The following is a 72,089-nucleotide window of genomic DNA, read 5'->3' as shown; positions in this document are numbered from 1 at the left end:
CAGATTGAATCACACCACCACCGAGTGTCCATAGTTAAGATCAAGGCCATTACTCTATTGTGATCACTGTGTAAAATTAGAAAATCATGACACTTCAATGTGTAGATATCCAAGGTTTCAAAATGTTGCACAGCTACTAGTACTTAGAGCCCCATTGGCTTTACTGACGCAACCTGTACAGATCACCGCTACTATTGGACAACCCAACTCTTTCTATTTACCTAGGGGGATGTTCCGGGTACAAGACGCTTCACCTTTGCTGCCACACACCAATTCTACCACCACAACCACCACACACTAAGATCAATCCAGTATTGATCGAACAACCATCAAAAGATGTTGACATGGTGTGGGAAATAGAACTTAGCGGGGAGTACTACGAGGAAATGGCTGAGGTTACGCTGGAATACTATGTCCTACAGAATAACACACCAATACCTGTGTTTCAAACCATGGTACAATGAAAGGGCAAGGACATGAACGCGAATTTGAGAAGAGGATCACTACAATGCTTTGGCTGCGGAGGGCCGCATCAAGTCGCTGAGATGAGTGCCCAAACAAGAAGATGGGTCATACACATCAACCACAACAAGTGGCGGCTTCGCCCAATGACATGCCAGTGCTCACATGTACTAAATGTGGAATTGATCATTTGATCAAGGATTTTCCATACCAAGCAAGTGGCTCTACTTCTACTGCCAATCAGGCCACCATCCGGACCATTAGTGTACAATCTGGGAAGATCACACCGCTCAATGTCCTAACAAACGCTCAAGCTCAATTAGGATACAAGGGAAGAAATCGGGCGGATGCGACTATTTCCAGAACTGGCCACAGGAGAAGAGTGAAAAAAGTAGGTAAGGGTGACACAAGGGTCACAATCCAAGACATATCCAAAGAAGATACAATCGATATCGGATCCACCCAATCGAAGGAAGAGGGGTGTCAAGGTATCAATCATAGAGGATCAGACACCAGGAAAAGCAAAGAGAGCAATCAACAACTCCTAAGGGGCTGGTGAATATCCCAATGCCGACGAGAAAATAAGGAATCTCAAAGATGCCAAGGCCTTAGTCTCAAAGAGTACCAATGGCTTCATGAAACCAAGTTGAGGGCCAACCGGGTAAGGGATACAGTTTATCCACGAAATGAGCCAACCCGGGATAGGGAATTGGACGTGCCAACCCCAGTTCCGGAAGGAACAGAAGAGGAGTCCCAAGCAAACACACTGTCCAGAATGTTTGAGAAAAATGGGTTGGGGGAGTCCATCCATTCCTTCCCTATGGAAGAATATGAGACACCTACATGGGAAGAACCCTCTATCTCCAAAGAACCCAGACATAGGAAGTCTCACATGCTGTGCTATCCATGCCTGTCCAAATGCCATTAGGGCAACTGTTATGCAATTCACCAACCCTATGGATAGACATAAAAGAATGGGTAGAGGGAGGACTAAAGCCAGCCAATACTATAGATGAGACTCTACCACCTCTAGCAGAAAGAACCTTGAGGCATACAAGGAAAACCCGTCGTTAAGATACCAATTAACCAACTAGGACGCTACTACAAAAGTTACGACACAAATGCTATCATTCCAGTTCATCATAATGGGTACCAGGCATTGGCTATCTTGGATGGTGGGACGGGGGTTAGCATCATTACAAAACGTTGCTAGGAAAACTGGGGGAAACCCGATCTAAAAAAAACAGATCTGATTGTTAAAATGGACGAAACATCTTCGAGGCCCATTGGGCTTCTAGAGAATGTTAAATTAAAACTTTTTACATTTTGCTATCATCATACATTCGTGGTGGTCATGGACTTCCTAACCTGACAGATGGCATAATATTGGGGAGACCCTTCATGAGGGAATCCAAATTGGTGCATGATTGGGCCTTGGATCATGTGTATGTATGTAGGGATTTGCAAATCTTAAAGATTGATCTGAGAACATGGAAAGCACACCCCATGGAGGGGCAGTTGTTTGGTAACAATTTGGTCACAACGGAACGAACCACTTTTATACAAATATGCCAACCCTCGGAGGGAGATCCCAACAAGGATGAAGAGGAAATGAAAATGTATGCGTCACTTCCTCCTCCGAACTTCAGTGAAAACTGGATGCATGTGTTGGCCACCATTGATGTGATGTAGCCCAGAGGAACCCATTATTTGGGATCTGGAACTGTCCCCATGACCTCTATCTGCATGGTTAATTGGCAGATCATTAATGATTGAGGAATCAAGAGGGGAGACATCAAGTACAGAAGGTACTATAGCACAAAGCCGCACCAATGCTCAGGACCTCACGGTGGCAGAAACAAAAATGATATATAGCCCGACGAAATGCCCTATTACGAAGAAAACCCACGGATGCCCAGTGTGGTTGAGGTGCCTTGAGGCCACTAAGGTACACGATGAGTTCTCAAAGGATCGGGGAAGGGTGAGGAGTTGAGTAAGATATCGTTGGAGGGAAGGAACAAAGAGAAAATCGTCCTTCAAGAGCCAGAAACACCCAAGCTTACAAAAGCTGGGTGTCAAAAATGCAATAAAGCCCTAGCAGAGGCAGAACGTGAGGCTAAAAAGATCGTTTTGGCTAAAGCCAAAAGTGACAATGAGGATAAACCAGAATTGCTTTCAGTACCCAACCACTTCAAAACCTACACTGTTGATGAACGGAGGGTGACTACAAGGGTGAAACAGGATGTGCTGTCCACATCGTATACTATGGCCCGGCAGAAGTCAAGGAGGTGGATATTACGGGACCAGGGGGAAGAAGCTCGGCCCGTATACATTGTTAAAGATTTAACTTTGGTTGAAGAAGATGAGCTCATTGCTCTCCTCAAGGAATTTAAGGATTGTTTCACCTAGAATTACAAGGAGATGAAGGGGGTACCGCCTGAGGTGGTACATCATACGATTCCAATAATGGAAGGTTCAAGACCAACCAGGAAAAAACCATACCATATGAATCCTAAGTATGCAGCACTTGTAAAGGAGAAATTGACAAGCTCATTTTTGTGGATTTCATCTATGAAATCGAACATACAGATTGGTTGTCGCACCAATCTTAATAGTGCCAAAAAGAATGGAAAGCTTAGGGTAGTATGTGTTGATCTTAAAAAGATTAATGGAGTCACTAGGAAAGACCATTATACATTGCCTTATACAGAACATATTTTGGAAAGAGTGGCTGGGAGAGAAGCTTACAGCTTCTTAAATGGATTCTCCGGCTACAATCAGGTGTCCATAGCACCAGTGGACTAGCACAAGACAGCTTTCAACACAATGTGGGGGACATTTGCATACAAGGTTATGCCATTCGGCCTCACAAATGCCCCAACAACCTTTCAACGGTTGATGTGCATAGCCTTTAAGGACTACTTACAAAAGTGGTTAAAGGTATTCCATTGACGATCTATGTGCACACTCTCGATGGGTGGTCCATCTGGCTTACTTGAGGAAAGTGTTCGAGCAATGTCGATTATATCGTATATCACTGAACCCCTTGAAGTGTCAGTTTTGGATCAAGCATGGTGTGATATTGGGACACATTGTCTCAAAGAATGGTATATCCATGGATGATAGCAAGGTCAAGCTGATATTGGAGCTGCCACCACTGCCTACTAACTACAAGGGAGTGCAAAGGCTTATGGGTCATGTGGGGTAATATCGCCGCTTCATAATTTTTTATGCTGAAATAGCCAGACCCTTGTACAAGCTCCTCATTGTCTTTGAGTGGACAAGCATATGATCGTCTGAAGCAAGCATTGGCAAGCACACCAATTCTACGACCCCCCAATTGGGATCTCATATATTCACGTGCATATTGATGCATCAAATTTTGCTATTGGTTGCGTACTAGCCCAGCCTGGTGAGTTCAAATTGGACTATCCAGTTTGCTTTCGCTAGTCGTCAGCTGAATATCGTCAGCTGAATGATGCAGAGGTGAATTACACCACCACAGAGAGAGAAGGATTGGCCATGGTTTATGCCATCAAGAAATATCGACATTACCTCTTGGCCAACAAATTTGTATTTTCCGTGGACCATTAAGCCTTACTATACCTAGTAAATAAACCTTGCACCACGGGGAGAATCACATGATGGTTACTATTGTTATTGGAATTCGACTTTACAGTCACAGTAAGGAAGGGAATAGAGCATGTGTTGGCCGACCACATGTCAAGAATTCCAAATAGGGAACCAGCACCTAGTGTTGATGATGACCTTCCTGATGCTTGTTTATTTAAGTTGGACATGGTACCCGAATGGAGTGAAGAAATCTCAGAGTATCTAGCTTATGGTTTTTTGCAGGAAATACCTTTAAACAATGATAAAATGCAACGGCTTATCAAACTAGCTGCACCTTTTGTGGGAGAACTATATAAGCTAGGAAAAGATAATGTGCTCAAACAATGCGTTAGAGAGGATGAGTTTGTCACCATATTGGAAGAAGCTCATTCATGGATAGCAGGCAAGCATTTTGCTAGAGAAATCACAACTCGAAAAGTGCTTCAAGCAGGACTATGGTGGCCTACGTTATTCAGAGATGCCATAGAATTTATCAAAAGATGCAAAGAATGTCAACGTTTTGCTATTCCACAGCAAAAGGATAAGATGCTGCTCACCCTTATTATTGTAAGACAACCATTTGAGAAATGGGGGATAGATTTTGTGGGACCGATTAGTCCAGCGGCACATCCATCCTAAGCCTGGTACGTGATCATGGCCATGGACTATTTCACAAAATGGGCAAAAGCCAGAGCCTCAAAGAGAGCTGATGCACGATCAATTGCAAAATTTTTATATGAGCAAATCATCTCGAGGTTCGGCTGCCCATTAGAATTGGTGAGTGATCACGGCTCACATTTTATCAATGAGGTGATTGATCATTTACTTGCATGATTCTTAGTGATCCATCAAAAATCCTCACCTTATTATCCATAGACCAATTGTCAGCAGAGAGTACAAACAAGATTTTGAGTACTATCTTGACAAAAACCTTGGCAAGTCGAACAGACTGAGAACATAAGCTGACAGCAACCCTATGGGCCTATCGAACATCATATAATGTAGCGATGGGTTACACTCCTTTTCCTCTAACTTATGGTGTGGAAGCAATTATGCTTATGGAATACATAGTCCCAAGCTATAGGATTGCCGTACAAGAGCATCTAACAGAGAATGCATTAGCTGAAAGGCTAATTGACTTAGAGAAGCTTGATGAGACCAAACTGATAGCATCGCATGGACTCATGTTGAAAAATTACATTGGAAACGTTGGTTCGACAACACGCCATGAAAGAGTTCAAAATAGTTCATGCCGTGAAATGGTAGTTTTGCAACAGTGCCACATGGCATTCTTCATTAAGATAGTTGCCCTGTCCAACGGCTATGTTATAAAATTGATTTTCTTTTTTTTTGTCATTTCACATCGTGTGAGTGGAGTCGTTTGCATTCGCTTCCGTGTGCATCTTTCGAGCTCGCCAGCTCTCTTCAGTGATTCTCGACTATTCTTAGAGATGGGAGCTTGATCCTTGATTTTTCATTTCTTTTTTGTTTGTTTATTTTTGTTTTTGTTTTATGTTCTTCAAATCACAATACACATTAAGTGGTAACACAAATGATCTGGCCTTTCACAATTGATTCAATCAAAAAATTTTACAAAAGATTGGTGTCTCCTCATACACGAAACAAACGTAATTGAATGATTAAAAATATTGTCAGCACTTTCACGAACAATATGTCTGCACTTTCACGGCACACCACTTTCACGACCTGAGCCTTTCACGGAAACTGTGCCTGCACTTTCATGGCCAGAGCCTTTCCCGAAAATTGTTCTTGCACTTTCACACCTAAAGCCTTTCACGGCCAGAGCCTTTCTCACGGTCTGAGCCTTTCACGAAAATTGTGCCTGCACTTTCACGGCCAAAGCCTTTCACGGCCTAAGCCTTTCATGAACTAACACTTTCATGGCCAAAGCCTTTCACGGCCTGAGCCTTTCACTTACTGCACTTTCACGGCCTGAGCCTTTCATGAACTAACACTTTCACGGACAAAGCCTTTCACCCGGACAAAGCCTTTCACGGCCTGAGCCTTTCACGGACTAACACTTTCATGGCCAAAGCCTTTCACGTACTGCACTTTCACGACCTGAGCCTTTCACGGACTAACACCTTCACGGCCAAAGCCTTTCACGGACTAACACTTTCACGGCCAAAGCCTTTCACGGACTAACACTTTCACGGCCAAAGCCTTTCACGGCCTGAGCCTTTCACGTACTGCACTTTCACGGCCTAAGCCTTTCACGAACTAACACTTTCACAACCAAAGCCTTTCACGGCTTGAGCCTTTCACATACTGCACTTTCACAGCCTGAGCCTTTCACGAACTAACACTTTCACGACCAAAGCCTTTCATGGCCTGAGCCTTTCACGTACTTCACTTTCATGGCCAGAGCCTTTCACGAAAACTGTGTCTACACTTTCACGGCCTCACCTTTTCACGGCTTGCACATTCCAATTCACTCCTACTGTGCCATGAACTGGCTATAAACACACCAATGGATTGCTCATACACTAACTAACCATTTCCCAATAAATTATTTATTAAGCACACAAAAAAAGAGAGAAAGAACCCCACCAGTCATTCGACTAATCCTATGTGCCTTATACAGATGTTAGCCGGAGTCCAAATCCCATGAGAAGTAAGCACTGCCACCACTGGATCCCCAGCTAGCCAGAAAAGACAGGGAACACAGCGACCAAAGCTGAACTTCTTGGGCCCTTATGCCCAACCTTTCCATGGGACCATCATCCGGAAGGAAGCCCATATAGCCCATGGAAAGCCAGTACCATAGCTTGGAATGTCTATAGATACAAGAAGAGACTGAAGTTAAAGCAAAATTAGACAAAGTCGGTCTCGGAAGAATGGCATAGATACTCCCCCGGACTATCGACACAAAACTCTGCACGGAGTACCTGAAGACCTATGACAAGGGGACCAAAAGAGGGAGAATCACCAAGGCAGATGGCACTACAGAAGAACTCCTCATCACAGAGGACCTCATAAGAGAAGCTCTATAACTTCTAGCCGTAATCAGGGCCCACCAACACAACATTGACAAGATGCTTTTGAAGGACATGCTGAAGAAGGATTCCTATAATTCAAATGGTGTAGAGTATGAGAATATCCAAGATGAGGCTACAGAGAAGGCTTGCAAGGCCATGTCTTGAATGATGCAGATAAAGCTAATAGACAAATACAATAGAGTGGGTCTCAATAGAATAGCAAAAGTACATGAAGAGAAAGAAGAAGATTGGGCATTCTATCTACATAAGGAGATGGAGAACTATTTGAAGGCCCACAAATCTAAAATATCTAACCCATGCCTTCTCACAAAGTTCTCAATCATGTAGCCAAAAGACCTCTCAAGGAGCCTGAAAACGGAAAAACATATGTAGTTGGCACTGCTACCAGACTAGCCCATGTTAACTGCTAAAGATGTACACGAAGGGCAAGCCATCTTGATGGAGACCAAGGATATAATAAAGCAGATGAAGAACGATTGCAAGAAGAGAACAGATAGAAGGATAAGGGGGGTGCTCACCGATGTTGCTGCTGAGTCACAAAGACTAGTGGAAGAGGTGGCCACAAAAATCCGTACTTACCAAGAGGTACTAAAGGAAAATATTCTCAGCCAGACCACACAAGAATCCCAGCAAAAGATCACTCCTCCAACAAGCCCTGCCCAACTTATATTTACAGACTTATCTCCTCTCAAAGACTCAAGCCTAGCAGACACACCAATAGAGACAACTCTAAGCAATGCTCATACAAGCTAAGGAAAGACAATATGTAGAGGCAGCCACAACCCAGTACTAGAACCAAAGGTCCCCATGGAAGCAAATAAACGACAAAGAACTCCAGAGTCGTCAAATCCAAGAAAGAGGAGAAGATTGGAAGACGAAGAAAGACTACCACAGCTGGCCTCCCTGTAGAACATCAATTATCAACAATTCTTGCAGGAGACGTAGAAGGACTTGACGAGCTACTCAAACAACCACCGACTAGGTTGGAGATAGAATCAAGCACCAATGCAATGTGGGAGCAGGAACAAAACGTTAAGCGATGCCACCTCCTAACAACACACATGCTCCACGACCGTAACACTGCACTCTGGAAGCAAAGATACATCAGCACAAGTTCAAAAGTTAAAGGCAAACTTGGAAGCAACTGAGACAACCCACAAAGAGGTCATTGTTGTGAAGAGTTTGAAAGCTATTCTCTTTGATCTTTGGTACTATTGTTTGGCTTAATACAAGGTTATTAGTGCGTTGTACCTTTTCTCCTGCTCCCAAATTGGAACAAGCAAAAGAGCAACTCCAGAAAGAATTCAACTACACAAAGGAACTCATGACACTCCATGCACAACAAGTACAGGACTTCCAAGCCAATTCCAGGGCCAAGGAAGAAGCATTGCAACACCAAATCATGCAACTAACAGCATAGCTCAAAGCAAAGGAGGAGAGAACAAACCATTCACAAAACAGGAAAGGGAATAGACCAACAAGGCTCATGCAGAGAAGATCAGAGCTCTCAATGAAACAATAAGTGCAAGCCAGGCCGAAGCACACAAAAATGAGTTAGCACACAAGGAAACAGTAACACAGCTTACGAAATAACTTCAAGACACTGAGAGGTTGGCGGTCCAAAGACTACAACAGATTATCAATGCTCAGGCGGAAGCAACCGCTCGGTGAGCCCAAGATGCAACACAAAGATTTGAAGAACTCGATGCTACGAGGATGGTCAGAGAAACATCAATTTCAAACCTCATTAGCAACACAGACTCCCGCCTACAAGAATTGGAGCATCAGCTTGCAATCTAAGAAAGAAGTCAGCAGAACCCAATGATTATCTTTGTCTACTCCTTCAACGCACCTTCGAGTTGGGACAGTTGCAACGAGTAACTCCTCGGGCCCCTCCTCAAACTCTTTCTTTGTTTTTGTCTACACTAACCCTCTCTCTACTTCACTATGACATAAATCTGTCTGAAGATATAGGCCTAGGAGAACTAACATTAATCAAACAAAATACGAAAAGAGACGCTGATCCCACCATAATCATGGGAATTTTGTGGGGTGACTTAGTATTGACTAATCCCCATGACATCTTTTTCTATCCCCTACATCCTATCGTGCTGCTAAACCTTTGTAGTTGGTGTCGCATTCTCCAAAACTCAAAAATTCTGGACAACAGTGTCAAAAAATTAGACCTGTTTGTCCCAGATGACATTCCAGAGACGCCCGCCAACTAATGAAGTCATAACACTTAGTTACCCAACAGGTCATAAGTCACGGTTGGCTAGAGGTATATAACACTCACCAACATCTAAACCTCTGTGAGTCCACCCTCTATCATCCTTTTGGGATTCTAAAACTCTACACTAATATCTACAAACATTTAGAAGCCATGCTGACAACTGTACAATACAATTTTGATGCTACCCATATAGAGTATCCCACTATCAAACAACGAAGAAGAAATTCCAGACTTAGGGAATTTATTAAGTCTCATAAGCCTAGTCACCCACCCCCTAGCACAGGACAGGGTCAAGAAGAGTCTTCTTCTTCATTTTCGAAATCCACTTACCCTATCTACTCTAATGTCGCTATAGTAAGCTACTTAACCCATATCCTAACTCGCAACCTACTAACACATCTCAGGCTGAATGCATTTTCTCATCTTTTTATCCTCCCGAGATAGATTTTCCCACTAACACTCTCACCCCTGGAGGAGGTACTGGCACCTACCCCATCTCCAACAAGGCACTCTCAAGAGGTAAGACACACCATCCCGCAAGATAATCTTGAACCATTTACTGATGATACAATCTTGGATTCTTTGTCAGCAGAGCAGCTTTCTGCAGAGTACGAGCGGCTCATAAAAAGCAGGCAATCCTCTTTTGAAGCCCAAATCAATGTTCAAGGTACTCATGTAGATTATTCTCTTTGAGCCCACACGCCGGATCATGCCAAAAGCATATTCAGAAGTCACTCCAACAAAACAACATAATGTACCATACCCTCTCCGTGCCCCACGACCTGACTTAGAAAAACTTCTTCCATTGGCGAGAGAGGGCACCTTATGGGCAAATGTGGCCAAGCACACAAAGCTAACCAATCCTCAATTAGTTAATTTGCTGGAGATAAGGATAGTAACATTTATGATCAACTACTGTTTCCGCAGGTGGCGGAAAGCAAACCTCATGCACACAAGAGGTGGCTACGCCACAATAGTCACTACTGAAGAGCACCCTTGCCTGGAAGATTTTTGAATTCAACCCGACTGGAGAAAAGAGTACCTGGAAATTCCAAAATACAGCCAAGTGTACATGAGCGTTTTACCAACATTGCGGGTCAATCCATTATACATGCCAATTAAAAGAAGATGGACACCATTGGAGTTTCAAGAAGCCAAAAGACGTGACTCGCATGTGTGCTACAACTTCCCAATCTATATACCAGCAACATTTGCCCACATTCAGGAACAAAGATAGCAAATATTGACATGGATCAGGGCATGGCACAACATTCTTGACCCCGCTATTGTAGCCAGTGTCAGATTTTTGAAGGTAGTGGTGGTGCTCATAGACCAACCAAAGGAGCCTTATGATGGCTATGAGGCAGAACACCTGAGGTTCAACATGAACCAAGGGCCATCAGATAGGGGAATCATGCTTTATTACCACCGGCTTCAATGTCTTCCTCCAGGATACATGCACATCACTTTCGAAGACATGGTGGATACCGGATTCTAGAGATCACATTTGGCTTTCCGACGTACACTTAAGAGGCTCCAATCCAGGAGAAACTTCTACCGACATGAGTTCGGTGACCAGGTTTTCAGACCTCGGTAACAAGTTCTGTGGACAGAACCTACATCAGGAAGGGGAGATGTTAGTCCCATTTTGGATTGACAAACATGATCCTCAATTTAGGACATTAGTAAGTGTCATGAAATAGCACTATAAAAGTTGTATATTATGAGATATTGGCCACCCAAGGCCTAGTAAGTGAGTTTTGGGCGCCCAGTGTGAATAAGGGCCAAATGTATATAAAGCATTTTTTCTCATGATGAAAAGACACAATCACCTTTGTGTCTTAAGAGAGATTGAAGGAGTGAGAGCATTCTAGCATTGTGCCTCTTTCATGCTTGTGTCAATTATGCTTGTGTGAGAGAATGATTGCCTTATGTGACGGTGCAAGCAACTCTACGGTGACAGCGTGGAGGTGGAGCTTGGAGGTTGGATCTTAACAAGTGAGCTTGGAGGCCTCAAGGGACTCAAGTTCGAAGCATTAGTAAGTACCCTACGATAGTTATGATCTATTGCTCATCCTTAGGTGAATGTGTAGAGTTCCCTCTTGGAGGTGTGGTAGTCCATAACACCATTATGAGAGGAGAAGCCATTGGTGCACATATCTTTAGTGGGAACCCCGGCTTAAATGTTGGAAGGAGTCGTAGTTGTGACTGTTGATGTTTAGAAGATGATGAGGGATACAAGCGTTAGCTGGGGTCCGAAATGGTATAGAAAATATTCCCTGGAATATTCTCTCAAAAACTAAGTCCATCATTAGTGGGCAGTGGTTGGTGGGGACGCGTTATGAATACGCAGACGGTGAGCCGCGTCAATGCAGCATAGCCACCCACGTCTTGGACACGTCCACCGCACTACCTGTAGCACTATAAATGGACATAATTGGCTTAAGCAAAGGCATCCAATGCTTGTGAGCATATATTCCCTATACTCTCACTACGCCCTCCATACAAAGTCTATCTAGATTACCATCTAAGCTCTACACTAGAGCGCATGGGTGGAGAACACCATTATATTGTACCTATCTCTTGTTTGGTATAATCAGAATTTTAAAATTCTCTCCATTCTCTCTATTGCATCATCTAGTGTACTTTCTCGTGCTATATCTATTTTCACTGTGCCATATTCTTACAGAAGACCATGTAAGCTCATGTGTGTGCCATGTGTGGCAATGTAGGTTCACGGATGCCACATGTTAAAAAAAAAATTAATGCTTATGTGTGCCACGTGGTGACGTAGGCTCGTGTGTGCAATGTGGCAACATAAACTGACGTGTTCAAAAAAAAAATTACATTCACGTGTACCACTTGGTGACATAGGCTCACTTATAAATACGCTCGTGTGTTTGCACCATGTGGTAACATAGGCTCACGTGTTTCGTGTAAAAATGTAAGCTCACGAGTACCGTGTCCAAAAAAAAACTTATTTATTTATTTTATTAAAAAAACAGGAGAGAGAGAGAGAGAGAGAGAGAGAGAGAGAGAGAGAGAGAGAGAGAGAGAGAGAGAGAGAGAGAGAGAAGGAGAAGGAGAAGGAGAAGGAGAAGGAGAAGGAGAAGTGAGAAAGAGAGAAACAGAAAGAAAAAAGAAGAAAAGAAAAGAGAAAAGGAAAAAGCGAGAAAGAGTAAGAGAGAAAGAGAAAGAGGGAGAGAGAATGAGGGCGAGAGAGAACATATGAAAACCTCCCTTGAGAAGAGAATGGAAGATATGGCAGTGCAATTAAATCCGGAACAAGCTCAAGAATCAATCAGGCTTCGCATGTCCCTCTAAGGCACAAAACATTCCTACAACCATGCCAAAATCAAGCGAGGTAGAGATGCCTAGGAGGTCAATGAAAAGTTGCATTCCAAGGTTGGCATTGTCCAGTATTCCAAAATTTCACCTCAAAAGATGCAAACTCTATAATGCTTCACTTCTTTCTGTTGACATTGCCTTGGCCAAAGAGCCACCAACACTTCAAAAGAGACTCAAAAAATGCCTGGATCCATTTGACCATGTTTGATAAGCCACCCATAAACTCACAATTTACCAATGTACATGCCATACTAGGTGTCCTAAATTCTTCCTTTCTCATGGACAACCCAACATCATTCGCACAGGCCCTATCGGCCAGCCTCGCTACACATATCAACACTCAATTTCCTATCTCAAACCATGTGTAAGAGTTAAAGAAAGCTGACAAATAATTGGTGTCAAAGAAAGCACAGTGTGTTGGAGTTTTTATCAAAATGAGCTTCTACACAGGCCCACCTTTTACCCAATGCCCATGCATGGCACCTACAATCTGCATCTAGACACATCAATAGGCACCAATATCTTGAGCACCTTCATGAAACCTCATCGTCGATAGTAGCCATCAAAGTACATTTCTAGATGGGGTGACCATGGTGGGTACAAGACTCGCCCATGGTATGACCCATCACCTAGACCTTCTGCAAATCAGCCCAAGAACCTTATGTGGCCTTTTCTTCGGCCCATGGTTTAACCTGCCCAACCTTCCCTAAGGTGCTTTGCCATCTTACCCGCTTGAAGGGTACTTATCTTGTGCAGCCTTACCTTGTGTGCTTAATGTCAAATAGGGAAAGTCTAAGGACTTTGTGTACATACTTATTATTGAAGACTAGTAATAGAGGCCAGATCATTTTGAAGTTTGGCTAGCCTAGTCTCAAAACTAGTCACTTGTATATAAGTCATTTTTAACAATAAGAAATACACAATCATTTTCTTGCAAAATAAAGAGAATGTGGGGGCGGGGGAGAGCTTCAAACCCTAGCAAGCAAACACACACACACAAGAGAGAGAAAGACACAAGAGAGAGATGGATAGCTGAATTTTCTTCTATCTTCTTCTCTTCTCTACTCAACCAACATAACATAAAGATAAGAGCACACACTATATGGGTTGGTACTCAACTACTACAACATACAAGGATCGGTCCATAATGTGAACACAACTAAATGAGCTGGCGCTATAACTATGCTAGTCTCTTGTAATCCAAAATGGTTGTCACACAGCCTGTCATCCCACTGGATGCATATCACCCATAATCTCACCAACCATGCCAGTGGTGTAGATGCGGAAGCTGTCATCCAGGCGGGTTATCAATGTCCACTGTAGCACTAGTTGAGCTCGATATCTCAACACTCCCCCTTGAGCTCAACTCCACACACTGCACTCCAAGTAAGCTCCTAAACCTATGGAGCTTCTCTGTGCCCAATGCCTTCGTGAAGATGTCAGCCACCTGATCCTCTGTGTGCTGACATATACCAGATCTACATCTCCTACTAGAACCTTCTTCCTCACAAAGTGATAATGCACCTCAATGTGCTTCATTCTAGCATGATATACTGGGTTACTGGCCAACTGTATGCTGCTCATGTTGTCACAATATATGACAACTGCCCTATCCACGGGCTCTCCCATGTCACCAAGTAGCTTCTGAAACCAAGCTACCTCACAAGCTGCCATAGCAGCACCCCTGTACTCTGCACTTGTAGACCCTGCTCAACCATCTATCCAACAGAAACTAGGTTCTTTGTAATATTCGAAACATGAAGTACATTAGCCAAGTACTTCATTTTGCTATCATGCATAGACAATGGCACTTTATCAACATGCGCACTGGGATGCGCAATATCATCACCTGTTTCTATATAACCTAGTTTTTTCATTTTCTACATATCTCTAAACCACTCAGCATGACGACTGGTCATGTGGTTAAAGGCGCCAGAATCCACATACCATATATCTTGAGATCCTAACACATCCCTTGTTATGGAACTAATCATGTGCTGCATCACAAACAGCTGTTCACTTCTATCTCATCACCTCCATGTTTGCTAGATGATGCATAGTTGCCTTGCTGCAACTTCCCACTTTTAATGTCATTCTGCTTTTTGTAGCAGTCCTTTCCCATGTGTCTTGGTTTGCCACAGTAATAGCACTCTATGCTATTTGCATTTTGATTTATTTGCCAACCGCCTCGGCCTCTTCGGCTCCCCCTGCCTCTAGACTGGCCTCTTCCACCTGTCTTGTAGCTCTGCTCCCACGAAGACAGCTCCTCAATTGGAGATATGTAGCTCCCATAGCTACTGAGGGGGTGTTGTACCTAAACCAAGAAGGGGAAAGAGATGATGGTGCTCTTACCCGTGTAGTACCGCTTCCTTCCTTGCTTGTTCTTGTCTCTTGCTTAACTCCTTAGCTCTCACACAAACCAGGCTCTGATACCATAAAGAGAATGTGGGGGAGGGGGAGAGCTTCAAACCCTAGCAAGCAAACACACACACACACACACACAAGAGAGAGCAAGACACAAGAGAGAGATGGATAGTTGAATTTTCTTCTATCTGCTTCTTCTCTACTCAACGAGCATAACATAAAGATAAGAGTAAACACTATATGGGTTAGTACTCAACTACTACAACATACAAGGGTCAGTCCATAATGTGAACCCGACTAAATGAGCCAGGGCTATAACTATGCCAGTCTCTAGTAATCCAAAATGGCTATCACACAACCTATCATCCCACTGGCCGCATATCACCCATAATCTCACCAACCATGCCAATGGTGTAGATGCGGAACCTATCACACACCCAGGCGGGTCATCAATGTTCGCCATAGCACTAATTGAGCTCGATATCTCAACATAAAAGAATACTTGTGAGCTCCCCTTCTTCTCTATTCTTTCTTCCTTGTAATCTTGCTTTATTGACCGATGCATGCTAGATAGGTTTATTTGTAAGTTTCCCTCTAGCATTAGCTTCCTCTTCTTTCCTCACCTTTTGTGAGAGAACCATCGAAAAGGCTCTCTCTTTTTGCATCCATCTACATCGGCTCTAAGGTAAGAGCCGACAAATGCTTCGACAGTAAGGCTAAGATAAGCTCTTGACTTGACATATTTGGCACCATTGTTGGGGAATAGCCTAGGGCTACTCTAGTTCCTACTGTAGTCCTACCCAAGTCAATGTCTGACTATGGTAGACTATAATAGTATTCACATCCATGTGCTCAGTTCTGATTTCCTTCACTAATAAATAGTGTCCATGAGATGGCTAGTCCCATGACTCTTGTACAAAACATTTTGTGTTGTTCAATCTCAATCGGATACAACTTGGACAACCTCAAAATACTCAATTCCCTAGAGTGGAATATAAACCTTAAGCATTCTCCTTTGTTCTTGGTTCCTTGGATGTCAAAATACAAAGGCCATTGACTTTCCCTCACCTTCTAATCAGTCAACTCAGCCGAATAATTCTTGAACTTCACAAGGTACTTTCTAGTAACCTTGCCATGCCATCCCCTTCTTTCCTTATGAAAGACAATGTGCTTTGGTGAAGAACTTCCTCTAGCTCTTCAACTTCTGATAAATCCTCGTTCAAAAGGTTCGAGACCCTTATAATCTCTTAGGAGACTCACATGAAAAACATTGTGAATTCTCCAAGATCAAGCAATGCTAGTCTGAAAGCCACATCATTAATCTTTTCCAATATTTGAAAAGGTCCATAGTACCTGTTGGACAACTTAGGATAAACCTTCTCTTTACCCTTCTTCTAGTGAAGCCTTGCTTTCTCAAATACCCAATCACCTTCCTTGTACTCTACCACCCTTCTATGCTTATCAGGCAACCTTTTTCTACTTAGCCCTTGACCTTTCTATGGCTTTCCGCACATATGCAAAAGCCATATCCAAATCTCTGGCATACTCATCTGCTCTGCAAAGATCTCATCTTGAGTCCTTAGAAGTGGTGGTAGTACAACTTTACCATAAACAACCTCAAACGATGGCTTTTTAGAACTATGCACGGTATTGTTGTAGGCAAACTCTACTAGTGGAAGATACTTCTCACACTCCATTTTCTTTTTTGCCACATAGCACTTTAACAAATCCAATTGATATCTCACTCTAGCCATCTGTCTGTGGATGATACAAGGAAGAAAAATCCAATTTTGTCTCCATATTATCAAACAATGCCCTCCAAAACAAGTTAGTGGTCCAAGAATCTTGATCCATTCCATGATATTGAAACACCTATGCCAAAAACATCATTGCCATGCGGGCTGCCTTGATGGCCTTCCTTATTGGAATGAAATAAGCTTGCATACTGAACCTCCCACAATGGTCCAAATACCATTATTCCAAAACTTTGACTTCAGTAAGTCAAAAATGAAGTCCATCGCTATACTTTTCCATGGCCGCTCGAGCACGGGTAGAGGCATAAGAAGTCGGCCAATAGAAGTACCATTCCAATGCTTGCGTAGTAAAAGAAATACCTCTATGCCCTGCAATAGGTGTGGTGCATGTGACTCTTCAATCACTTTTTGCCTCAAATCCTTAGTTATCCATAACCATGTATCCATCATCAAATATCTCTCTTTCAAGGAATAGCGATTAAGTGTATGACTATCATCTAGCTTTCGCATAATCCCACCAAAGTTTTCATCATACACATAGTGATCTCTCATGGAATCCAACTCTCCATGATAGGCAATGGTCACTGAATGTACATATGGTATCCTAGATAAAGCATGTGCAACCACATTCTTTTTTCCAGGTGTATGGATAATTTCGAAATGAAACATAGAACAAAAAGTTTTTCCACCTCATATGCTTCTCAGAAAGCTTAGTTTTGGATCAGAAAATATCTCAAATTTTGATGATTCGTCTTTACCATGAAGTAAATAATGCTTCCATGAAGTAAGAGCATGAATCACGGCTAGAAGTTCTTTCTCATAAACCTGCAAGTGTTTCTCAGATCCCAAAATTTCTTGTTGTAATGATCAACTATTTCACTTGTTTCCATCTGTAATCTTTCCCATGCAAGGTGCACATCATCTTCAAACTTCTTAGGTAAAAACTGATCATAAAATTGCTTTTTGAAGTCTCCATTTCTTGGAAGATATTCCCTCAACCGTGAGTGCACCCTACCATGCATTGGTTGTCTCCGTAGGATGTAAACTAGCCACGCGAAGCTTGGATGACTTCGAAACCAAAAGCAATATCAAATTGGCAAACAAAAGTGAGGGCTCTGTTCGTGTAACCATAAGCTCCATCATATGGTGTAAACCGCACCGTCCTTCCTCTTCCTTTGAATTTCTTAGCTTTGCAATTACCTTTCTTTCCATGCCATGGAGAGGGTGACCTAGAAGAGAAGGAAGAAGAAAATGATCATGATGATGAGAAAGATGAAAGACTTGATGAAGAAGATAGGCTCTTGGACCTTTTCTAACCATGTCACCTTTTTCCAGGATGAGAGTGGGCTGATTGGGAATGGCTCCTCTTCCTTCCACAAGAAGGTGGAGGGCTGGGTTCCATTGCATGAAGAAAAAGCAAAAAGCACCGTGTGTAAAGATCGTTATCCCTCATAGGAGTGAGATATAACCTTCGCTTTGATACCACTGAAACAGGCCTTCGTAAGGGACGTGGCACGAGTACGTAGCTTATCTTCAAGAAAACAATAATTTCACGCGTAAAACCGTGACTTTTTGTGTGCACGCATTGCGTTTTTGCATATAAGTAACCTGTATTTGATGCTTCGGTGATAGTAAACTTCATGAAAAGAGTGTTCATGTGCCATGTCTTTACAAGGAGGTTTAGCATTGGAAGACTTTCCTTAACTCAGAGCAAACTGAGACAAAGTTTGAGCCAACCGTCTTCCAAAACCCCAACATGGCTCCATACAAAGCTCCCGAGTTGGCGGTGTTAGCCAACCATCTAGCGGCCAAGCAAAGGACTCAAATCTACGGATCCTAGAAACCCAACCACCACCCTAGGAGCAGGCAAATTGCCAAGGGGAAGACTCACATTTGCATCAACCACTATATAACCCCCGAGTGGACGAACCACCTCTCCAAGGTTCCAACTTCGAGCGTTTCTTCAGTTTCTTCATTGATTAGCCTTCGGAAATCTTGTTCAATACTTCGGAAAAATCAATCAAGTTCGAAACTTGAAGCTTTTTGAAAGAATTGATGACCTCACAATGATTAGTGTTTTTGGTCTTTACCTTGAAGCCAAGGCACATTAGTGGTTAGATCTCTAAATTCACTAGAGAATGTAAGTTACGAGGTCCTAAGATCATCATTCATAATTGGTTTCTCTCTAAGCGGAGCAAGGTGGGAGTCTCATTGCTTAGATTTGCAATCTCAAGCAAGAGGATGGAGAAACCATCACGGACTACATTGTAAAAGCAAAGTATCTCCATATGAGATATAAGACTTGACGGCAAGTTTCTCATCTCATGGTTCCTTATTGGGTTGAAAAGAAAAAAGACTCCATGATCACCTCTACCGGTCCAAATATTACGTGTTTGATGAATAGACCAAGTAGAAAACCTGCAAGACAGCAAAGATATATAAGTCCTCCATTCCAAAAAGGTGCAAGTTGAGACTTTTCCAAAAACATCCACTTCAAAAGGGTGCAGCCAAAACAAGAGAGTGCTCTATTCAAAGACATAAGCGTTGACGAGTTGGCAAACAATCTAGGCCAACATTGGCAAGGGGGACCTCAGAGAGTTTAGCAACAAGAATGCCCACCTTTACCTAAGAAGAGAAATGGTTTTGTCTGCCGTATGCCGCCAAAATCATACAAGCATAGAATGTCCTCAACTGACACCCAGTCTTCAAGCATATTGTGCTCATTGCTAATGCTATGGGAAACGTGATGCTTCCTAGCCTTGGAGTCAAAGAAACCCTCGACAGAAATAAGCATGGATAACTTCCTACGCTCCCAAAGCTTCCAAGGCTGTACAAAAGAAAAAAACTCCAGCCTCCACTTTGAAGCAACTAGCTCATAGGCTGGAGGCACAAGGCCCAAAATGCCCCAAAGATGGGAAAAGGACTGGAAGCCTAGGTCCAAAACAAAGAAAACTTCCAAGAGCACGTGGAAAGGTAGCATGCAACAATTTGTCAAGAACATCGTTTTAAGATATAAAGTGGAAGTTGCCTGCCTTGGTGAGACAACAGAGAAATTCCCATTCAAGCCATCTCACAACAAGGAGAAAGCCCCACCCATCTCCCCAAGGCTTTAAAAGAATATCTCTACCACACGTTGGAGAAAGCATAAGTAAAACAAGCTCAAGATCTTGTGGGAAAGTGCAGACTAAACTAGAGCCAGTTCTTCAGCAAATGGTCGAATACAAACCACTAACTCCTCTCGAGTGCATCTGGAAACAGTCTAGGACCCTCACTCACATTGAGCCTAAAGATCTAAAGGCGATCTATGATCCAGCGGACATTAATACGAACATGGCTCAGGTTGAGTTAATCATTGCCAAATAGTATTAGGCCCCGGCCCGAGCCTTGACTCTCATCACTCACAAGAAAGAGCAATGGAGACTCCACAGTGTCATAGCAACCTCCATCTCAGCAACAATCCCTTGGCACAGACATCATCTTTGAAGAGAGTGAACTATGCTCCGCAAGTTTCACAGCAGTTGTAGTCGTTGATCCAAGAGTAGCCCTCAGGACAACCGGCCCCACAATCTTTGGACTCTACTTCAGCAGCCTCAATTTCTCAAAGCCCACTCCGTGATAACCTAAGGGATGCTCTATTGGAAGTACTCCACTAGTCCTTTATAGACCTACTTTACTGACAAGAAGCCTTCACTCAATATAGGACTGAGCAGCCTAATGCTTCAGAGGTAAATGGGAGGATGTGACTAGCCCAAGTGAGCCATGTGGCAGAGAGCTCAAATATCACCACACTCTCCATCACTAGGAGCAGAAAGACAGACACCCAACTCACTCGGCTGATAAGACAAGCATAAGGAAGGTCAGGAAGAATGTAGGAAGCTTGAGGAAGAGTTTATCATTTCCAAATCAGAGACCAAAAACTTGAGAATGAGCTAATATCAGCAGAAGCAACACAAGAGGTGTCCAACAAGAACCATGCTAAAGAGCAAGCAGCTCTCCAAGCAGAGGTACAAAAAGCCAAAGCCAGGCCAGATGAAGCTAAAGAAGCGACCACCAAGATGGGAGAGCAGAATGTAAAAATGGTCAAGCCCATGGACAACGCCACCATCGCCCTCAAAAAATACAAAGAACTTTACAACGAGGATGAAGCCAAGTGGAACAATAAGGAAGAGACCCACAAGGCCCTTAAGCAAATGATAAGTATATCGCAAAACTGGGCACCATGCACAAGCTATAACTTGAAAACAAAAAATACATTTTACCAAAGCAAGGCCAGTCTATATTTTACCGCCAATCAGACAAACAAGACTTTGCTGAAGGCCAAACCACACAAACAATGTGAATGCCTAGGTTATTAGGATGGCTCAGGGGACTACAAATTGAACAGCCATATAAGGTCTGTAAGGCAACTTGAATACAAACTAATTGTGATGAAGAGGTAGAAAGAAACTAATTTATGGTAGCACCTTCCTTAGTGGCCATGAATTTCTAAAGAAAGCTATGCCTTTTAAACTCAAATCCATCTCAATATGATTTAAGAGGCTTGGCACATGAGCATTAAGGTTCTGGCAGATCACCATCACTTAGGTTCACCGTTTTCTTCTCTTTACTTCAACTTCCAATAGAAAATCGGTATGTGTAGATGTTGAGCCCTATGATAAGCACCATCTAAGAATAATGCCCCTTCATCTGAGTATCCATTCACCTCAACGTCTACTACACTCTTCGTACATTTTTAAAAACATGATACATCTATGCAACAAACTTTTGACACCGTGTATCGGCATGAACTTTCTGGCATCGCGTGCAGCAGAACCGGGCCCCACAAGTAGTACAAGTATAATTTGCAAAGTACCCACAGACACTGCAAAAGTGGCGCCGTGCAGACGAGCTTGGGGGCCCAACAGCAGCTCTCAAGTATGTGGGCACATGACTCGGCAGAGCTTCCAAATTGGCCTGCAAAGAAAAACAAAGAGAAAACACACATAATGTATAATCATTTGAAGCTCCCATGTGTACTTACGACTTGGAAACTATGCCTAGCACTAACCTCCTGTAAAAGATCAAGAAAACTCCGTGTCTTCTTGGCACTTGCAAGCTTCTCCAGTGCCCTTGCTTGCCTTGTTTCTCTCTTAGCGCCCTTTGTGTGCCTCCTATGATACACTAAATTTTCTGGTCAAACATTTCATTAGTGAGTCTCCAAAATATGTTAGAGAATCAAGGGAGTTAGAAACGTCAGGTGTAATATGTGCATTACATGTATGGTACAAGTATGGAAAGCAATGATCGGGATAAGGGACGTTAAGTATGTTGCCTTTTTCTCAAGTAAAAAAATAAAAATGTCGCTGTATTTGAAAGAATCACACATGGACGAGGCATAAGGGCTGCATAGAGGAATATCTCCGCTGCATGGATGAGGCATATGACTGCCCTGTAATGGTGGCTTTAGCAAGGACTCCTGCCATCCCCTCCTCCCAATCTTTCTGTTGACAAATCTGATGGCCTCTATGGCAACCAGGAAGAAGTTGACCCTTGTGGCCAGCCCAGGGTGAGCCTGGACATGAGGGCCCTTTCTGAAACCACCCCAAGGTCCAGGACAAACTGGACCTTAAAAATTTCATGGCTTTCGCTAAAAAACTATGGTTCAAAAAAATTTGAAGTCGCTTACCGTGTTCTTCGTCATCAAGAGATGCTTCTTCGTCGTCATCACCATCCACTAGCTCCAAAGCAACATTGTCGCTCTCTAAAGCATCAAGCCGGGCGAGAGCTGCCTGCAGAGAGAAATTTATCCATCATGTCTTCCGAGTATTATGGGCAACTGCCCTTACGAGACCTTGGTACACAACTGAATGATTTCTATACTCAAAAAGCATGTGTGATTCTTGATAATCTTATCATGTGGGCGTTGACATGTAATGTGCCAGGGCAGGCCGGGAGAAGCACCAATGTGTACCGGGATTTGAACTCCCCATTGACGTCAATAACAAAGTCACAAGAGGTGCCTCAATGATAATAGCTCTCAGTAGGGTGTACCTAAGGAGCCATGATTGTCATCAGAGCATTTGGAATATACAAGTATACACATTGTTATGCATATTCTAAGTGTATATGAGTGTCACAGTGTTGTTTAGGATACAGTATGTTAGTGAAGACAAACAGGGTTAGGGTTAGGGTTTACACAGGTTCAAGCAAGCGTGGAAAAAACAAGGAGAAGAAGTGAACACGACTGCTGTATTCTTCAATGATAGAAAAATCAAGTACAAGCCACATGATAGTGACCCCTAAAGGATAAGTGTTCACATGTCCGGCCATAAATGTGCCGGGTGGACCAAAACACTTATAAACTGCATATAAGTGAAACTGAACTAAACTGGGGGAAAAAACCTCCACTAACTGAAGTAAAAAGTGCCCCAGTAACCTACTGATGATCACTAGCACTCCTCTGGGTGCATACACAGCATAAAACCCAACAAACCCCCCTGGAGTGATATGTGATCACTGTACATCATCCACCAAAAGGAAACAAATTCAAAGCATTGCGGAATGCTTCAAATTTCGGACGTGGTAATGCCTTGGTGAAGATGTCTGCCACATTCTGATCTGTAGGACAGTAGATCAGACTGATATCTCCTGCCTGGAGTCTCTCCCGAACAAAATGATAGTGAATCTCAATGTGTTTCGTGCGAGCATGAAACACAGGATTCCTGGCCACAGCAATGGCACTCTGACTATCAGTATAGATAGGTGTAGGCTCCTCCACTGAAATATCCATATCAGTCATAAGACGACGCAGCCAAACACACTCAACAGTAGTAGTGTAGGCTGCTCTGTACTCTGCCTCACAAGACGAAGTGGCCACTGTGGTCTGTTTCTTGCTTAGCCAAGAAATGCATGAAGCGCCAAGGAAGAAACAATTCCCACTAGTGGAATGTCTGGTATCAAAATCACCAGCCCAATCTGAATCACTGTAAGCGTGTAACTGCATGTCACCCCCCTCAGGGTAAAGCAAACCAAGAGTCGAGGTACCCTGCAAATAACGGAATACACGCTTCACAGCTTGCCAATGTGACAACCGTGGGCTGTGCATGAATCTGCTCAACTGAGAGACTGCATACTGAATATCTGGCCTTGTATTACACAAGTAAATAAGGCACCCAACAGCCTGAGCATATGTAGTGGCATCAAAGGAAACACTATCATCTTGTAGTGACAGTTTCATCCCAGGCTCCATAGGAGTACTAATAGGCTTGCAATCCTGAAATTTAAACTTCTCCAGAAGTTTAGCAACATAACGTGATTGCAACAACCCAATGCCTCTGTTATCCTGCACAAACTGTATGCCCAAATAGTAATGTACAAGGCCCAAGTCAGACATGTCAAATGTCTGTTGCAGTATCTCCTTAAAAGCTGCAATTTTGTCATCATTTGATCCCATGAGCAAGAGATCATCCACATAAAGACTGATGACCAGCAGATCTGTCTCTTCTTTCTTCACATACAAAGTGGTCTCTGATGGACTGTTCACAAATCCCTGAGTGATAGAAAAGCATCTATTTTTGCATACCAAGCTCGTGGAGCTTGTTTCAAACCATACAAGGCCTTTTTCAGCCTCCATACTTTCCCCTCATGATCATGTTCTGCAAATCCCATGGGCTGAAATACATATACTTCCTCCTCGAGGTCCCCATGTAGGAATGCAGTCTTTATGTCCAACTGGTGAACAACCCAACCACGATGTGCAGCCAATGCAATGACACACCTAAGTGTCGACATACGGGATGTAGGAGCAAATGTCTCCTCATAATCAATGCCCTTTTTCTGTGCATAGCCCTTTGCAACTAGACGGGCTTTGTACCTGTCAATGGATCCATCTGCATGTCTTTTCAACTTATAGACCCATTTAGTACCAATGGCTTTCTTGCCTTTGGGCAGATCAACCAAATCCCATGTTTGATTCTTTTTAATAGAATCAATCTCATCCTGCATGGCTTTGTTCCAATGCACATTATCTCGTGCATCCACAAATGAATCAGGCTCATCATCATCCTGTAAACTGGCTGCCATGACCAGATTCAAATCCATGATGTGTGCATGCTCATTGGTCCTTGTCTCCCTACGAGTACGACCAGCAAGAGGACCCTCTAAATGGCTGTCCTGTAATGTCCTCAAATACCATCTAGGTATATGTCTGACCTGTGGTGCCTGCTGTCCCATATTTGATTCAGCTTCTGGCTCATTTGGCTGCTGAATTTCTGCACCACCTACATCATTTGCTGGCTGTCCAGTACCCTCATGAGTTGGATCACCAACTGTGGAATGAAACTCCATGGGTAGTAGACCTTCAAACACATCATTTTCAGCCTGATTTGCTTCATAACCAGCCATGGATAATTCTGATTTTTCATCAAAAATCACATCCCGACTGATGAATATCTTCCTGGATAGTGGGTCATATAACCTGTAGCCCTTGCTCCCACGGCTATACCCAACAAAAATGCATCTTGTGGCTTTATCATCAAGCTTCCTCCTTAACTCTTTGGGTATGTGTGCATATGCAAGACACCCAAAGATACGAAAATGCGATACAGAAGGCTTGCGGCCATGCCAAGCCTCAAAAGGAGTAATAGAAACCAATGCCTTTGTGGGACATCGATTCAAAATATGACAAGCACACATTACTGCTTCCACCCAAAAGATATGTGGTAGTCTTTTTGCCTTTAGCATACATCTGGCCATCTCCATGAGTGACCGACTTTTCCTTTCTGCAACCCCATTCTGCTGTGGAGTGTAAGGAGTAGTATACTGATGTTTTATACCTCTACTCCCAAGAAAGGAATTCAGCACATGTGACATATATTCCCCCCTCCGCATCAACCATAGCTGGAGTAAGAGTGAATGCATGATAAGCAGACTGATCCACTGGCTGAAATGCATCCAACTCATAAAGTCAATGATATAATGTACCAGTAAGCATCAAGGTCAAGGCATTTGCTTTGTCTCTGACCATGCATTTATCATCATCAAAGTGGACTTGCATTCCACAATGTGCTAAAGAAGAAATGGACAACAAATTCTTCTTTATCCCTGGTACATATAAGGCATCTGTAAGGCGGAGAATGGAGCCATCAATGGTTGTAAGCTGAATCTCCCCAATGCCACACACTGGATATGAAGCATTGTTGGCACACTGAACAGTTTTGCCAACAGGGGCAGGGCTAACATGACTAAACAAATCCCTGCGAGATGTGATATGCTTTGAGGCACCACTATCAAAATACCAAGTACATGCATGCTCTGTCAAACTGAGTGCCTGTGAAGACCAAGAGGCATCATAGCTGCATGTAAAAAAACAGTAATCCCTGTCCTCAACAAAAGAAGCAGTCTCTGGAGGAGCTTTAGGAGCATCATTAACAGACATCCCAGCTTCCTTTGCCTTCTCTTTGGCAATCCTCTTCCTACATTCCGTGATGTAGTGACCTGGCTTCTTACAGTAATGACATTTGCCCTTCTTCTTGGGCTGTCCATCACCTTTCTTGGTATCCTATGAAGAACCACCATCACCTGAGTTTTGATTTGCACTCTTTGGCTGAGATTTCCCTTTCCCCTTTTGACCTGTAGTAAATGCTTGTTCAGCATTTGTGTTCATATTCATATTCTTCCTCATTTGCTCCTCTTGTAGTAAGAGAGCAACAAGTTCCTGATACTTGAGGGGTTCAACAGCATTCCTCATGCTGAGGTTCAAAGAGGTATGGAAAGCCAAGTAAGATCTTGGCAAAGAGTGCAAGATGGTGGACACAAGCTGTGTCTCAGGAATAATCTCATCCACATTGATGAGTTGCTCTCTCAAATCCTGCAGCTTGTTTAAGTGGCTAGACATATCATCTCCTTCATTCATCTTCTGATTTTCCAGCTCTCTTTTCAAAAATGAGATCCTAGCCTCATTACGAGCAGCATACATTTGCTCCAAAGTCACCCATGCATTCTGTGAAGAGCCAGCTGAACGAATATGAGGTATAATGGACCTCTGAACTGATAATGCAATGAGTGACAAAGCTTGTGCATCCCTGGCATCCCATGTCTTTTGAGCAATGGCTGTCCTGGAGCCTGTACCTGTTGTCCTCGTCCACGAGCACCCCCTTGGGGAGGAGTCTCTGGAGCCAATGGACCTGGACGTGGTTCATCACCACTAACAAAATCCCAAAGACCTTTTGCCACAAGCACATTTTTCAGCATAAAACTCCACAAGGAGTAGTTCGTGCCATCCAATTTGTCTTCCTTAGACAAATATGTGAATACATCACTTTGCTGTTGATTTGCCATTATGCTTTACGCACAATGTTGTACCTATTTACCAAAAAACCCAATAGCAAAAACCCTGATAACAACTGTACTCCACTGAATACAGTTCACCCAAATCTGCCTGCACTCTCAATCCTCTGAATGTGCAGCTCAATGCACCAATGACTGAGTAGAGCAGCAAATGGCGTACACAATGCCAAAATGTCCCAAAAATGCCCAAATTTGCTGCACCCAAACTGTGCAAAAATCTGTATATTTTCTTGCTAGAAAATCTGCCTGTTGTGCCTGTATATTTTCACAGAGAAAATTAAAGTGCCCAATATTCAAAACTTGTAATGCTTACCAGCTGAGATTTCAACAGGTCTGAGTTGACTGATGTGTGCAGATACGTAGACTGTTGTACAGTCGCCAGGTACACAACACTTTAAAGCTGCACTTTTCTCTGTGCAGGTGACGATTAGCGCTGACTGGGGCTACAGGCAAGTGCAGTACAGTACTGCGCTGTCTTGTACAGTTGGCGCAGGCAGGTGACAGTCGTCCCTTACAGGCACGTAGGCTGCAGTACGGCGGCGCTGTCAGGTACGGAGGCTACAGTACGGCGACGTTGACAGGAACAGAAGCTGCAGTACGGCGGCACTGTCAGGTACGGAAGCAGCAGTACGGCGGACTAGTACGGACAGACGTTCGGGCAGATGTACGGGCAATTGATAAAGGTGAATGTGTACAGCAATGGGCAAAGGCAAAGCTTCAATGGCTCTGATACCAATTGAAGACAAACAGGGTTAGGGTTAGGGTTTACACAGGTTCAAGCAAGCGTGGAAAAAACAAGGAGAAGAAGTGAACACGACTGCTGTATTCTTCAATGATAGAAAAATCAAGTACAAGCCACATGATAGTGACCCCTAAAGGATAAGTGTTCACATGTCCGGCCATAAATGTGCCGGGTGGACCAAAACACTTATAAACTGCATATAAGTGAAACTGAACTAAACTGGGGGGAAAAAACCTCCACTAACTGAAGTAAAAAGTGCCCCAGTAACCTACTGATGATCACTAGCACTCCTCTGGGTGCATACACAGCATAAAACCCAACAGTTAGATGCATTAACTGGGATTTGGCTGGTCCGCCACTTTAGGCAGGTGTATGTTGGATGAGTATACGCATTTGTTATGCATATTCTAAGTCTATACGAGTATGGCAGTGTTGTTTGGGATATGTTAGATACATTAACTGGGATTGGGCTCATCCCCCACTTTAGGCAGTTGTACTGTTGGATGCAGCTCTACTTCTTGAAGGCTTGGTCTCCCTACACTGTCTACCTGAAAACTGATCTACAAAATAACACTAAGGCTCTCTCTTGTAGATGTTGGCTGATAAAAAATAATGCTCTGCTTTCTTGCTTTTCAATATCTTAATCTTCTTCTAGTTTTCATTAATCGGGGGCTCCCTCCATGGCTGAGCTCTCTCGGAGGGAGAATACATCAGTGGGGAGAGAGAAAGAGCCACTTGGGGGGCCTGTAATGCTAGAACATACTGCCATCACACTCGGGACTCGGACTCCAAGTACCTAGGAAGGGTGTGTCACTGCTGCATAATCTGAGTCACCTTGCACGCGTTCCCAATGACCCCGGAGGGTGAGGAGATTGTTTGTCCATACAGTGCGGATGGCCTCTACCAGAAAGGTGGCCAAGCCCTCTATGGTCTCATTGCAATGCACCTACCAAATGTGCCTGGCTGCTAACGAGCTCTCACCACGGGTCCGTGGAGGTCGACGGGGTTCAAGGAGCCACATCGCATGAGGAACTTGATGGTGGTAGTCCATGGACTAGGTAAGGGACTTCAGCCCTGCGTGAAGAGGTAAGGGTTTGGTGGGGCAAGGAAGCACAATATACCCCAATTAACCCAAGTGCAATGAAGAGAACCCAAATATTCACTTTCCCCAAGCCCGAACTTGTGTACTCTTGGAAGTTGGTGCTCTGCCCTATCCAAGCATTCTAAGTGCTCTGCCCTATCCATATATCCATGAACCAAACCAACTCTAGGACTGCTCGCAAGACTTATGCCCTCCATAGAGTCTCGAAGAGTTAGCTCAGGTTGCCGCAGACTTTGAGCTCAACCAAACCATGCCGTTCCAAAGGAGACCAGCTCCACAAATAGCATCATCTCAATATCCAATTGACCAATCCTATGGTCAAGAACAACCAGAACCATATGATAAAGATCAATGTCCCAATCTTCCTCAGTCATACATTAATTCCAAAGGCAAAAACCATCTATGTTAACCATAAGTGTAGACAGAGTTATCCATAGTTGCAATTATAGTTCATGGTGTGGCCGACTGTGAACCATACCCAACTGTACCATCACATGTCACTAGTACACAATATCATAGAAGTCCCATAAGCAGATGTACTGTCAGCTGTCAATACCTTTGGGTGAATACAAAGATGTCACCAAGCGACTCCTAGATGACAAATGAGCCTGTCTGTAACAAGGGAGCGGAGGTGCTACCCCCCTCTTGAGCATCAGGCAATGCTCTAGATCCCAGCTCTGCTGAACCTGAATGAGCCGTAGCAAGAGTCAGCTCCAACTCAAAGGCATCAAGATAAAGCTACAATACCTGAGGTGAATCTTCTAAGTCACCCTCCTCCATCCACTTCGCATCCATCGGTAAACTCTTGAACTTCACAGGATAGCGACGAGAAACTTTACCTTGTACCTTTCTTTCCTTGTGTGCCAGTATCTGCTCGGAAATAAGAACCTCATCAAGTTCATCCACTTTCGATTGAGCCTCATCTAATACATCCTTAGGCACCCAAAACATGCTCGCACTCCACCCAAGTGGTAACACAAGTCCCCGATGAAGCATAGTAGATCACCACTGTAGAAGGCATTTGACTTGATCCAGCCAAGGTGGCCGAGATTGTCAATTGGAAAGTACCATAGACTACTTATGACATCAGATCCTTTGTGGGTATATGCCAGGCATACTCCACCCACATAGACAAGTTTTCTGACCTCTCGGCGGATCTCACCGATTTGCTAAAGGGTGTCAAGACAAGAAGGCAACGGATTCGAATGACTCCACGAGCATTGGAGGCATTCAAGAACCTCAAGGTGGCTTTATCAAAAGCGCCTTGTTCAGCACTTGCCTCGTGGGACGAGCCATTTCAAGCAATCACCGATGCGAGTAACATCGCAATTGGAGGTGTATTACAACACAATGGTCATCCAATAGCTTACATGGATTCAAACAATGCCAAGTGCACAGTGAAGTGACCGAAAGCACCGCTAGAGCCAAATATTCCAGTAATTTGGTGGTATGAGTGAGTACCTTCCAGGAAAGGCCAATCCAGTGGCTGATGCTTTGAGCAGGAAGGGACAAGTGACTTTAATTCAGACCACTAGACTCGACCTTGTTGGTATGGGACTAGACGACATGAAGCACACGTACGCGGATTCCAAAGAATTCGGTACACAGTGGGAACAGGCATTGGATGCCACTTTTTGATACGCGATGGTTGGCTTTTCTACAAAGACCGACTGTGTCATGAAGTCGTTCAGGGCAGCTCTTCTCCATGACGCCCATGACACCATTACTGGTGGTCATAGGGACATGAATTCGACTTTGGAGAAGTTGGAACGACAATATTATTAGCCAAAGATGAGAGATGTGTGTTCATATGTACAACACTGTGATATTTGTCAAAAGGTGAAAGCTCCTCGTGGAAAAAAGATAGGATTGTTACAGCCCTTGCCACTTCCTGAGAGACCTTTCCAAGATATTTCGATGGATTTTGTCACGAATCTTCCTCCCAATCCAGATAAGCGTAATACTTAGTGCTTAACTATAGTTGATAGATTTAGCAAATTTGTTATGCTTATTCCATGCAGGGCCAATGTGACCGCCGAAGAGGTTGCCCAGTTGTTCATTCGGTATTGGTACCCGATTGGTAGGATTCCTAGGACCATAGTGTCAGATCGAGATGCCAAGTTTACCAGTCATTTTTGGAGAGCATTGTTTGATAACGTTGATACTAAATTGAATTTTTTCCAGTGCATTTCACCCACAGACGAACGGACAAACAGAAATCTACAACCATTTGGCCTTTGATGTGCTGAAGTGTTATGTCCACGATCAGCAAGATAAGTGGGAATCATATTTGCCTTTAGTTCAAGCTGTTTTGAATGATTCTTTTTCTTCAGCTAGTGGCAGGACTCCATATGAGGCAGCGTTTGGAAGACCATTCTAGTCGTTATTGACCACGACCTTGTCTCCAATACCTGAAGCGAATAGATTGGCAGAGTCTTACCAGGAGATTTTAGAGTCAACAAAGGACAGGTTGGCTAAAGCGCAAGAGGCCTACACTTGACAAGCCAATAAAGACCGGAGGGATATGATGTCACATGCACTCTGCACTAAGTGCATGGTGACAAGATGGCTCATCATCAGAAGTGCAGCATTTGTACAGTTTTAGAACCCAATAGGATGATATTTGTCGTATGCCGTGACCCCATTGTACATCCTCAGTCCAGGATAAGTCAGGCACGAGCTACGTAGGTCATTCCTCAGCCTTAGTAGGTCAGTCAGTCAGTCAAGTCCCTTAACCCACTTGGAGAGAATCATTCATGCATGTAGAGTCAGTAGAAGCCTTAGGGTTTGCATCAGAAAGCACTCTACATCTTGCATAATATGCATACATATGCCTGTGCATCATTTAGAACATCCCCAAAGCCTTAGGGAATTTACTGGGATTTATCTGGTATTTTTCCCATATTTATTAGTATTTATTTATCATTATTTGCATTATTGGGCATTTATAAATATTAAGTTTATTAAATGACCAACCCCCAGTTAGTATAAATAGGCTTGCCTAGAGCCTCTTTTGCTCATTCAGTCTTCATTGTGCTAAGAGCTCTCCTCTCTCTCTTGCTCTCAGCATAAGACTAATCCATGCCCTAGTGCCCATAAGCTTTCTTCTCCAGCCCTTGAGAACCATAGCTTCAGTCCAGCCCTAGGTGTTTGTCCTCAGCCTCTAATCAGCCTGAATTCAGCATCAGTTCATGCCATAGATTCAGCATACTCCTCAGTAGAGTTCTACGCCAGATTTCAGCCTGTTTTCTCCTGCGTTTTCTGATTCAGCAGGGCAGCAGTGCTGCGTTTCTGTCCAGCAGCTCCAGATACCTGTGTTTTGCAGTCCAGCAGCCCTACAGGTCTGCGTTTCAGCTCCTCAGCACCCCTACTCTTCAGCGTTTCTGTCCACAACAGTTTCCAGCCCTGAAGATTCAGTCCACAGCAGTTTCCAGCCCTGAAATTGTTGTTTGCATCAGTATCCAGCATCCTCTGCATCATCAACACATTCAGCAGTCGTCTGGTGAAGGTAACTCAGCATTCATATGTGTTTTCAGCATTCTAACAGTGTGTAGAACAGTCCACCTTCTTCTTCTTTGAGCCTCAGGTGTGCAGCCCTTCCTCATGCCCTTGGGAGGAGTGCATAGGCTCAAGATCAAGTCATTGAGGTGTTTCTACAGCAGTGTACAGATTAGCCATACTCCGATCCTCCGAGATCTTGTGTTTGGCTTATCTACAGTCCAAAGTCATTCTCTCTAAAGTAATAAAGCAAATACTATCTCGTTATCGGGATAGGGGGCCCTTCAGTGGGTAATTCGGGACCCAATCTGGTGTACAGTGTTCATATCTCTCTCTCATCTCTTTAAAGTTTGAAGTAAATGAAATGGATTGCTAAACTCACGAAACTCGGGATACAGAAGACGGTGTGAGCATATTGTGTGACAGGATCAACCAATACAAAGACTTCCGCTGCATATCACATTGGTATCAGATTCAGATAGTCCACACACACCGTATCCTAGCGTGGGGGCATCCTCGGATGGTTAGATTGCGTTCCGGCACGACCACCGACTTCAGCATCATGTCTACAGGAGAGAGTACTCATCAGCCGGAAGACGTCTCCCCCGAAGGAGACCTTGCTCTTCCGCCTGCAGACACCATAGCTCTTCTAAGAGCTCAGAACCAGCTACTCATGGAGCGTCTCCAACTCTTGGAGGCCGCAACAGCACGTCCTTCTACACCTCCAGCAGCACCCGACTACATCTCCCTCTTCTTTCAGATGGAACAACAAAGGAGAGAGGACGAGGCCCGAAGCAGAAGAGAAAAAGAAGAAAGACGGGACTATGAGGAAGCCCAACGCAGGATCGACGAAGACCGGCGTCAGGCTGAACTCGCCGCTCGGGAACACCAACGTGAGCTTGATCGAGAACGTATGTTACTCGAACACCAACGGGAAAAGGAGGCCATACACTTGAGGTATCAGCAGCTCTCCTCAGTCTCCCCAGTCATAGGTGTCACCAGCCAGCATCCCGCAGCAGCTTCAACCACCATCATTCGCAGTCAACCGAATTTCAGCAAGTATGATGGTAAGTGTGATCATTCTTCAGTTAATCAATTTGTTCATCAGTTTAATGCACATTTTCCATTAGCTAGGATCACAGACCCACAAGACAAAGTCCACTTAGCGGCTCCCCATCTCACTGGTGAGGCAGTCACTTGGTGGCAGCATTGGTCTAGTATTCATACTGACCAGGCCACAGGTGTCACAGCCTTTGACTGGGACATCTTTGTCCATGACCTGAAGACCAGATTTCTCTCGCCCCAGTACATGACCGGTCTGAAAGACGAGTTCTATGGACTCAGACAGAGCGGTTCCCCAGTGCTTCAGTTTTCCGGTAAGGTTATTACTTTAGCACAGCAGTTAGGGTTATCTGAGCAGGCCAAGATGGAGCAATTCATTCGTGGATTGGACTCCAACATTAGGTTCACAGTTCGTAACTTTGAACCAAGTACATATGACCGGGCTCTGACTCTCGCTCAGAACGAAGAAATGAAGCTCAACGGGGGCAAGCCCAAGCAGACATCTCAGTCCAGTACCAAACCCCAACAGCAGCAATCAGCTGCACAGTCAGGGAAAGGTAACGCATCTTCTAAAGATGCTAAGAAGGACAGCAGTAATAGCTCCAGTTCAGGGGGTAAGAAGGATAAAGAACCTAAGAAAACCCCTGATGAAAAGGCTAAAGCAGGCATTACTGGAGGTTATCTTCCTCCAGAGGAGCAAAAGAAGTACCAGTCAGAAAATAGATGTTTTTTCTGTCATATTATAGGGCATGGTAAGAAGGATTGCCACAAATGGCAAGCGGCACAAGCTGCCAAAGCTCCTTCTGCCACAGTTGCCACAGCCTCCCCAGCTCCTCCAGCCCCGCCTACTACCTCAAATGCAGTTCAACTTTTACCTTCCATGCATCCTATACCATCCGTGGTATTTGATGCTAAGCAGGAGGGTGAGAGCGATGCTGCTCAGAAGAGCCTTATCCGAGCTTATGGCTCTGCCCAGGGCCGACAGTTTGTAGTCCTTTTCGATATGGGTAGTTCTGAAGACGCCATCTCTCCCCAGTTGGCTAATAAATTAAACTACACTTTAGTCCCATATCATCTGGATGTGGACGGGTTTACACCTGGTCTTCGCACCCACATTTCCCAGAAGGCACAGCAGTTTGCCTTTGAAGTTCAGAAGGCCTCATTTCAACGAGATTTCATCGTCTCCCCTCTGTTAGGGTGTGACATGATCTTAGGAATTCAGTGGTTCCGTCAGTATGAGCCTATTCCCGATTGGGGGCAGGACACTTTTACTATTTGTAAAGGTTTTCCTGAGCCTGTCATGATTCGTGGGGATAGAAGCATTCTTGGCATCCCATTGATTTCGCATCTCCAGGCCCGACGAGCTATCCGCAAGGGAGCAGAAGGAGCACTCCTTTATATTCGTGCTCAAGCAAACCCTCCCTCATTAGTAGCATCCATTACATCTTCAGTCCCTCAGTTAGCAGACCTCCTGTCCAGACACCAGGACATTATGCTTAGGGACGATCTCCCGCCCAGTCTCCCACCCTCTCGCCTTGAGGACCATCACATTGATTTGGTCCCTGGATCAGATCCTCCTAGCAGGTTTCCCTATCGTCTTTCCAAGACTTTAGAGGGCGAGTTGGAAAAGCAGTTATCTGAGCTTCTCCGAGCCGGATTCATTCGGCCTTCTTCCTCCCCATTTGCTGCACCTATCCTATTTGTCCAAAAGAAGGACAAGTCTGCACGCCTTTGTGTAGACTACAGGGCATTAAACAAACTCACTATCAAGAATAAGTTTCCTATGCCCAGAATAGAGTACATTTTGGAGCGTTTAGACGGTGCTAAGTTTTTCACTAAGATCGACCTCAAGAGTGGTTACCATCAGGTCCGCATTTTTGAAGCTGACATTCCAAAAACAGCTTTCAGGACAGAGCGTGGTCACTACGAGTTCGTAGTCATGCCTTTTGGGCTTACAAATGCACCCGCAACGTTCAATAAGATGATGTCTAGGATTTTCGCAGTCCACATTGGGAAGTGTGTTTTCATATTCCTTGATGACATACTAGTCTTCTCAGCCACTGCGGAGCAGCATGAGAAAGATATGGAGAAAGTCTTGCAACTTTTGCGAGATAATCGGCTCTACATAAATGCCAAAAAGTCTATCTTTGGTGTTAAGGAAGTTCAGTATTTGGGCTACATCATCGGTTCCGATGGGATTAGACTGGACCCCTCAAAGGTTCAAGAGATCTTAGATTGGGATATTCCTAAGACCGCCCAAGAAATCCGTTCATTCGTAGGTCTTTGTCAGGCCTATAGCACACATGTCCATCAGTTTTCCAACCTTGCAGCACCTCTTACCGACTTGCTCAAGGGGGTGAAGACTCGCAAGCAGAAAGTCTCAGTTACAGGTAAGGCACTTGATGCATTCCGTGCACTCCAGAAAGCTGCCTCAGAAGCACCTGTATTAAAGTTAGCATCATGGGACGAACCTTTCGAGGTCATCACCGATGCCAGCAATGTAGCCATAGGTGCAGTCCTCCAGCAGGACAATAGACCCGTGGCTTATTACAGCAGAAAGTTGGATGTTGCCGAAAAGAATTATTCGGTATATGACAAAGAGCTTTTGGGTGTGATCACAGCGCTCAGACATTGGAAGCCTTTTCTTTATGGACAGGCTTTCACAGTGAAAACAGACCACCAAGCACTTAAGTGGCTTCAGACTATGCCAAGTGCCCAGTGGAGTGATCGACAAGCCAGGTGGAGTCAAATCTTCCAACAGTTTGGAGGTATGATTGAATACATCCCTGGTGAGCATAACCCAGTAGCAGATGCTCTCAGTCGAAAGTCCAGCATCCAGGCAGTCCAAGAAGCTACCATTCTCGAAATCACGGGGAAGGACTTGGATAGTATGAAAGACCAATATGTCGACTCCCCTGAGTTTGATACTCAGTATAGTTTGGCCCTCACTTCTGAGCCTGGCCACTATTCAGTACAGAACGGTTGGTTGTTCTACAAGAACCGTCTCTGTGTTACTCGAGAAAAGCGTTCCGCTCTTCTCCACGATGCCCATGACTCCTTAGTTGGAGGACATAGGGGTATCAACAGTACCCTCGAGAAATTAGAACGGTCCTTTTATTGGCCAAAGATGAGGCGTGATGTCTATGCACATGTACAAGCCTGTAAGATTTGTCAAAAAGTCAAGGTTCCCCATACAAAGAAGGCAGGTTTACTTCAACCTTTGCCTATCCCCAACGGACCTTTCATCGACATATCTATGGACTTTGTAGGGCCTCTACCAGCATCCACAGGATCTCGTAACACTCAGTGTTTTACCATTGTGGATCGCTTTAGTAAGTTCTGCATGCTCATCCCATGCAAGCATACGGCCACAGCTGAGGACGTAGCCCGTCTATTTCTCAAGCATTGGTATCCAGTTTGTGGTTTGCCTAGCACCATAACATCAGACAGAGATTCCAAGTTTACCTCGCATTTCTGGAGGGCATTATTTGAAAACTTTGGAACTAAGTTGCAGTTGTCTAGTGCATTCCATCCCCAGACAGATGGCCAGACAGAAATTTATAATCAGTTGGCCTTTGATGTCCTCAAGTCATACTGTCATGACCAGCAGTCCAAATGGGAGCACTATCTTCCATTGGTCCAAGCTATCTTAAACGACACGCATTCATCCAGTGTCGGACGGACTCCATATGAAGCAGCCTTTGGTCGCCGTTTTTCTTCTCTTTTGACGAGAATGGTGTCTCCATCTTTAGAGGCTAATAAAACCACGGAAGCATTTTCCGAGATCATTGAGTCAGTTAAAGACCGCTTGACCAAAGCTCAGGAAGCATATAGCAGACAGGCAAATAAATCTAGACGAGATGTCCACTTCAAGGAAGGGGATTGGGTCTATTTGCGTATCATGAAGCAGAGATTGAAACAAGTGGGCAAACGTTGTCCCAAGCTTTCATTCCGTAGTTTTGGCCCTTTTCCAATAGTTAAGAAGATAAGTGATGTCTCAATGAAGTTAAAGTTGCCTGCCAGTTGGACAATGCATGATGTTTTCCATGTTTCTTGGCTAAAACCATATGTTGGTCCAGAAGTGTTTGATGTTTCAGATGAACAGCAGCCAGACGTGGTAGACGAGGCAGAAGTTATTGAGCCTGAGCAGATCCTTCTTCATCGATGGAAGCATGGTTCCGGTCGACGGATTCGTCAGTTCTATACGAAGTTCCGAGATCGAGGCACCCACGAAGCCGTATGGCTCGACGAGGAGTTCTTCCAGGAGTACCCCCAGTTATTGGCGGACTACTTGGAAGCCATGAACCTGCCGCCAAGCTAATCAGGAGGGAATGTCACATGCACTCTGCACTAAGTGCATGGTGACAAGATGGCTCATCATCAGAAGTGCAGCATTTGTACAGTTTTAGAACCCAATAGGATGATATTTGTCGTATGCCGTGACCCCATTGTACATCCTCAGTCCAGGATAAGTCAGGCACGAGCTACGTAGGTCATTCCTCAGCCTTAGTGGGTCAGTCAGTCAGTCAAGTCCCTTAACCCACTTGGAGAGAATCATTCATGCATGTAGAGTCAGTAGAAGCCTTAGGGTTTGCATCAGAAAGCACTCTGCATCTTGCATAATATGCATACATATGCCTGTGCATCATTTAGAACATCCCCAAAGCCTTAGGGAATTTACTGGGATTTATCTGGTATTTTTCCCATATTTATTAGTATTTATTTATCATTATTTGCATTATTGGGCATTTATAAATATTAAGTTTATTAAATGACCAACCCCCAGTTAGTATAAATGGGCTTGCCTAGAGCCTCTTTTGCTCATTCAGTCTTCATTGTGCTAAGAGCTCTCCTCTCTCTCTTGCTCTCAGCATAAGACTAATCCATGCCCTAGTGCCCATAAGCTTTCTTCTCCAGCCCTTGAGAACCATAGCTTCAGTCCAGCCCTAGGTGTTTGTCCTCAGCCTCTAATCAGCCTGAATTCAGCATCAATTCATGCCATAGATTCAGCATACTCCTCAGTAGAGTTCTACGCCAGATTTCAGCCTGTTTTCTCCTGCGTTTTCTGATTCAGCAAGGCAGCAGTGCTGCGTTTCTGTCCAGCAGCTCCAGATACCTGTGTTTTGCAGTCCAGCAGCCCTACAGGTCTGCGTTTCAGCTCCTCAGCACCCCTACTCTTCAGCGTTTCTGTCCACAGCAGTTTCCAGCCCTGAAGATTCAGTCCACAGCAGTTTCCAGCCCTGAAATTGTTGTTTGCATCAGTATCCAGCATTCTCTGCTTCATCAACACATTCAGCAGTCATCTAGTGAAGGTAACTCAGCATTCATATGTGTTTTCAGCATTCTAACAGTGTGTAGAACAGTCCACCTTCTTCTTCTTTGAGCCTCAGGTGTGCAGCCCTTCCTCATGCCCTTGGGAGGAGTGCATAGGCTCAAGATCAAGTCATTGAGGTGTTTCTACAGCAGTGTACAGATTAGCCATACTCCGATCCTCCGAGATCTTGCGTTTGGCTTATCTACAGTCCAAAGTCATTCTCTCTAAAGTAATAAAGCAAATACTATCTCGTTATCGGGATAGGGGGCCCTTCAGTGGGTAATTCGGGACCCAATCTGGTGTACAGTGTTCATATCTCTCTCTCATCTCTTTAAAGTTTAAGGTAAATGAAATGGATTGCTAAACTCACGAAACTCAGGATACAGAAGACGGTGTGAGCATATTGTGTGACAGAAACGCAGACCTGTAGGGCTGCTGGACTGCAAAACACAGGTATCTGGAGCTGCTGGACAGAAACGCAGCACTGCTGCCCTGCTGAATCAGAAAACGCAGGAGAAAACAGGCTGAAATCTGGCGTAGAACTCTACTGAGGAGTATGCTGAATCTATGGCATGAACTGATGCTGAATTCAGGCTGATTAGAGGCTGAGGACAAACACCTAGGGCTAGACTGAAGCTATGGTTCTCAAGGGCTGGAGAAGAAAGCTTATGGGCACTAGGGCATGGATTAGTCTTATGCTGAGAGCAAGAGAGAGAGGAGAGCTCTTAGCACAATGAAGACTGAATGAGCAAAAGAGGCTCTAGGCAAGCCCATTTATACTAACTGGGGGTTGGTCATTTAATAAACTTAATATTTATAAATGCCCAATAATGCAAATAATGATAAATAAATACTAATAAATATGGGAAAAATACCAGATAAATCCCAGTAAATTCCCTAAGGCTTTGGGGATGTTCTAAATGATGCACAGGCATATGTATGCATATTATGCAAGATGCAGAGTGCTTTCTGATGCAAACCCTAAGGCTTCTACTGACTCTACATGCATGAATGATTCTCTCCAAGTGGGTTAAGGGACTTGACTGACTGACTGACCCACTAAGGCTGAGGAATGACCTACGTAGCTCGTGCCTGACTTATCCTGGACTGAGGATGTACAATGGGGTCACGGCATACGACAAATATCATCCTATTGGGTTCTAAAACTGTACAAATGCTGCACTTCTGATGATGAGCCATCTTGTCACCATGCACTTAGTGCAGAGTGCATGTGACATTCCCTCCTGATTAGCTTGGCGGCAGGTTCATGGCTTCCAAGTAGTCCGCCAATAACTGGGGGTACTCCTGGAAGAACTCCTCGTCGAGCCATACGGCTTCGTGGGTGCCTCGATCTCGGAACTTCGTATAGAACTGACGAATCCGTCGACCGGAACCATGCTTCCATCGATGAAGAAGGATCTGCTCAGGCTCAATAACTTCTGCCTCGTCTACCACGTCTGGCTGCTGTTCATCTGAAACATCAAACACTTCTGGACCAACATATGGTTTTAGCCAAGAAACATGGAAAACATCATGCATTGTCCAACTGGCAGGCAACTTTAACTTCATTGAGACATCACTTATCTTCTTAACTATTGGAAAAGGGCCAAAACTACGGAATGAAAGCTTGGGACAACGTTTGCCCACTTGTTTCAATCTCTGCTTCATGATACGCAAATAGACCCAATCCCCTTCCTTGAAGTGGACATCTCGTCTAGATTTATTTGCCTGTCTGCTATATGCTTCCTGAGCTTTGGTCAAGCGGTCTTTAACTGACTCAATGATCTCGGAAAATGCTTCCGTGGTTTTATTAGCCTCTAAAGATGGAGACACCATTCTCGTCAAAAGAGAAGAAAAACGGCGACCAAAGGCTGCTTCATATGGAGTCCGTCCGACACTGGATGAATGCGTGTCGTTTAAGATAGCTTGGACCAATGGAAGATAGTGCTCCCATTTGGACTGCTGGTCATGACAGTATGACTTGAGGACATCAAAGGCCAACTGATTATAAATTTCTGTCTGGCCATCTGTCTGGGGATGGAATGCACTAGACAACTGCAACTTAGTTCCAAAGTTTTCAAATAATGCCCTCCAGAAATGCGAGGTAAACTTGGAATCTCTGTCTGATGTTATGGTGCTAGGCAAACCACAAACTGGATACCAATGCTTGAGAAATAGACGGGCTACGTCCTCAGCTGTGGCCGTATGCTTGCATGGGATGAGCATGCAGAACTTACTAAAGCGATCCACAATGGTAAAACACTGAGTGTTACGAGATCGAGTGGATGCTGGTAGAGGCCCTACAAAGTCCATAGATATGTCGATGAAAGGTCCGTCGGGGATAGGCAAAGGTTGAAGTAAACCTGCCTTCTTTGTATGGGGAACCTTGACTTTTTGACAAATCTTACAGGCTTGTACATGTGCATAGACATCACGCCTCATCTTTGGCCAATAAAAGGACCGTTCTAATTTCTCGAGGGTACTGTTGATACCCCTATGTCCTCCAACTAAGGAGTCATGGGCATCGTGGAGAAGAGCGGAACGCTTTTCTCGAGTAACACAGAGACGGTTCTTGTAAAGCAACCAACCGTTCTGTACTGAATAGTGGCCAGGCTCAGAAGTGAGGGCCAAACTATACTGAGTACCAAACTCAGGGGAGTCGACATATTGGTCTTTCATACTATCCAAGTCCTTCCCCGTGATTTCGAGAATGGTAGCTTCTTGGACTGCCTGGATACTGGACTTTCGACTGAGAGCATCTGCTACTGGGTTATGCTTACCAGGGATGTATTCAATCATACCTCCAAACTGTTGGAAGATTTGACTCCACCTGGCTTGTCGATCACTCCACTGGGCACTTGGCATAGTCTGAAGCCACTTAAGTGCTTGGTGGTCTGTTTTCACTGTGAAAGCCTGTCCATAAAGAAAAGGCTTCCAATGTTTGAGCGCTGTGATCACACCCAAAAGCTCTTTGTCATATACCGAATAATTCTTTTCGGCAACATCCAACTTTCTGCTGTAATAAGCCACGGGTCTATTGTCCTGCTGGAGGACTGCACCTATGGCTACATTGCTGGCATCGGTGATGATCTCGATAGGTTCGTCCCATGATGCTAACTTTAATACAGGTGCTTATGAGGCAGCTTTCTGGAGTGCACGGAATGCATCAAGTGCCTTACCTGTAACTGAGACTTTCTGCTTGCGAGTCTTCACCCCCTTGAGCAAGTCGGTAAGAGGTGCTGCAAGGTTGGAAAACTGATGGACATGTGTGCTATAGGCCTGACAAAGACCTACGAATGAACGGATTTCTTGGGCGGTCTTAGGAATATCCCAATCTAAGATCTCTTGAACCTTTGAGGGGTCCAGTCTAATCCCATCGGAACCGATGATGTAGCCCAAATACTGAACTTCCTTAACACCAAAGATAGACTTTTTGGCATTTATGTAGAGCTGATTATCTCGCAAAAGTTGCAAGACTTTCTCCACATCTTTCTCATGCTGCTCCGCAGTGGCTGAGAAGACTAGTATGTCATCAAGGAATATGAAAACACACTTCCCAATGTGGACTGCGAAAATCCTAGACATCATCTTATTGAACGTTGCGGGTGCATTTGTAAGCCCAAAAGGCATGACTACGAACTCGTAGTGACCACGCTCTGTCCTGAAAGCTGTTTTTGGAATGTCAGCTTCAAAAATGCGGACCTGATGGTAACCACTCTTGAGGTCGATCTTAGTGAAAAACTTAGCACCGTCTAAACGCTCCAAAATGTACTCTATTCTGGGCATAGGAAACTTATTCTTGATAGTGAGTTTGTTTAATGCCCTGTAGTCTACACAAAGGCGTGCAGACTTGTCCTTCTTTTGGACAAATAGGATAGGTGCAGCAAATGGGGAGGAAGAAGGCCGAATGAATCCGGCTCGGAGAAGCTCAGATAACTGCTTTTCCAACTCGCCCTCTAAAGTCTTGGAAAGACGATAGGGAAACCTGCTAGGAGGATCTGATCCAGGGACCAAATCAATGTGATGGTCCTCAAGGCGAGAGGGTGGGAGACTGGGCGGGAGATCGTCCCTAAGCATAATGTCCTGGTGTCTGGACAGGAGGTCTGCTAACTGAGGGACTGAAGATGTAATGGATGCTACTAATGAGGGAGGGTCTGCTTGAGCACGAATATAAAGGAGTGCTCCTTCTGCTCCCTTGCGGATAGCTCGTCGGCCTGGAGATGCGAAATCAATGGGATGCCAAGAATGCTTCTATCCCCACGAATCATGACAGGCTCAGGAAAACCTTTACAAATAGTAAAAGTGTCCTGCCCCCAATCGGGAATAGGCTCATACTGACGGAACCACTGAATTCCTAAGATCATGTCACACCCTAACAGAGGGGAGACGATGAAATCTCGTTGAAATGAGGCCTTCTGAACTTCAAAGGCAAACTGCTGTGCCTTCTGGGAAATGTGGGTGCGAAGACCAGGTGTAAACCCGTCCACATCCAGATGATATGGGACTAAAGTGTAGTTTAATTTATTAGCCAACTGGGGAGAGATGGCGTCTTCAGAACTACCCATATCGAAAAGGACTACAAACTGTCGGCCCTGGGCAGAGCCATAAGCTCGGATAAGGCTCTTCTGAGCAGCATCGCTCTCACCCTCCTGCTTAGCATCAAATACCACGGATGGTATAGGATGCATGGAAGGTAAAAGTTGAACTGCATTTGAGGTAGTAGGCGTGGCTGGAGGAGCTGGGGAGGCTGTGGCAACTGTGGCAGAAGGAGCTTTGGCAGCTTGTGCCGCTTGCCATTTGTGGCAATCCTTCTTACCATGCCCTATAATATGACAGAAAAAACATCTATTTTCTGACTGGTACTTCTTTTGCTCCTCTGGAGGAAGATAACCTCCAGTAATGCCTGCTTTAGCCTTTTCATCAGGGGTTTTCTTAGGTTCTTTATCCTTCTTACCCCCTGAACTGGAGCTATTACTGCTGTCCTTCTTAGCATCTTTAGAAGATGCGTTACCTTTCCCTGACTGTGCAGCTGATTGCTGCTGTTGGGGTTTGGTACTGGACTGAGATGTCTGCTTGGGCTTGCCCCCGTTGAGCTTCATTTCTTCGTTCTGAGCGAGAGTCAGAGCCCGGTCATATGTACTTGGTTCAAAGTTACGAACTGTGAACCTAATGTTGGAGTCCAATCCACGAATGAATTGCTCCATCTTGGCCTGCTCAGATAACCCTAACTGCTGTGCTAAAGTAATAACCTTACCGGAAAACTGAAGCACTGGGGAACCGTTCTGTCTGAGTCCATAGAACTCGTCTTTCAGACCGGTCATGTACTGGGGCGGGAGAAATCTGGTCTTCAGGTCATGGACAAAGATGTCCCAGTCAAAGGCTGTGACACCTGTGGCCTGGTCAGTATGAATACTAGACCAATGCTGCCACCAAGTGACTGCCTCACCAGTGAGATGGGGAGCCGCTAAGTGGACTTTGTCTTGTGGGTCTGTGATCCTAGCTAATGGAAAATGTGCATTAAACTGATGAACAAATTGATTAACTGAAGAATGATCACACTTACCGTCATACTTGCTGAAATTCGGTTGACTGCGAATGATGGTGGTTGAAGCTGCTGCGGGATGCTGGCTGGTGACACCTATGACTGGGGAGACTGAGGAGAGCTGCTGATACCTCAAGTGTATGGCCTCCTTTTCCCGTTGGTGTTCGAGTAACATACGTTCTCGATCAAGCTCACGTTGGTGTTCCCGAGCGGCGAGTTCAGCCTGACGCCGGTCTTCGTCGATCCTGCGTTGGGCTTCCTCATAGTCCCGTCTTTCTTCTTTTTCTCTTCTCCTTCGGGCCTCGTCCTCTCTCCTTTGTTGTTCCATCTGAAAGAAGAGGGAGATGTAGTCGGGTGCTGCTGGAGGTGTAGAAGGACGTGCTGTTGCGGCCTCCAAGAGTTGGAGACGCTCCATGAGTAGCTGGTTCTGAGCTCTTAGAAGAGCTATGGTGTCTGCTGCAGGCGGAAGAGCAAGGTCTCCTTCGGGGGAGACGTCTTCCGGCTGATGAGTACTCTCTCCTGTAGACATGATGCTGAAGTCGGTGGTCGTGCCGGAACGCAATCTAACCATCCGAGGATGCCCCCACGCTAGGATACGGTGTGTGTGGACTATCTGAATCTGATACCAATGTGATATGCAGCGGAAGTCTTTGTATTGGTTATCCTGTCACACAATATGCTCACACCGTCTTCTGTATCCTGAGTTTCGTGAGTTTAGCAATCCATTTCATTTACTTCAAACTTTAAAGAGATGAGAGAGAGATATGAACACTGTACACCAGATTGGGTCCCGAATTACCCACTGAAGGGCCCCCTATCCCGATAACGAGATAGTATTTGCTTTATTACTTTAGAGAGAATGACTTTGGACTGTAGATAAGCCAAACGCAAGATCTCGGAGGATCGGAGTATGGCTAATCTGTACACTGCTGTAGAAAACACCTCAATGACTTGATCTTGAGCCTATGCACTCCTCCCAAGGGCATGAGGAAGGGCTGCACACCTGAGGCTCAAAGAAGAAGAAGGTGGACTGTTCTACACGCTGTTAGAATGCTGAAAACACATATGAATGCTGAGTTACCTTCACCAGATGACTGCTGAATGTGTTGATGATGCAGAGAATGCTGGATACTGATGCAAACAACAATTTCAGGGCTGGAAACTGCTGTGGACTGAATCTTCAGGGCTGGAAACTGCTGTGGACAGAAACGCTGAAGAGTAGGGGTGCTGAGGAGCTGAAACGCAGACCTGTAGGGCTGCTGGACTGCAAAACACAGGTATCTGGAGCTGCTGAACAGAAACGCAGCACTGCTGCCCTGCTGAATCAGAAAACGCAGGAGAAAACAGGCTGAAATCTGGCGTAGAACTCTACTGAGGAGTATGCTGAATCTATGGCATGAACTGATGCTGAATTCAGGCTGATTAGAGGCTGAGGACAAACACCTAGGGCTGGACTGAAGCTATGGTTCTCAAGGGCTGGAGAAGAAAGCTTATGGGCACTAGGGCATGGATTAGTCTTATGCTGAGAGCAAGAGAGAGAGGAGAGCTCTTAGCACAATGAAGACTGAATGAGCAAAAGAGGCTCTAGGCAAGCCTATTTATACTAACTGGGGGTTGGTCATTTAATAAACTTAATATTTATAAATGCCCAATAATGCAAATAATGATAAATAAATACTAATAAATATGGAAAAAATACCAGATAAATCCCAGTAAATTCCCTAAGGCTTTGGGGATGTTCTAAATGATGCACAGGCATATGTATGCATATTATGCAAGATGCAGAGTGCTTTCTGATGCAAACCCTAAGGCTTCTACTGACTCTACATGCATGAATGATTCTCTCCAAGTGGGTTAAGGGACTTGACTGACTGACTGACCCACTAAGGCTGAGGAATGACCTACGTAGCTCGTGCCTGACTTATCCTGGACTGAGGATGTACAATGGGGTCACGGCATACGACAAATATCATCCTATTGGGTTCTAAAACTGTACAAATGCTGCACTTCTGATGATGAGCCATCTTGTCACCATGCACTTAGTGCAGAGTGCATGTGACATATGAAGTTTTCGGGTGTATCTTCGGATAATGAAGCAAAGGTTGAAACACGTGGGCAAGCGATGCCCAAAGTTGTCAATCAAGAGCGTCGGACCTTTACCCATCCAACGAGGTTTCAATGAAGTTGAAGCTACCCCCGCGTTGGACTATGCACGATGTGTTTCATGCCAATTGGTTAAAGCCATATGCAGGTCCGATCCCTTCAAAAGTTAAAGACGAGGTGGAACCAAATATCATTGATGAAGCTAAGGTTATGGTTCCAGAACAGATCCTTTTGCACCGCTTCAAGCATGGCTCAAGCCGAAGACAAAGACAGTTCCTCACAAAGTTCCAGGACCGAGGGATCCACGAAGCGGTATGGCTTGACAAAAAGTTTTTCGACAACTATCCGGCATTATTGACACATTATTTGGAGGCTATGCAACTTCCGTCAAGTTAAGCAGAAGGAGATGTCGCGTGCATCCCGCACTTGGATGCCACGTAGACATATCTGTACAGAAGGTGCAGGACCTGGGGTGGAAAACTAGTCCCATGTGAGCCCAGTCCGGGACGAGTCAGCAAGGGTCCCACTCCAATCGTCCGAGGTCAAGTGTGCATTGTCCTGCACATGAAACAGTGCCAATCTGCGCTGTGAGTCTCCCTCTAGAATGATGTTAGTGGTTCTGTGTATCTGGTATGATACTGGATGCCATACCACTGTGTAGACAGTTAGGGTTTGCATATAGGAAAGGGGCCAGCCCATAGGGCTACCCCAGGGACAGATATATGGGCATGGGAGAGGTGAAGAACCACCCCCATAGGGGCCAGGAAGGCCTTGGCTGTGCCCACCAGCCATGGGATGGGCTCGAAGGGCTGTAGGCCAGCCCTAGGGCCCCTGGACAGGCAGCCGACACGGCACCCAACCCCCATAGGACTGTATGCTAGGTTTGGGGCAGCCCACATAGGCTGCCCAGCAGCCAAAAGCCATGCGCTTAGGGGCCAGCCCTCCATAGGAGTGATGCGCAGATTTTGATCAGCATTAAATATTATTTAATGCAGTCGTGAGGCTTTTAAAGTCAACCGCCTGGATTTATACCAGCCGACTAGCACCCAATAGGGGTATAAATACCCATTTCATAAATCAGTTACATTCATCTCATATTTCACCGAGTGCTGAAGCCAATCAAAGGTCCAGGACGGCCAAGGAGAAGCTAACGCAAAGGGGTGAAGGATTGAAGGTCAAGGGCAAAGGATTCTCCTCAGCCAATAAGGTTCAAGTTCAGTCTTTTATTTCAGTTTTGCATCATTCTAATAAAAGCAAATACACCATTCGTGGTGGGGGCCCTACAGAGGATATTCAAGACCCAATACTGTGTCCTCTTCTCCCTCTCTCTCTCTCTATTTTTCTCCACATCTACATTCAGTTTTGTGCGTTAATTTCATCGCGACAAGTGTGCCGTTTTTCTGCGGGCTGCATGCCCTCTCACAACATCATCAGAGTTCCCCCACAAGCCACACATGTACATTGTACTGTCATGTCAGGCTACACCAGCCATACATGTACTGTCATGTCAAGCTCCATATGCCACACAGACACACCATGTCAGGCTACACCAGCCATACATGTATGTCATGTCAAGCTCCACATGCCACACATGAACAATAGAAAAATAGAAGTTGTAAGGAATTTTGTGACACTAATAAAAGCAAATACACCATTCGTGGTGGAGGCCCTACAGAGGGTATTCGGGACCCAATACTATGTCCTCTTCTCCCTCTCTCTCTCTCTCTCTCTATTTTTCTACACATCTACATTCAGTTTTGTACATTAATTTCGTCGCGACAAGTGTGCTGTTTTTCTGAGCATTGAAGTTACCGATCTCCCCGAAGCTTCTGCATGTTACACGTGCTTATCTAGATACCTGCTGTGAACTATTATGGTTGTTCCAGATGTTGAGCAATCTTGATGTAATCTCAGATTTTTTGATCCATATTCTTACAAATAGCCAGAGTGCCTTGGCGTTGGGTTGAACTTCATCTTTCTATGGCAGGACCAATTGATTTTGTTGAGATATATTTTGGAGCTTCCTACTTTGGCGGCTTCTCTCCTAGCAGTTGCTTCTCCTTCTTACGTTTAAGAGGAGGCATCTTCCACTATCTTGGAGCCTATTCCTACTTCGAACCTAGCAAATTCAGCTATCACTGATGATTATTTTGTAACTTTGTTCTAGTGGTTGTTTCATTTCCTCCTTCACAGGAGGATTCTACTTCGGTCCCGATACTTGTTGCAGATGTAGAGGAGGTACCACATTTTTCGGAGCTATCTATGGTTACATCTCCTACTAAGGGCTTCTCTCTCCAGATTGATCCTGGTGTTTCGTCTTCAATATCTTCTCGATCTTCTCGCGGCTTCTTCTAGAGACCTTCTCAGTATTCAGATGTACCATATCTTCACGAGCTTTGTGCCTTTTATGAGGAGGTTGTTCCTTCAGACTCTTTGGAGGATTTTTTGCAACGTGCAAGAGTTGGTCCACCCATCTTGTGCTTAAGAGGAGGTGTTGGAAATTATTTCATTCCCAGATGGACTTTCCCATGCACATTCATGCTTGTATCTGGCTCCATATGAAGCCCTGGCTCCATTCATGCTTGTATCTGGCTCTATATGAAGCCCTGCATTGGCATATCTTAGCAGAGATTATCCAGCGTTTTTTCTACCATTTTTTGGTATTTTTTAAAGCTTTTTATAGCATTTTTGCTACAGCCATGCTGTCAGCCTACTACAGCTGGCCGACCAGCATGCTAAGGTAGTATAAAAGGGTTGGCTCCCTTTTCCCTCAGATCATCTCATTTTTCAGCTTCTACAATGATAGACAGCATCTACGGGACTCCCTCATGCTGCTCCACATGATGTACTACCTTTTGTGGTGATATTCAACAATGATCTTCTTCTCTCCTTTATGCTTGTTGTCCATATACAATGTTGTACAGTTCTTGTAGCATTTCTAAGTGGGTATCTCAAAATAGTACCCATTCAAACAGGGATCCCAATGTCATGTGCATCCGTTCATGCCAATGCTCATAGACATGTATATTCTCATAAGCAAATATATGGGTAGATTTAGGGGCAGATTTAGAGCAGATTTTGCAGCCCTACAAGCTCCCGGAAGTGCCCAAGACATAGCCCAATGGTTGGGACACCTTTTGGGCATAGTTTGGACACAAAATATGACTGTTTGGACAATGTTTTGTGGGAAAAATAGGCAAAACCGACTTGATTACGAATTCATTCCTTTTTCCTATAAATAGGATCATTAGGCATTCATTAGAATCATCATTCAAAGATCAAGAGGATCCATTTGTCAGAGTCTGCAAGGCAGCAAGGACACAGTGGTGGATCAACGGGAGCTTCTCTTGTTCGATTGCAAGTAGAGGGTTGCAAGGATCTTTGGTATGCATCATGAAGCTGTGAATCAGCAAGATCATTGTATATATAGCATGTTTTGGCAATATATAGTCGATTAGGTCTCTCTCTCCTTCTCTTTTGTGTCTTTGCTAAACATAGGATTAGCGTTATCTTCTTTGCTTAACGTTAATCATGAACACGCTTCCGCAACGCATGTTACATTGGTATCAGAGCTTAGGTCATCCTAGGACAGTTCTTAGTTTATATTTGGTGCATGCTGAATTAGGGTTTCTGAAATTAGGGTTTGCGTTTTAGGGTTTACGAGCAAGATTAGGGTTTGCGTTTTTGCGTTAAATCTGCATTTTTGCATCAACTTTTTGCTCATTTTCAGCATAGTATAGTGCTAGAAAGTCTAGTTTTCAGCCTAGCATGATCCTAGGGAGTTTAGAAAGCATGTAGAACTCTAGAGTTAAGGTTTTTGGGCTGATTACAACAAGAAAAACAGCAAAATAATATCATGAGTTCAGAGGCAATGGACGATGACTTTGTCACGACTTTGCAGAGTCGTCGAAGACAGGAAGATGAACGATACAAAAGGGAACAAGAACGCTATGCTCAGTATGAACAAATCATCGTTGGGGCCAGGTTTAGGCAACAACTCATAGAAGAGCTTCAAGAAGAGGCGCGTCAAGGCCCACTTCTATACGAGCAAAGATGGACACAGCTCAAGGAGACATGGGCACAATTCATGGCAGCATCAACAAAGGCCAAGAAGGAATCACCTAGGGTTGTGAAGAAGCAGCCCATGATCGAGAGCGTTTACCCAACGAAAAGAGAGCTTCTAAGACAAGAGTTCTCGGGAGACGTGATCACAGAAAGAGGTGTTTCCGAGGAGGTGCCATTACCCGAGATGCACATGCCAGAACCAAAACCAAAGCCAAAGCTAGAGCCAGAAGCCAAACCAAAACCAGAACCACAACTCGCGCAAGTGGATCTTTCCAAATCCTATTTGGAGGAGGATGAGGTCAACCCGATAGTTCCCAAGGAGGTGGATCTCTCCAAATCCTATTTGGAGAAGGATGAGGTCATCTCGACAATTTCAGAGGAGTTTTCAGAAGATCTAAAGACCAAGCCAGAGAACTTGAAGACCAAGTTAGAGAGCTTGGGGATTGAGCCGATGGATATGAAGTGCAATCTTCAATTGGACCAGAAGGAAAACGGAGCAAAGGTGTATGGATTACCCCAGTGCTCCAAGCTTAGCAAAAGGGGATGTCATGTGCATCCGTTCATGCCAATGCTCATAGACATGTATATTCTCATAAGCAAATATATGGGTAGATTTAGGGGCAGATTTAGAGCAGATTTCGCAGCCCTACAAGCTCCCGGAAGTGCCCAAGACATAGCCCAATGGTTGGGACACCTTTTGGGCATAGTTTGGACACAAAATATGACTGTTTGGACAATGTTTTGTGGGAAAAATAGGCAAAACCGACTTGATTACGAATTCATTCCTTTTTCTTATAAATAGGATCATTAGGCATTCATTAGAATCATCATTCAAAGATCAAGAGGATCCATTTGTCAGAGTCTGCAAGGCAGCAAGGACACACTGGTGGATCAACAGGAGCTTCTCTTGTTCGATTGCAAGTAGAGGGTTGCAAGGATCTTTGGTATGCATCATGAAGCTGTGAATCAGCAAGATCATTGTATATATAGCATGTTTTTGTCAGAGTTAGTGCATGCGGAAGCCACACTCATACACACGTAGAGAGAAGGAGAGAGAAGTTGACGCAGAGAGAGGTTGGCGAACAAGTCTGACGTGTATTAGCAATGAATAGATGATTAATACAATGGGTGGGCATGGGTATATATACCCTCACAAGTGAAATGGTCGACTACCACCCCACTTTGAGATACTACTTTTAACACCCTCTCTGTAGCTCATAGTGGACATAGAAAAGAAACCAAGTCGATGTAGATGCAACCATGGACACCTCAGTACTGGCCGGATACCGAATACACCTCGGAAAATGCACCAAACAATCTGTCTCCTCAAGGAATGCCATCTTGAGCTTCAGCTGCCACATAGAATAATGAATTGCAGACAACTCCACATTCATGATCCCCCATTCGTTGAACTGAGAACACACACGTCCAAAAGATCTCCTGAACATTGAACTATCGACACATGACGCCCAAAATTCTCTGACAATGAACTAGGAACTCATCCCATCCATAGTCTGCTACCAATGAACTACGAACTCATCACGTCCATAGATTATCAAGCTTGTTCCCTGCCAGATGCATGTGCCTTGAACTCCGACACACGGGTCCAAATCACCAAAACGGGAGCACAGACTGCCCCTCTCTGCCACTCACATGCCTCTCTCTGGCTGAAGCACGTGGTAGCATCCATCCACCAAGCTAGAATGCCGGAGCATGTGCCAGTGTAGTCCTCGCCACACCGGCAGACGCCGTAGCATCCCTCTTAGAATCACTGTCACTGTCATCCTCGTCAGCTTTGCCTTTGCCTTTGTCATTCGTCGAGCCTTGAGCTTTAGCTTTGGATTTGCAATCCCGAGCCAAATGCCCTCGCTTTCCGCACTTATAACAACGGCTCCTGGACTTCTTATTAGATTCCGATGCAGCATGTGCCGATTCTACATCCTTCGGAACCCGAATCTTTCCTTGGGAAATGAGCATTGCTTCCTCCTCAATGAGAAAAGAGCTGAGATCATCAAATTCCAGCTTTTCCTTCGTGACTTGTAAGCGTAATGCCCTCGAGACCATCTCATACTCCTCAGGCAACTTCGTAAGAACCAAGGCAGCTAACTGGGTACTAGTTAATGCACTATTCATAGCCGATAACTGATCATGGATAACCTTTGCCTTCATTAGAAGTGACTGCATAGAGGTCCCGGTTTCAAACTTGATGGAAAACAACTGGCCGAGAAGGGTTACTGCTCGCATTGTTGAGTCTCGATCAAACATTCCTGCAAGCTTTGACCACATTTCCTTGGCAGTCTTTAAAGTCTGAATGGCAGGGGAAATTTCCTTGGTGAGAGATTCTGCAATCGCCGACATCGCCTTCGCATTGTGAGCATCCCAATCCACAAGAGATTTGAGAAACTCCTCCTCCTGAAGACGTGTGAACCGATTGCTATCCCTTCGGGGACGTTCCTCCGAGCCATCAACAATGTCCCATAAGCCTTTTCTGCTAAACCATAGCCTCATGATCAAGTTCCAATGCGCATAATTGTCTCCATTCAGTTTGTCATCCTTGCTCGAACACGGGAGTCCCATCTCGAAAACTCCGTCCACCTCTTCTCAGTCGACCCGGTCTTCGATAACGCACGTCTCCTCCCTTCGCCTTCTCTTCTCCCAGCCGGCGGTTCTCTTGCGAGTGCACTCCTGCTGCACGAGCGGTGCCACTGGCCTCCTCTTGCTCTGCCGCCTGACGACGTTAGGGTGCCGGACGCGGGCGATGGCTTGAACTTCCGTCTCGAGCGCTGGGCACCGCCTTTGTTGAGACTCCTGGAATTGGATCAATGCCCGTGGCCTTTGCCGTGCTTGGCCTGCTCTTCAAGGTGAGCGAGGTGTCGGCGCTCGTGCGGAAGGGCGATGAGGTAGGAGAAGACCCCGACGCCCAGCAGAACGTGGTGCAGGGGCTTGATACTGCCCGTGTCAATCAACACCAGCCTTCGCCCAGCCGTCGAACGGCCACCGTCAGCCCACTGCCCAGCACTAGCTTGTACACGATCCCCAGGCCGCCCTTGCCAAGAACGTAGGCGGACGCCCGCAGCAACTCGTCCAGCTCGAATGAAAATCCCTTGTCCAGCGCCACCAGCTCGCCTTCGATTCTGAGCTCCCCTCCGACTCCTCGCTGCCCCTTGCACAGCAACTTTCCGTAGCTTTTGCTGGCCTTGGGTGCTTTGGCTGCTTCAAGAAGAAACGCAGGTTTGCAGTCTGCCGCGCGTCTCCTCCCTCGTGCCTTGTGTGTGTCCAAGGATCAGAAGCCTTCAAGCTCTGATACCATGTCAGAGTTAGTGCATGCGGAAGCCACACTCATACACACGTAGAGAGAAGGAGAGAGAAGTTGACGCAGAGAGAGGTTGGCGAACAAGTCTGACGTGTATTAGCAATGAATAGATGATTAATACAATGGGTGGGCATGGGTATATATACCCTCACAAGTGAAATGGCCGACTACCACCCCACTTTGAGATACTACTTTTAACAGTTTTGGCAATATATAGTAGATTAGGTCTCTCTCTCCTTCTCTTTTGTGTCTTTGCTAAACATAGGATTAGCGTTATCTTCTTTGCTTAGCGTTAATCATGAACACGCTTCCGCAACGCATGTTACACCCAAGTTTACTTCAAGTTTTTGGGTGACATTATTCGACAACTTTGGAACCAAGTTGCATCTGTCCAATGCATTCCATCCTCAGACAGATGACCAAACAAAAATCTACAATCAGCTCGCTTTTCATGTTCTAAAATCGTATTGCCACGATAGGCAGTCAAAGTGGGAGCATTATCTTCCTTTGGTTCATGCCATCCTCAATGACACTCATTCATCTAGTATTAATCGGACTCCATACCAAGCAGCATTTGGTCGCCGATTCTCGTTGAAGGGAATGGGTGTTAGGGTTAGGGTTTACAGAAAGTACAAACAGGCGTGGAAACCAACACACCTAGAGAACACGACTTCAGTATGCTTGAATAATGAAAAAGTGAAGTACAATAGCCACATTGAAGACTTAACAGGGTTAGGGTTAGGGTTTACAGAAAGAAAACAGGCGTGGAAACCAATGTGGAGAGTGAACACGACTTCAGTATGCTTCAATGAATGAAAAAGTGAAGTACAAGCCACATGATAGTGACCCCTAAAGGATAAGTGTTCACATGACCGGCCATAAATGTGCCGGGTGGACCAAAACACTTATAAACTGCATATAAGTGAAAATGAACTAAACTGGGGGAAAAAACCTCCACTAACTGAAGTAAAAAGTGCCCCAGTAACCTACTGATGATCACTAGCACTCCTCTGGGTGCATACACAGCATAAAACCCAACAAACCCCCCTGGAGTGATATGTGATCACTGTACATCATCCACCAAAAGGAAACAAATTTAAAGCATTGCGGAATGCTTCAAATTTCGGACGTGGTAATGCCTTGGTGAAGATGTCTGCCACATTCTGATCTGTAGGACAGTAGATCAGACTGATATCTCCTGCCTGGAGTCTCTCCCGAACAAAATGATAGTGAATCTCAATGTGTTTCGTGCGAGCATGAAACACAGGATTCCTGGCCACAGCAATGGCACTCTGACTATCAGTATAGATAGGTGTAGGCTCCTCCACTGAAATATCCATATCAGTCATAAGACGACGCAGCCAAACACACTCAACAGTAGTAGTGTAGGCTGCTCTGTACTCTGCCTCACAAGATGAAGTGGCCACTGTGGTCTGTTTCTTGCTTAGCCAAGAAATGCATGAAGCGCCAAGGAAGAAACAATTCCCACTAGTGGAATGTCTGGTATCAAAATCACCAGCCCAATCTGAATCACTGTAAGCATGTAACTGCATGTCACCCCTCTCAGGATAAAGCAAACCAAGACACGAGGTACCCTGCAAATAACGGAATACACGCTTCACAGCTTGCCAATGTGACAACCGTGGGCTGTGCATGAATCTGCTCAACTGAGAGACTGCATACTGAATATCTGGCCTTGTATTACACAAGTAAATGAGGCACCCAACAGCCTGAGCATATGTAGTGGCATCAAAGGAAACACTGTCATCTTGTAGTGACAGTTTCATCCCAGGCTCCATAGGAGTACTAATAGGCTTGCAATCCTGAAATTTAAACTTCTCCAGAAGTTTAGCAACATAACGTGATTGCAACAACCCAATGCCTCTGTTATCCTCCACAAACTGTATGCCCAAATAGTAATGTACAAGGCCCAAGTCAGACATGTCAAATGTCTGTTGCAGTATCTCTTTAAATGCTGCAATTTTGTCATCATTTGATCCCATGAGCAAGAGATCATCCACATAAAGACTGATGACCAGCAGATCTGTCTCTTCTTTCTTCACATACAAAGTTGTCTCTGATGGACTGTTCACAAATCCCTGAGTGAGTAGAAAAGCATCTATTTTTGCATACCAAGCTCGTGGAGCTTGTTTCAAACCATACAAGGCCTTTTTCAGCTTGCATACTTTCCCCTCATGACCATGTTCTGTAAATCCCATGGGCTGAAATACATAAACTTCCTCCTCGATCTTTATGTCCAACTGGTGAACAACCCAACCACGATGTGCAGCCAATGCAATGACACACCTAAGTGTCGACATACGGGATGTAGGAGCAAATGTCTCCTCATAATCAATGCCCTTCTTCTGTGCATAGCCCTTAGCAACTAGACGGGCTTTGTACCTGTCAATGGATCCATCTGCATGTCTTTTCAACTTGTAGACCCATTTAGTACCAATGGCTTTCTTGCCTTTGGGCAGATCAACCAAATCCCATGTTTGATTCTTTTTAATAGAATCAATCTCATCCTGCATGGCTTTGTTCCAATGCACATTATCTCGTGCATCCACAAATGAATCAGGCTCATCATCATCCTGTAAACTGGCTGCCATAACCAGATTCAAATCCATGATGTGTGCATGCTCATTGGTCCTTGTCTCCCTACGAGTACGACCAGCAAGAGGACCTTCTAAATGGCTGTCCTGTAATGTCCTTAAATACCATCTAGGTATATGTCTAACCTGTGGTGCCTGCTGTCCCACATTTGGTTCAGCTTCTGGCTGATTTGGCTGCTGAATTTCTGCACCACCTACATCATTTGCTGGCTGTCCAGTACCCTCATGAGTTGGATCACCAACTGTGGAATGAAACTCCATGGGTAGTAGACCTTCAAACACATCATTTTCAGCCTGATTTGCCTCATAACCAGCCATGGATAATTCTGATTTTTCATCAAAAATCACATCCCGACTGATGAATATCTTCCTGGATAGTGGGTCATATAACCTGTAGCCCTTGCTCTCACGGCTATACCCAACAAAAATGCATTTTGTGGCTTTATCATCAAGCTTCCTCCTCAACTCTTTGGGTATGTGTGCATATGCAAGGCACCCAAAGATACGAAAATGCGATACAGCAGGCTTGCGGCCATGCCAAGCCTCAAAAGGAGTAATAGAAACCAATGCCTTTGTGGGACATCGATTCAAAATATGACAAGCACACATTACTGCTTCCACCCAAAAGATATGTGGTAGTCTTTTTGCCTTAAGCATACATCTGGCCATCTCCATGAGTGACCGATTTTTCCTTTCTGCAACCCCATTCTGCTGTGGAGTGTAAGGAGTAGTATACTGATGTTTTATACCTCTACTCCCAAGAAAGGAATTCAGCACATGTGACATATATTCCCCCCCTCGGTCAGAACGGAGAGTCTTCACCTTGCATCCTGACTCTGTCTCAGCAAGTGCTACAAAGGCCAAAAATGCATCATATACCTGTGATTTCTGTGTCAAAGGATAGACCCAGCAAATACGAGAGAAGTCATCAATAAATGTTGCAAAATAAAAGCAACCACCTAATGACTTCGTCTGCATGGGACCACAAAGATCACTGTGTATAAGTTGCAACTTTGTAGTTGCTCTTAGAGCCTGATCACGTGGGAAGGAAAACCTGTGCATTTTTCCCAAAATACATCCTTCACAAATGTGATCTGGAGGCTTCTCCATGAGAGGTAGATCTGTAAACATATTATGTCGCTGCATAAGCATAAGACTACCAAAATTTACATGCCCCATGCGAGCATGCCATAACTCCGCATCAACCATAGCTGGAGTAAGAGTGAATGCATGATAAGCAGACTGATCCACTGGCTGAAATGCATCCAACTCATAAAGTCCATGACATAATGTACCAGTAAGCATCAAGGTCAAGGCATTTGCTTTGTCTCTGACCATGCATTTATCATCATCAAAATGGACTTGCATTCCACAATGTGCTAAAGAAGAAATGGACAACAAAGTCTTCTTTATCCCTGGTACATATAAGGCATCTGTAAGGCGGAGAATGGAGCCATCAATGGCTGTAAGCTGAATCTCCCCAATGCCACACACTGGATATGAAGCATTGTTGGCACACTGAACAGTTTTGCCAACAGGGGCAGGGCCAACATGACTAAACAAATCCCTGCGAGATGTGATATGCTTTGAGGCACCACTATCAAAATACCAAGTACATGCATGCTCTGTCATACTGAGTGCCTGTGAAGACCAAGAGGCATCATAGCTGCATGTATAGAAACAGTAATCCCTGTCCTCAACAAAAGAAGCAGTCTCTGGAGGAGCTTTAGGAGCATCATTAACAGACATCCCAGCTTCCTTTGCCTTCTCTTTGGCAATCCTCTTCCTACATTCCGTGATGTAGTGACCTGGCTTCTTACAGTAATGACATTTGCCCTTCTTCTTGGGCTGTCCATCACCTTTCTTGGTATCCTGTGAAGAACCACCATCACCTGAATTTTGATTTGCACTCTTTGGCTGAGATTTCCCTTTCCCCTTTTGACCTGTAGTAAATGCTTGTTCAGCATTTGTGTTCATATTCATATTTTTCCTCATTTGCTCCTCTTGTAGTAAGAGAGCAACAAGTTCCTGATACTTGAGGGGTTCAACAGCATTCCTCATGCTGTGGTTCAAAGAGGTATGGAAAGCCAAGTAAGATCTTGGCAAAGAGTGCAAGATGGTGGACACAAGCTGTGTCTCAGGAATAATCTCATCCACATTGATGAGTTGCTCTCTCAAATCCTGCAACTTGTTTAAGTGGCTAGACATATCATCTCCTTCATTCATTTTCTGATTTTCCAGCTCTCTTTTCAAAAATGAGATCCTAGCCTCATTACGAGCAGCATACATCTGCTCCAAAGTCACCCATGCATTCTGTGAAGTGCCAGCTGAACGAATATGAGGTATAATGGACCTCTGAACTGACAATGCAATGAGTGACAAAGCTTGTGCATCCCTGGCATCCCATGTCTTTTGAGCATTTGTTCTCTGAACAGGCAATGGCTGTCCTGGAGCCTGTACCTGTTGTCCTCGTCCACGAGCACCCCCTTGGGGAGGAGTCTCTGGAGCCAATGGACCTGGACGTGGTTCATCACCACTAACAAAATCCCAAAGACCTTTTGCCACAAGCACATTTTTCAGCATAAAACTCCACAAGAAGTAGTTCGTGCCATCCAATTTGTCTTCCTTAGACAAATATGTGAATACATCACTTTGCTGTTGATTTGCCATTATGCTTTACGCACAATGTTGTACCTGTTTACCAAAAAACCCAATAGCAAAAACCCTGATAACAACTGTACTCCACTGAATACAGTTTACCCAAATCTGCCTGCACTCTCAATCCTTAGAATGTGCAGCTCAATGCACCAATGACTGAGTAGAGCAGCAAATGGCGTACACAATGCCAAAATGCCCCAAAAATGCCCAAATTTGCTGCACCCAAACTGTGCAAAAATCTGTATATTTTCTTGCTAGAAAATCTGCCTGTTGTGCCTGTATATTTTTCTTGATAGAAAAAACTGCTTGTTGTGCCTGTATATTTTTCACAGAGAAAAATAAGACTGCCCAAAATTCAAAACCTGTAATGCTTACCAGCTGAGATTTGAGTTGATTGTTGTACTCGTGCAGGTGCAGTCCCTGTGCAGGTACAGTCGACTTGTACTACACAGTACTATAGTCGGCTCTGACAGGTACGGAAGCTGTACAGGGTGCTGCAGCGTTGAGGCGACCAGGTACAGAACTCTTGAAGGCAGCGCTTGACTGTACACTCACGTACGTAGCAGGTACAGCAGCGCTGACAGGCACAGATTTGCAGGCGGCGCCTTGTAGTACTGTAGGCGCTGAAGGCGTAGGTGTACAGTGGCTAGTACACGTGTGCAGTACACGTGCGTACGTAGCAGGTACAACAGCGCTGATGACAGGCGCAGTCTTCGAAGCAGGTGTCGACTTGCAGGCGAATACCAGCAGGCGGCGTTTACTGTTCGAGGCTGGTACACGTACGCATACAGTACGGGGCTGGTACACGTACGTAACTGCAGGCGACGCCTGTTGTAGTACCTGATTGAAGGCTACGTGCGACTGGATGTACGGGCATAAGGCGCACAGCTGAAGCTGAAGGCGGCGCACTATGGGTGTACGGGCAGCAGGCGCACAGCTGTACGGCGCTCAGAAATACGGGCAGAAGGTACTGAAGCTGCTGTACGGCGCACAGATGTACGGGCAGCAACAGTACTTGTACGGCGCAGTGTACGGGCAGTGCTAAGCAGAGCTTCAACAGCTCTGATACCAATTGAAGACTTAACAGGGTTAGGGTTAGGGTTTACAGAAAGAAAACAGGCGTGGAAACCAATGTGGAGAGTGAACACGACTTCAGTATGCTTCAATGAATGAAAAAGTGAAGTACAAGCCACATGATAGTGACCCCTAAAGGATAAGTGTTCACATGACCGGCCATAAATGTGCCGGGTGGACCAAAACACTTATAAACTGCATATAAGTGAAAATGAACTAAACTGGGGGAAAAAACCTCCACTAACTGAAGTAAAAAGTGCCCCAGTAACCTACTGATGATCACTAGCACTCCTCTGGGTGCATACACAGCATAAAACCCAACACACATGATAGTGACCCTAAAGATAAGTGTTCACATGTCCGGCCATAAATGTGCCGGGTGGACCAAAACACTTATAAACTGCATATAAGTGAAACTGAGCTAAACTGGGGGAAAAAACCTCCACTAACTGAAGTAAAAAGTGCCCCAGTAATCTACTGATGATCACTAGCACTCCTCTGGGTGCATACACAGCATAAAACCCAACAAACCCCCCTGGAGTGATATGTGATCACTGTACATCATCCACCAAAAGGAAACAAATTCAAAGCATTGCGGAATGCTTCAAATTTCGGACGTGGTAATGCCTTGGTGAAGATGTCTGCCACATTCTGATCTGTAGGACAATAGATCAGACTGATATCTCCTGCCTGGAGTCTCTCCCGAACAAAATGATAGTGAATCTCAATGTGTTTCGTGCGAGCATGAAACACAGGATTCCTGGCCACAGCAATGGCACTCTGACTATCAGTATAGATAGGTGTAGGCTCCTCCACTGAAATATCCATATCAGTCATGAGACGACGCAGCCAAACACACTCAACAATAGTAGTGTAGGCTGCTCTGTACTCTGCCTCACAAGACGAAGTGGCCACTGTGGTCTGTTTCTTGCTTAGCCAAGAAATGCATGAAGAGCCAAGGAAGAAACAATTTCCACTAGTGGAATGTCTGGTATCAAAATCACCAGCCCAATCTGAATCACTGTAAGCGTGTAACTACATGTCACCCCCCTCAGGATAAAGCAATCCAAGAGACAAGGTACCCTGCAAATAACGGAATACACGCTTCACAGCTTGCTAATGTGACAACCGTGGGCTGTGCATGAATCTGCTCAACTGAGAGACTGCATACTAAATATCTAGCCTTGTATTACACAAGTAAATGAGGCACCCAACAGCCTGAGCATATGTAGTGGCATCAAAGGAAACACTGTCATCTTGTAGTGACAGTTTCATCCCAGGCTCCATAGGAGTACTAATTGGCTTGCAATCCTGAAATTTAAACTTCTCCAGAAGTTTAGCAACATAGCGTGATTGCAACAACCCAATGCCTCTGTTATCCTCCACAAACTTTATGCCCAAATAGTAATGTACAAGGCCCAAGTCAGACATGTCAAATGTCTGTTGCAGTATCTCCTTAAATGCTGCAATTTTGTCATCATTTGATCCCATGAGCAAGAGATCATCCACATAAAGACTGATGACCAGCAGATCTGTCTCTTCTTTCTTCACATACAGAGTGGCCTCTGATGGACTGTTCACAAATCCCTGAGTGAGTAGAAAAGCATCTATTTTTGCATACCAAGCTCGTGGAGCTTGTTTCAAACCATACAAGGCCTTTTTCAGCCTGCAAACTTTCCCCTCATGACCATGTTCTGTAAAACCCATGGGCTGAAATACATAAACTTCCTCCTCGAGGTCCCCATGTAGAAATGCAGTCTTTATGTCCAACTAGTGAACAACCCAATCACGATGTGCAGCCAATGCAATGACACACCTAAGTGTCGACATACGGGATGTAGGAGCAAATGTCTCCTCATAATCAATGCCCTTTTTCTGTGCATAGCCCTTTGCAACAACTAGACGGGCTTTGTACCTGTCAATGGATCCATCTGCATGTCTTTTCAACTTATAGACCCATTTAGTACCAATTGCTTTCTTGCCTTTGGGCAGATCAACCAAATCCCATGTTTGATTCTTTTTAATAGAATCAAACTCATCCTGCATGGCTTTGTTCCAATGCACATTATCTCGTGCATCCACAAATGAATCAAGCTCATCATCATCCTGTAAACTGGCTGCCATAACCAGATTCAAATCCATGATGTGTGCATGCTCATTGGTCCTTGTCTCCCTACGAGTACGACCAGCAAGAGGACCCTCTAAATGGCTGTCCTGTAATGTCCTCAAATACCATCTAGGTATGTGTCTGACCTGTGGTGCCTGCTGCCCCATATTTGGTTCAGCTTCTGGCTCATTTGGCTGCTGAATTTCTGCACCACCTACATCATTTGCTGGCTGTCCAGTACCCTCATGAGTTGGATCACCAACTGTGGAATGAAACTCCATGGGTAGTAGACCTTCAAACACATCATTTTCAGCCTGATTTGCCTCATAACCAGCCATGGATATTTCTGACTTTTCATCAAAAATCACATCCCGACTAGTGAATATCTTCCTGGATAGTGGGTCATATAACCTGTAGCCCTTGCTCTCACGGCTATACCCAACAAAAATGCATTTTGTGGCTTTATCATCCAGCTTCCTCCTCAACTCTTTGGGTATGTGTGCATATGCAAGACACCCAAAGATACGAAAATGCGATACAGAAGGCTTGCGGCCATGCCAAGCCTCAAAAGGAGTAATAGAAACCAAAGTCTTTGTGGGACATCGATTCAAAATATGACAAGCACACATTACTGCTTCCACCCAAAAGATATGTGGTAGCCTTTTTGCCTTTAGCATACATCTGGCCATCTCCATGAGTGACCGATTCTTCCTTTCTGCAACCCCATTCTGCTGTGGAGTGTAAGGAGTAGTATACTGATGTTTTATACCTCTACTCCCAAGAAAGGAATTCAGCATATGTGACATATATTCCCCCCCTCGGTCAGAACGGAGAGTCTTCACCTTGCATCCTAACTCTGTCTTAGCAAGTGCTACAAAGGCCAAAAATGCGTCATATACCTGTGATTTCTGTGTTAAAGGATAGACCCAGCATATACGAGAGAAGTCATCAATAAATGTTGCAAAATAAAAGCAACCACCTAATGACTTCGTCTGCATGGGACCACAAAGATCACTATGTATAAGTTGCAACTTTGCAGTTGCTCTTAGAGCCTGATCACGTGGGAAGGAAAACGTGTGCATTTTTCCCAAAATACATCCTTCACAAATGTGATCTGGAGGCTTCTCCATGAGAGGTAGATCTGTAAACATGTTATGTCGCTGCATAAGCATAAGACTACCAAAATTTACATGCCCCATGCGAGCATGCCATAACTCCGCATCAACCATAGCTGGAGTAAGAGTGAATGCATTATAAGCAGACTGATCCACTGGCTGAAATGCATCCAACTGATAGAGTCCATGACATAGTGTACCAGTAAGCATCAAGGTCAAGGCATTAGCTTTGTCTCTGACCATGCATTTATCATCATCAAAGTGGACTTGCATTCCACAATGTGCTAAAGAAGAAATGGACAACAAATTCTTCTTTATCCCTGGTACATATAAGGCATCTGTAAGGCGGAGAATGGAGCCATCAATGGCTGTGAGCTGAATCTCCCCAATGCCACGAACTGGATATGAGGCATTGTTGGCACACTGAACAGTTTTGCCAACAGGGGCAGGGCCAACATGACTAAACAAATCCCTGCGAGATGTGATATGCTTTGAGGCACCACTATCAAAATACCAAGTACATGCATGCTCTGTCAAACTGAGTGCCTGTGAAGACCAAGAGGCATCATAGCTGCATGTATAAAAACAGTAATCCCTGTCCTCAACAAAAGAAGCAGTCTCTGGAGGAGCTTTAGGAGCATCATTAACAGACATCCCAGCTTCCTTTGCCTTCTCTTTGGCAATCCTCTTCCTACATTCCGTGATGTAGTGACCTGGCTTCTTACAGTAATGACATTTGCCCTTCTTCTTGGGCTGTCCATCACTTTTCTTGGTATCCTGTGAAGAACCACCATCACCTGAGTTTTGATTTGCACTCTTTGGCTGAGATTTTCCTTTCCCCTTTTGACCTGTAGTAAATGCTTGTTCAGCATTTGTGTTCATATTCATATTCTTCCTCATTTGCTCCTCTTGTAGTAAGAGAGCAACACGTTCCTGATACTTGAGGGGTTCAACAGCATTCCTCATGCTGAGGTTCAAAGAGGTATGAAAAGCCAAGTAAGATCTTGGCAAAGAGTGCAAGATGGTGGACACAAGCTGTGTCTCAGGAATAATCTCATCCACATTGATGAGTTGCTCTCTCAAATCCTGCAGCTTGTTTAAGTGGTTAGACATATCATCTCCTTCATTCATTTTCTGATTTTCCAGCTCTCTTTTCAAAAATGAGATCCTAGCCTCATTACGAGCAGCATACATCTGCTCCAAAGTCACCCATGCATTCTGTGAAGAGCCAGCTGAACGAATATGAAGTATAATGGACCTCTGTACTGACAATGCAATGAGTGACAAAGCTTGTGCATCCCTGGCATCCCATGTCTTTTGAGCATTTGTTCTCTGAACAGGCAATGGCTGTCCTGGAGCCTGTACCTGTTGTCCTCGTCCACGAGCACCCCCTTGGGGAGGAGTCTCTGGAGCCAATGGACCTGGACGTGGTTCATCACCACTAACAAAATCCCAAAGACCTTTTGCCACAAGCACATTTTTCAGCATAAAACTCCACAAGGAGTAGTTCATGCCATCCAATTTGTCTTCCTTAGACAAATATGTGAATACATCACTTTGCTGTTGATTTGCCATTATGCTTTACGCACAATGTTGTACCTGTTTACCAAAAAACAATAGCAAAAACCCTGATAACAACTGTACTCCACTGAATACAGTTCACCCAAATATGCCTGCACTCTCAATCCTCTGAATGTGCAGCTCAATGCACCAATGACTGAGTAGAGCAGCAAATGGCGTACACAATGCCAAAATGCCCCAAAAATGCCCAAATTTGCTGCACCCAAACTGTGCAAAAAACCTGTATTGTTCTTTGCTAGAAAATCTGCCTGTTGTGCCTGTATATACAGTTGACTTCAATGTACAGATGACTGTACTGCGCAGGACTGATGAAGGCTGCAGGCAGATTCGTGGAGGTACTGTGCAGGTACTGTGGTCGTCTATTGAAAGTACGGAAGCTGCACAGTGTCGAGTTGAAGGCAGCGCTTACTGTACTGAAGCAAAGTCACGTTTGTTGCAGCACACGACTGAGTACACAAGGCGACCAGCGTTGAGGCGACCACAAACAAATGCTGACAGCTGCGAACAGTCACAGCTGGCTGCAGGCGACGACTTGCAGGCAGCGCACAGGTGTACAGGTTGAAGGCGGCGCAGTCTTGGTATACGGGGCTGGTACACGAGCGCTGACTGAACAGAATGCAGTACAGCGCTAACAGGTACAGAATGTTGTACGGCGCACTGCTGTAGCTGATGGCGGCGCAGAGTTGTACGGGCTGCAACAAAACTGTACAGCGCAGAGATGTACGGGTGCTGTACGGGCAGCAGCAACAAGAGCTTCAAGGCTCTGATACCAAATGAAGGGAATGGGTGTTAGGGTTAGGGTTTACAAAAAGTACAAACAGGCGTGGAAACCAACACACCTAGAGAACACGACTTCAGTATGCTTGAATAATGAAAAAGTGAAGTACAATAGCCACATGATAGTGACCCTAAAGATAAGTGTTCACATGTCCGGCCATAAATGTGCCGGGTGGACCAAAACACTTATAAACTGCATATAAGTGAAACTGAGCTAAACTGGGGAAAAAAACTCCACTAACTGAAGTAAAAAGTGCCCCAGTAATCTACTGATGATCACTAGCACTCCTCTGGGTGCATACACAGCATAAAACCCAACACTCGTCACTTCTGGCAAGAATGGTATCACCTTCATTGGAGGCCAACAAGACCACCGAAACATTTTCAAAGATTACTAAGTCTGTCAAAGAGCACCTTGCCAAAGCACAGGAAGCATACACCAAGCAAGCCAACAAATCATCAAGACGAGAAGTCAACTTTAGAGAAGGGGATTAGGTATATCTCCAGTAATGAAGCACAGATTGAAGTAAGTGGGCAAACATTGTCCAAAACTCTCCTTTCGTAGCTTCGGACCCTTTCCTATCATTAAAAATATAACTAATGTCTCTATGAAGCTTAAGCTTCCAGATACTTGGACTATGCACATAGTTGTCATAGTACGAAAATACGATACTGTTCGGTATGGTACCATACGGAAATTTTTGGTACGATATGAAATTTGGGATACCGTAAGATAAAATACGTTTTTTTTAACACTTACAAACTTAGACGTTTTCAATTTGAAAGGGTCAAAAACTGCCAATAGTCAATTCGTACCGTAAGAATAGGTTCGTACCGGTACGAGAAACAACTCTAACTATGCATAATGTTTTCCATGTTTCTTGGCTGAAGCCCTACATTGGTCCAGCTTTGCAAGATTTTGTAGATGAGCAACAACTAGACATGGTAGACGAAGCCAAAGTAAGCGAGCCTGAACAGATTTTTGTCTGCAGATGGAAGCATGGATCCAATCGAAGACAACGACAATTCTACATGAAGTTTCAAGACCGAGATACCCATGAAGCAGTATTGCTCCACAAAGAGTTCTTTCCAGAGTATCCCCAACTCCTGGCGGACTACTTGGAAGCGATGAACCTGCCGCCAAGCTAAGCAGGAGAGAATGTCACATGCACCCTACGCTGGAGTGCTGTATGCTATTCCAAAATGGGCTACTTCTACTTCTGACTACTTCTACTAGTTCAATATGATCAAACTCCAAAGAGAAGAGAGATGAATGATGAGCTAACGTGCTATGTTCTTATAAATGATGTTGATATGCTGGTCGGCCAGCTGATTTGTCCTCTAGCATGACATGTGTGACATAAAATGCCAAACTCTTCACCACAATGACTGAAAAATGCTACCAACTCACATAAAGCTGGCGACTCATATTCTACTGCTGCTGACCTGATATATGTGTGTTGAACGGCTACCGACCTGATGGAAGCTGATGAAGATGCCCTAAATCATCTAATAGGAATGCTTGCATTAGGAATATGATCAAGGATTAGCCATGGCATTGCCTTGTGCACGTGACATGGAGGCTCTCCACTATGGTACTTATCTACAAGGTTTACCACATGAGCCATTTGTTTTCCATAGGGTTGCAAGATAATATGAGACACTGCCTTTTACAGTCATGTGCTCATTAGCTTCTCAGGGAGTTCATTACATGTAAACCTAGTCTATCACATACATTAAAACTCTTTCTTTGTTGTAGATTTTGCATATTTAAAATTAACCCTTTTTCAATACAAATCTATAACTTTTTTTCAAAATCCTATTAATGGCATCCTTCTCTAAATAAATTTTTCTAAAAAATGATATAAAAAATGTCATTCTGGTGAACTCAGGTGATACGTTACATACTTTATAAGTGAATCCCCCGAGATTAGCTTTGGTAGGGACTAAATAATTCGTAAGAGATGACTGTTTCCAAAGTCCCATCAAGCATTGTTGCATAAGCAGCATGATCTAATCAAGGAGGGGACATGGACACCTTGTACTATCAGCCTAAGATGCGTCAACAGAAGCCAAAATTTGTCAGACGGTAAAGGTAACCTGTGGTAAGGCACCGGGCAAGCTCGTGTCCAAAAACTTTGAGCAGATCATTTCACTGTTTTTCATGTGATACACGAAACTCTTTGGGCCATCTCGTTTATGAAGGGAAAAAAAAGAGACTGAGAATGGCAGCACCGAGAAACTACTTATTTCATGCATTAAAAAAAAGCTCACAAACGACACCCAAGCGGCCGCTGAAAGGAGTCTGCTACGCCCCTATACAAACAAAAAAACACACACACACGGGGGGAGGGGGGGAGGGGGGGAGACAGAGACCGACCTGCGAGCGGTTGTTGACGTCCGAGAGAGCAGCCCCCATCTTTGGGGCTACCTTGCGCGTCCGAGTTGAAGGTCTGCGCGAAGTAAAGAGATCGTCTTCCATGGCTACTGCGAGAGAGACGGCGTGTGTTTTTTTTTTCCCCTCTTCAAGCGAACATCCACTGAGATTATTTTGTGATTGACTGGCTAAATAATCGTTAACATTATGCACTTTTTTTAAAAACCTTGCAAGATAATCACTATGCATTTTATTTTACTAATTCAATGATACCAACTCTCAAAGTATAAAACCTCAAAGAAAAAATTGAGACACACACAGGGGTCGTCAACACATCACACGAAGGGGTAAAGTCTCCCTCCTGCAAGAGAAAATGTTTCTTATATTCCATAACTACATCCATTTTGTAGACTCTTCTATAGGAAAAGGATTCATTTAATAGAATCACAAAAAGAAGCTTGTTAGAACAATCCGGAGCCTAACTTTAATGCTTGACTTTCAAACATGCCAAAAGGACGTGTATAGCTTCTCTGCAATTGTAGGACCATTGCCCTCTCGCTCACTAAAATAATATAGCGTACAACTTTCATTGATAGTGTACAACTTCACAATCCTTGCATCACAAAAACCAAATACATGTAAGCCTTCAAACAACGTATAAAACTGTGATGACATGATATATTTGAATAGAGTTAATATGCCAGGAAACTTGAAATTTTCTATAGGACAATGACATGTAGATACATAACATACCTGCATATGCAAAGACCAAAATAGGCAAGATACGCACAATACTATGCATACATAGTAGTATAGGAAGATGTGTCAACTAGGCAAGATCAAACATGATATACGAACTAAGATTAGAAGCAGCAACCAAGTAAGATGTACATACATTGTATATCTAGAGAGTGTACATTTAGAGATCATACCAAGTATAAACATTTCAATGTGGTTTACATACATACTATACATGTAAATGGTAGTATACATGTAGATACATAGTAGCAAAGCATGATAAGCTTGAATGCGCCCACCACAAGCTACATAAGACCATCGAGAGGTGATTGGCCTATCAATGGGGGGGGGATTTGTGAGATGTCCTTAAGGAAAGGGAAAAAATGTTTTGAAGAGTGGAGAGGGCTGGTGTTGTAAGTGTCTTCACACCTTGGGGGGGGGATGGGGGGAGAAGAGCTAAGGACACTCTACCCTCACAAGGGTGTGTTGGCTGGCTGGAAATGGGCTTATCTGAGAGTTGGGAGATTTGGGGGGGGCTGAGAGGAAGGCTGCCGTACATTTTTTTTGTTATGAACTCCAGTCCCATGTGACACCCTCTATTCGGCCCGAACCCATGCGAGTAATCCTTTAAGGTACTTTCATACACGCCTTCTGGAGCTATTCGAACAGCTTCCTACACGACCCTATCCCTCGGTGAAGTCCGTTCTCAGTTCTTCTCGGACTTAGTTAATCCAGTCCACTGGGATGCTATCCAACGTCTGGCCTAACATAACTAGGGTGGGGCGATGTGATTAGACGTTACCCATCGCTATGAGTAGTGGATCTCTGCCCAAAGGTAAGGAATACGGTTGGTAATTTTTATGTTTTGGATTGACCTGGTTCGTTCTCGCAGGCCAAGACCATGAAAAGCATACTGCGAGTGGATGGTGAAGTTAATACAATAGATTCAAAAGCATTCAACCTCTCCCGCTTGAAATAATCCAAGCACGTAGCAATAGTACTAGCCGTACTTAATAGTGGCAATATTTTGCGAAAATATGTCGAATTGTCTTTCATACCATTATTATATAGTAGATTAGCAAACGTTATGGGTGCGCCAGCGGGGCAACCGGTACGATGGTTATTAGAAACCGATGGGGTAGGTCTTCCCTCTCTGGTTAGAACCACACGTGCAAGTTTCCCTGCATGTGGCTCGTTCATGACTTCTGGAGATTTACGGGAACTACCGGGCCTGAACCGTGGAATGCGTGTCCCACATAAGCGAACCTTTCAAATCGAACACTGGTTTATGTGTTCAGAGCACGTGGCTTACGTCATATCCTAGTTGCCTGAATTCAAGTTCTATGACGCATCCGAATCCGCTTCAAAATTACCAACCGTTGCACTTCGTCCTTTCGTCCTTCATTCAGCAAGGGTTTCACCCATGCCCTTCACTCTATGAAAGAAGGCCGAAGGTCCGTATTTTGAACCAAAGATTCCCCGGTTGGACGATTATTTGTGTTGACTACGAAAGTCTCGTTGGCATGGAGAACTCCATTTGGCTTTCAGCGAGTTTGGGTCTCTGGAAGGAAATTATGCGCCGTGTTGCTTTACCGTACCGCACTTATTACTCTAGGACTTATAGTGAGGCTCCTCTGATGCGTCAGAGGGGGATCCAATCGCAACGCATCTTGCTCAGCAAGTCAGGTGTAGCCATCCACTTGGGGGAAGTATAGAATGTCCATTGTTGTGTGTCCAGGGCTTATGCCTAGGACAATCCCGAAGAAGATTTGTTTGCGAGCAGCTCGACTTGCTAGTCTGACTACGAGAGTGACCTACTTACCACCACTATACAGGTCAGGGGAGTCAACTGTTTGGCAAGTTCCAAAGCGTATATTCTCTATGACTCACAGGAGTAGGTATCTCCATTTCGCCCATTCCGTTTGCTAAGGTTCCATCGTCCGTCAGCTATAAAAGTAGCCAGCCCCAAAGCTTACTCCAGTTGTCTCATATGAGATTCGGGATCGGGAAATTTCCCAGTCTGTCAACTGCATTCTCCTAATTTTCTTATCCCACCACGATTTACTTTTTTGTGTAGCACACTTGTCGGGGACGCTTCTGCGTGTCCGTTTACAGAATATCACACTATCATCTACCTCCCTTTCCTCGGAGCTTTTCATGCTAAGGGGCATTGTCGCATGCTCAACTTGGGTTGCCTGGTGTAATTTTCGGAGTACATTACGGTAGGATCTTTCACCCATACGTGCCAGCAAAGCCTCGATCTCAAAGGATTGGGCAGCTATGCTCCACTCATATTGAAGTCAATCCCTATAGAGTCCATTCGGGTGATCCCTAGGTTGCGCGTCTGGTAGTTGACTTGCCGTTTGGTACTACGTACATAGAACCTGTTTCTTACAATTACTCCCGGAGGGTTGGTCGCACATGAATAATAGCGTTCGGACTCAAGTGCCTCCCGGAACATTCCACAAACTAGGGGGAGTTACCTTGCTCCCGTTGTGTACGACTAGCCCTGCGGCGGGCGGCGAGTGAATAGTCCCCATGCTATGGTTTTCGGCAGCGGTCCAATCCCCGCCGGTTAGGGAGTCCATCCGAGCGATGGCTTTCAACCTCCGCATCCCAGAATGTGCCTTCCTAGGCACATAACACTAAGTAAACCGAGCCAATCCACGTTACATACTAGCAATAGATAATCATATTGTTTGAAAAAAGTACTAAACAAAACTCCATGAATGGGCAAAATAATAGTTGCGTTAATAGGAAAGATCTTTGGGAGAAGTGCGAAAGAATCATGCTCAAATATTCCTTTCAACGACTTCTAAGTCTGTTCGGTTTTTTCCCTTTTTCTCTCTTCTGCATATGCATGGGAGTTAAAGGTTCAAGTCGCATGGCCTTTGCTTTGTCTTTTTAATGTTGTTGATCGCAAAGCGTAGTAAATAGATGGGCTTTCCGTTTCCGTAAGGAAAATCGAAAGAACTCTGATTGAATCTTATTCTACGTTGGGATGCATGGATAGATTCATTTCCTCCTCGAAGAACTGTACAAACTTATATTTTTCTATGAAAAATTGTTTTACGGCGCACCCATAACGTTTGCTAATGAGATTATTTAAAGGCAATACTTGAGGCGGGGCGGATGCATGATAAACACTTTTCAGGGCCGCACGCAGAAGGAAAAACACAGATTGCAA

At 44.6% G+C, this 72,089-nt stretch overlaps 1 protein-coding gene across 5 annotated transcripts; it reads right to left on the bottom strand.

The window, feature by feature from the left end:
- Positions 1-21,301: 21,301 nt before the first annotated feature.
- On the bottom strand, positions 21,302-68,362 carry SEF (HIT-type Zinc finger family protein). 5 transcript variants are annotated; one of them, XM_086822136.1, is made up of 6 exons: positions 68,168-68,275; positions 67,888-67,942; positions 67,696-67,800; positions 22,459-22,561; positions 21,841-21,962; positions 21,302-21,746 (listed from the first exon to the last, which is right to left on the bottom strand). In XM_086822136.1, exons 2-6 carry the CDS (start codon positions 67,936-67,938, stop codon positions 21,543-21,545), a joined length of 585 nt encoding a protein of 194 aa, XP_086678262.1. In that variant the 5' UTR covers positions 67,939-67,942; positions 68,168-68,275; the 3' UTR covers positions 21,302-21,542. The 5 variants fall into 5 exon arrangements, with proteins under 5 accessions (XP_086678262.1, XP_086678263.1, XP_086678260.1 ...); XM_086822137.1 differs by having other exon boundaries at positions 67,696-67,755; positions 68,168-68,273; XM_086822134.1 differs by lacking the exon at positions 67,888-67,942 and having other exon boundaries at positions 68,168-68,352.
- Between the last annotated feature and the right edge of the window lie 3,727 nt (positions 68,363-72,089).

This window comes from Cibotium barometz, chromosome 28 (genome assembly GCF_041138505.1).
Source record: "Cibotium barometz isolate CiBa-2024 chromosome 28, ASM4113850v1, whole genome shotgun sequence".
Taxonomy (NCBI): Eukaryota; Viridiplantae; Streptophyta; class Polypodiopsida; order Cyatheales; family Cibotiaceae; genus Cibotium; species Cibotium barometz.
This window is presented reverse-complemented; position numbering and strand designations above follow the sequence as displayed.

Bases quoted from the DNA above. Each gene is read 5' to 3' on its own strand.
- SEF (XM_086822134.1), bottom strand. From the start codon at position 68,269: ATGGAAGACGATCTCTTTACTTCGCGCAGACCTTCAACTCGGACGCGC. The intron at 67,801-68,167 runs GTCGGTCTCTGT...CTCCTTGATTAG, and splicing joins ACGTCAACAACCGCTCGCAG to ATCATGCTGCTTATGCAACA. The intron at 21,963-22,458 runs GTAAGCGACTTC...ATGTTTGACCAG, and splicing joins TCTTGATGACGAAGAACACG to AAAATTTAGTGTATCATAGG.